Raw genomic sequence first — 72089 nt, 5'->3', positions numbered from 1 at the left:
CTTCGGTATTCCTTGTGTCCATCAGCTTTACACCACACATTGCTCTCACCATCGCTCTCTCATTATACTCATAAAGAGTATAATCTGGTAAGTTCATTTATGCTGAACATTTTCAACCAACCTTTGATCTGCTGCAAAAACTCTTGAATCCTGTCCTGATCCTGCTTTTCCGCAAACATCAAGATCCTGTCCTGATCCTGCCAATATTCATTAATCTTACAAGATCTGGATTCTGATCCTGTGAACATCTCTGCCATGTACCATTCAGCATTTATTGATATTGGTAGATTTTCTAAGCTACCTTCTGTGTAGACTTTGTTCAGGGACTTCGTTAAGCACTAAACTGAACTGTCTCAAATAACATAATAAAATAACTGTATATAACTCTTTGTATTTTTGTTTATTAGGTTCAACTGTTAGAAACTCAGGGAGTAAGGGATGCAAATCAAAGACTTTTGCATGAAAAAGAAAACTTAATGAAAGAAAAAGAGGAACTTGTTGGAATATGTTGTTTTCTTGATGATGACAGAGAAAAAGCAAAACGTGTAGCTCGTGAATGGCAAATGTTTGGACGATACTGCACAGGAGTATTGCAGAAGGAACTATCAACGTGTCAAACCGAAATAAAAGTACTTGAACAAAAGCAAGTCATTCTAGCGCATGAAAACAAGAATTTGAAAGAATTGTGCATATTGCTTGATGATGAGCAAGCTGGAAGTAGAAGTTCTGTGGATAGCCAAAGTAGCTTACCCTGCCTACACAATGGATTATTAACTGTAGCAGCAATCAGGGATTCTGGAGATGGTAGCAGTAATGGTTCAACAACCAGCAATTACAGTCCTGTTCACAGACAATTTAATTCTTCTGTGAAGGATAATTTTCATTCTACTAGTAAGTGTTTTATATATTATTTTTTCGATTAGTTATGTAAATTTGATGAATGATGAGATGTTTTCTAGACAGTAGACATCAACTATTTTTTTAATTTGGTTTTGTTATGTGCATAATTTTGAATGTTGCAAATTCCCAATTTTATCATCAAACTTGTTTGTAGTATCTGCAATTTTGTATATACATGAGGCAGTTTCTACAGCTCTTATGGCAACCTTTAAATCTGAATTAACCTATTGTATATAATATTGTTAGCTTATATTGATTAATTATTGCAGTGCTAACGCTGCTGCATTATACAATCACAGAAACTTTCATTCATTTTCAATGGCATGTCAGTGAGTTTTATGCTATAGACCAGTGGTTCTTAACCTTTTAACAGTGGGGGACCGGCAAAATTTTAAAAAAATGTTCGCGGACCGGCAACCAAAGATCGTAGTGAATAGAATGAATATTTGCAACGTTTTGTTAACCAAAGTTGTCGTTGCGCACCATAATGAAAGGTTTTAGCATGTGATTTGTATTCAGGACGAAAATTAGAATAAAACGGCAATCAAATCAACTCAAACAGAAAAATGTCAATCCATTTCCATACAAAATCAATGTCAGTGGGAAATTTGCTACTGTTACGCTGCCAGTAGCCTATGTGAGGAAAATGAGATATCAAAGAAGTTTCTAAAACACGTAGCTCTGTTTCGGCATCCAGGCGATTTCTTTGCTTTGTAAAAGCCAGACATGAAAAAGAACTGTCGTTTCCAAATAGCTGATTGAAACAATTACCATCAAATCGATTGTTTTGAAAGTTAGGCACGAATTCGTTTGCAAGAGATAACCAGAAGTGTGACGATGATGTTTTTCAAATCTGGACTGCAAAGTAGAAGCATAACATATTGTAATTCAATCAGACTTTCTTTTTCATGAAGATTAAGGTCGCATGTGTTGACATCATCGATGCATGGATTGTTTATCCAAAAGTTTCCATGTCGAGGATCTTCATGTTACGCGAAATGAATCGTTAAAATTGTTAGCCAACTCTTTCAATTGTTGACTCACAACGCTCAGCACCTCTTTTTACTTTTTTCACCACTCCATTTCACCAGCATTTTCCATAGCAAATCGGCTTGTCTTCATTCCATTCTTTGAAAAACAAGATCTTTGCTTTCTCAAACTCCGGTTCTGGCAAATTTCCATTGCAGGCCTGACTTTATCCCGGAACTTCAAACTTATCTAATTCCAAATTTTCGCCTTTGAAATTTTTCAAAACTTTTTGAAAACTATTATGCAATTCGTCACAAAAACATTATCAACGGCACAGAATTAGGTCATCAAAAGGTTCACCTTTATTATCAAACAATTTTACGTGGAGATATGTCAGTTTTACAGCTGGGCATGTTTCACAGTGCGATCACAAGTTTACAATATGCTAATGACTCCACATTAAAATAAGCTTTGCAGAAAGTAAGATCTTTTGCGGACCTGCAAAAAAATTACACGGACCGGCACCGGTCCGAGGACCGGCGGTTAAGAACCACTGCTATAGACTATTTAAACAAATGATCATGATTTTATCAATTTTTTTTGTGATTTGAATTGCAGTCAAGAAAATTGTTGGTGCCAGTCTACCAGTAGTATGTGATATTGTGATATACATAAGAGTGTTTAAATAGTTATATATACTGTAGTGTATACCAGTAGCCTTAACCTCAATACTGATTGCACTTTTGCATACATCTAGATTATAGACTGATAAAATGTTATAATAGTTGAGAAATAAGAAATTAATCTACTTCCAAGTGCACTGCAGAAAAAAAACAGCAACGTTGGTCAAAGTAGTGGTTTGAGACTGACTAATTGAAATGAAACCCTAACCTCAAATCAAATAAAATGTAACATGGCTGTCTTGGCTGATGTAACCCGGAATGGCCCGATTCGGTGAATTCGATCCCTTAATGGGGGATTTTTTCAATTTTATTTTTGTGCAAATTTCCCTGTTTAATTGAAGCACTTCCGCCAAAAGTAGGCATTTATGGTTATCATTTTTTTGCTTCCATATAATATATATTGTTTTCAAAATGATCTCTCAAAATTTGATTTTGAGGTAAGCATCATGTTTTTGGTTTTCACAAAAGAATTTTTAGGTAAAGAAGGCAATAGAAAGAATACACTCATCAGATCATAAGGTCAATTTTTATCGCAATGAATTACAGCAACTATGATGCAGTACCGAATGCTGTATGTAGAACGAATTCAAAAGTCGCATATATCTAATACTTGAATAATAAATATATTTTTTAACAATCTTAGAAAACTCAGCCTTCAGCTACGCCAGAGAGGAAGTCAGCTGGGATTATTGGGCTTCCAAGGTCTACCAAACCCAAAACGTGTTCTCTCAGTTTCATGGGACCAGTTTGTCTTGGTCCCAATGTGACCCGATTAATCGGATCACATCCTAACAAACTTGTCAGAAAGACTGCATGTTTTTGGTGACAAGACAAAGACTGGCAGCAATCACTTCAGGGTTACAAAGAATGGACCCAGGGTCCCAGAGATTTAACCCAAATTAAGAGAATAAAAGACAGAAATTGAATTGAGTACACTTTATATTCGATTCATATTACATAGTAAATGTTGCAATGATACAACAAAAACCAATATTCGTGACGTGTAGTGGTTCTAGTGGGGTCTGAAACATTTTAGTAGAGTTAAGCAAGGACGTAGTTCAAAAAAGGTTGAGTACAACTGATCTGGACCAAATAAACAATCAAAGGAAAACGAGAAAGGTCTATTCAACTCGCTCCCAGCCCTTACTGGAGTGCCTATTGCTACATTGATCCGATATCACTCCTTTCAAGTGACGTTGTGCACGAGCACTCAAGCATCATTATTCATTAAGGCCTTGTAAACATGTATCAGGCTTGTGTTTATTAGTCTTACTACTACGATAAGTAATGTGGCCTTTATTTTAAATGATGTTGATTGACAAAATACCAAAGTAAAAAATAAATTTGAATCTAGATTTTTCACTAGTTTGCATTGTTTTAAGGCCATCATCATTAGGGTGATTCAAACGCCCCGACCCTTTTAAATATTGCCACAATTTTTTTTACAATGGAGGTTAACTCTAAAATGAATATTGGTATCAAAATTATTGAGTAATATTAAATTTTCACATTTGCTCTTTTCGATTGAAGTAAGAGCTCCATAATGCAAAAAAAACAATTATCTCGCCTAGTTTACAAGTTCATAAATACAATTTTGTTGAAGACAAAAGTCTGGATTTGGCTTTATGTTGTCTAGAAAAATTATTTTAAATATAAACAATAAATTGCACATATTTGACTTATTCATATTTTTGTAAAATGCGTTTGAAATTGTCCTTATTTTTACTTTTTTCATATTTTTTAGCAAAAAACGTTCAACGCCCCTTGCTTCTAGCCTCAGAAATGAAATCTTGGTGAAGATAAAAGCCTGGATTTTGCTTTATGTTATCCAGAAAAATGTTATCAAATACAAACACTCAATTGAAAATGTTCAACCTGTGTAAATTTTTGGTAAAATACATTTGAAAATGACCTGATGCTGACTTTTGCTCAAATTCTATTATGTGATAAACAGGTTTTAATATCATTTTACTCAGCTGTATAATATTTTAATCCCATAATATCATTCACTGCATGGGTTAGTGTGGAATGTAATTGCAGTAAAGGTAGATTGCTTCAAAAAGTCAGAATGTGTAGGCAGGTAAAATACAATACAGTTTTATCTGTCTCACAGTCACTTATTGTTACTGAATAGTTTACTTTGTGTCCAATTTCGAGATTCCTGGCATTTTATTGAATCTAAATCCGTGCCAATATTCACCATGAATAATGATGACTATATCTGCATTCATGATGCAGCTAACACATTAAAATAAACAACAGTCATCGATCTTGAAACATTGGATAAGAAGTATTTACTTCGTGACGATTACAATGAATTAAACCAACTGACCAAATTGTATCTGAGTGAAAGAGAAAACAGTTATAACTTTACCTTTCGACAACCAGGTGCCATTCACAAGGCTAGGTGGATGGCAAAACTGATATATGCAATTAAGATGGTTCTATTAAAAGACCAGGTGCTCAAATTAAACAAAAAATAATTACCAGTAAAAGAATGATCAAGTTACAACGATTTGTAAATTTTGGAGTGCTTGTCTATGCAAAGTATTGGTTTAAGTGTCCAAGTGCCATCGATGCTCCAATAAATGATTTGAAATTATTCAAAGACATTCAGATGTACGATTCAGTTGATTCGAAGGCAGCAACGCCCGTGACAAATGCATTGAAACGCCACTTATGGAGCTTAACAAAATAATTTGCACCAATCATTTTATTTAGTCTAGAAATAACAGTGGAAGAAAAGGTCACTGTAGCCAAGAAGTTGTCTCTGGTCAAGGTCAAGAATGACCAACAAAATGTAAGACCTCATGGTCTGGGATATGGGAAGCCCCTGTTCCCCTCGATAGATACCCTCACAAGCTCAGTATCGGATGTATCCTGTCTTATTGGTGAAGGTTCATGGATTTTCTTCCAAGCTCTGGGTGTACAAGACACTTCCTTTCTATCCGAGGATCCTGACAAATGGCCGGAACATAGATCATTCTAAGATTGTCAGAAACTAGCTAACAATATCATGGTTGTTAATGACGCAGCTGAACGAGGGGTGAAGTTGGCAACAGATTTTATTTTATCCTGTCGGAAAGAAGGAAATTTCCAAAATACTCTTCAAGTAGTTGAAGAAAATCGACAATTGGTAACAAATATCAGGAAGAACATGGACATTAAATGCATGAATAGAATGGAAACTTCATAAACCACCATTTATTGTGTCGTGCACTGTGCATTTAAAACCACTGTATGATTTGGCTGAACTATGTCTGTATATACTGTGTGTAGGTACTAGGTAGGCTACTTAATCCTCTCCTCACCTCTTGTTCAAAAATGCATAGTGTTGATAGTTGAAAATATTATGTTCCATTAAACATGATATTTATGGTTCAATTTTATTTTTTTAAATCACAAAAAAATGAAAAATTTATGGTTTTCATTCAAATTTTTTTGAAAAATTTAGAGCACGTATATACATAGACATAATTGTTTCTAGTAAAGCAAATTTTTCCTGAGAAATAAAAGTGTAAAACAAATCTTTGGTTGAAATAAAATTCATTTTATATATTTACTTTAAACATTGACAGTATTTTCACTGTTTTTCACAATTTTTGGAAAACGATAAAACGAAAAGGGCAAATGTGAAAAGTTAATCAATCTTGAAAATTTTGATGGCGAAATACATTTCAGGTCAAGCTTCCAACATAAAAACATTTGTGGCAGTCCCAGGCAGTTTTTGAAATTTTAAGGGGCATTTGAATCACCCTAATCATCATTCAAAAGTTCACGGAATTCACTTTCGCCCCAACTAGTATGGGACTGTTCTGTCGTTTATGTACGTTTTTTTTAAGTTATGCCGTTGCGTTCAAAATTCGTATAATGTACAGTAAATTGACAAAACATCAGTTTGTTTTAGGTCATTGGCGTAATTTGTCAACGTTGCTGTATTTATTTTAATTGAATTTTTAATTTGATGAGTTTTGTGAACATGTTTCAACATTTTGAACAATTGTAGGTCGCAGAATGTGTAAGTGGTTGTCGATATCCTCAAAGTTTTAATTATAACCGCAGAATAAGCTTTAATCAATTTATTGCAAATGTTATCACTACATCCCTAAGAATTTAAGAAATTACCCTTTTTTCAAATGTTTGTGCGAAACAGTGTTTAATCAATCGTTTTTGGTTTAAATTGTTACACTTCGAATGTTTTAATCTCTAAAATCTTATTTGTTGCTTCCCATTGTTACTTCAATTTGCCGAATTGACACAAATTACCTTCACGCTTCAATTGTTCAACTTTCAAGCTAATCGAGTTTAAGCTTAAAAACAAAGTAGTAAAAGTTTGTTTTCAGTGAATACAAAACCAAACGTCATTTATGATGCAGTTAAGGTTATATGAGTACGGTGGAAAACCGCGTGTGTGCTTGATTAAGCTACTAATTTGTTTTCAAAATAAAGGACCCAAGAAGGAATGAGGCTGAGGCTTGAAGCTGCTGTTTGTTGAGTTTATGTGTTGTCAGGCGTTATGGCTGTAAAATTTTGTCGAATCAGTTGATCAATAGATTAGGTGACTTATTTCTTCCCTTTGGGCACGTTTGTTGATTTTTGGACTCTCCGCCCACTCCACTCCGGCCTGAAAGAACACCTTAGCTGAGATAAAAGTTCGGTCTTTGATTATCAACACTAGTGCCTCGCCGACTTTGACTTTGCAATCATTGCGAGAGAGAACAACGCAGTGCAGTTGCGCTTCAAAGAGGCCATATTCATAAGAGAGAGTTCAAAAACCAACAACCGTGCCGAAAGGGAAGAACTACGTCACCTAATCTAATCAACTGATTGAACAAAATTTCACAGCAATAACGCCTAACAGCATAGAAACTCAACAGACAGCATTCAAGACATCAGACTCAAGCTAAACAAAAGAGCCGCATAGAACAACGACACACTGACTTCAACACCATACATCATAGCACAAGACTAGGGAATTGTGTTCCGACAGCTAGTGCAATTTGCTAAATTGCCACAGCGAACTCGCAGCATCAGGCTAAAACAGGTCGTTAATATCTACATTGTGAAGTAATTAACGTTATTAATTAACAGATTTTTAAAGCACAATCTTTTTATTTTGGCAGCCAGGCCGCGAGCATTTGGTCGTTGGGAAGAAGCTCTGTTAGCCCATGCTTTGTCCCTGGAAAAATAAAAGAGTTTAGAAGCCTGATTATGTTCACAAAACTTTTTTACATTCATTCAACAATCATCATACATGCTTCAACAATAACACCGATTTTTTAAAACGCTTCCTCGAACGCTATGAGAGCGCTTTAAACGAACGATGTAACATATTGGTTGTTGCTTTGTTGCAAGCAACTAGGGGTGTTCAATTTCGATTATTTGAATATTCGAAATTCAATTGTTTTCGATTTCCGAATTTCGATTTCGATTATCACAACTATTCACCAAACTGCAAAATGAGATTTTATTGAAAGAAACGACATGAAAATTCGCTAGAAAACGCAAAAAAAAGCCATGAAAATTTGCGAAAAAAGAACACAAAATAACGTCTACAGCTCCGGGCCCATGTTGGTGTTTATGAACACAAGCTGATCGACATGGTCACCCGTCAGTCGGGATCTCAGCTTCGTGAAGGTCAGGCCAGTTTTTGAAAACGATTGCTCCGCTGGGGCCGAGGTCGCTGAGATCCCAAACACTTCAAGTTCATTTTCACAGCGATCGATTCACTGCCGCGACATTTCACTGCAGAGTGCAGAGGTTTCGACTCGAAAGCGACATCGAGTATGTTTGCAAGCGCATAAAGCTAAACGCACGCTCCGTCTACGTAGCAAATTATGTTGTTTTTGAGTGCATTCAACATCTGATGACATTGAATCGACACAAAATGGTAGATTTTTGCTATGTCCCAGGCAACAAAATCAGTCATTTTTACATTGATTCAACGTCTGCAGACATTAAATCAATGTAAAAATGACAGATTTTGTTGTCTGGTGTTGGATTGTAGCATCGCAACTCGTTCATAGTGATTATTTATCGCGAAGCTATTGCGGTTTGCATTCAAAAAGTGTTTTCCTGCTGCCGATCGCTAGTTCATCTAGATTGTTTTATGTATCAATATTCAATACAGCATAAAAAGTTGCCCCCACACAGAAATATGCGTGGGGGCCTGGCACCCACGCAGGCCCGTAGCCAGCCGGGGGCCAGGGGGGCCTCGCCCCCCCTGAAAAAAAATTTGCCCCCCCTTGGCAAAATCTCAACATTCTCAAGCAACAGCTACAATTATAATGATTTTGCCCATTTAGATTTTTTCGGCCCCCCCCCCCTAAAAAAAAGTTGCCCCCCTTGCTCTGCGGTCTGGCTACGGCAGTCTGGCTAATGCCAACCTGGCATCCCTGGCCGTTGGACCCGCGAAAACGTGTGATAGTCACGGGATCGACGATGCGCATGCGTCGAAGTCTTTTTTCGCTTGCAAAATGCGACAAGACAGATTTCGCGTTACTTTCAACCGCGTTTAGCCGAAAGAGCTGCTATAATTTCGAATATGTCCGATACGAAAAACGAATTTCGAATATCACCTTAATCGAATCGAAAATCGAAATTGAACACCCCTACAAGCAACCATGCTTGAGTTATTCTGATCCATGAGTTCATTGAGTTCTTCATCACACTTACTAGTATATAATACAACGTCGTAATATTCGCAATGTATATCAGTCATAGGTTGAAAAGCTTCACTGAAACATCTGCTTTGAACTTTTTTTTTTTAAATGGAGTTTGTTATATAAAATATAGTGTTTTGATTCGTGTTGTAGTCTAAGACTCAGTGATAAAATGATCAAAATATTACATTACAGTGATTCGTAGCATTTTTGTTTCCCAGACCCCTCTCACGGAGACAGCTACTTACGCTACCTTGAGCACAAAGTGCGTCATCTAGAAGAAGAATCAAAAGCAAGATTGAAACGGGTGAGGCAATGCACTGTTTTTTAAATCACGGTGAAGTGGTGAAATAAATTGATAGTTTACTTGTTATATATGTACCTGTTTTAGCCTGATGCTACGAGTTCCTTGTGGTAATAATCGTCTTCAGAGACGGCACAATCCACCACGAGTTCTACCAGAAAAATGCAAAACTACTCCTAAACTTCGACTCGGCCCCACCAATAAGTACCAAGAAGACCATAGTCTTAAACGAAATACAGAGAAGAAAGGATAGATGTTTGTCACCCAACAGAGCAACACCATACCTGACGGAATTCGAGAGGGCGATCGAGGACAACGGATACCCCAAGGACTTTCATAAGCAACCACCCAAATAACAACGGCACCAGCGAAATAGACAAAACCCCCAAATACATATAACCCAATGCATTTTGAGTTTCCTTTTATGAGCGACGACGCGGATCTTAAAGTAAAGAAAGTCTTCAAAGACCTGGATTTGCCAGTCCGCCTCTTTCGACGCTCACGAACCCTCTGAAATGCCATTCAAAAACGACAAAAACCCGAACCTTGCTGGCTATTAGACTGTGCACTACGGAACGCCGACTTGTGTACCACCATCCACCAAGAACTGTGTTTACAAGATCGTATGCAAAAAATCTAGGGAAAGCTACATAGGCAGCACCATCCGCCCACTCCACTCCCGCCTTAAAGACCATCTTAGCGCAGATAAAAGTTCGGTCTTTGATCATCAACAACAGTGCCTCGCCGACCTTGAATTTACAATCATTGCCATAGAAAACGACCCTTTACAATTGCGCTTCTAAGTTGTAACTTAGAGGCCATTTTCATAAGTAGACAGAGTCCAAAGATCAACAACCGTGCCGAAAAGGAAGAACTACGTCACCTAATCTATCAATCAACTGATTCAACAAAAATTCACAACAATAACGCCTAGCAACATAGAAACTCAACATACAGCATTCAAAACAGCAGCCTCAACCCTCAAGCCAAACAAAAGAGCCGCATAAAACAACGGCTCACTGACTTCAACACTATTCGTCATAGCACATGGCTGGGGAACTGTGTTCCGAAAGCAAGTGCTATTCGCTACATCAGGCTAAAACAGGTCGTTAATATCTACATTGTGAAGTAAGCAACGATCAAGCGAAACTCAATCCATTGCATAATTTGATAGTTTTCTTCGTTGTTCAGGTTACAGTTGGTCCTTCTACTTCTGCTAATTCACTTCCACTCATTTCGTCAAACCCGCTGTTAGATTCGTTTGGAAAGTTAGAAAGGAAGTATTTTTCTTCGTCTGTGCTTCCAGAGAACCCCCAGTCGATCGACAGTAATTCTATGCTTTGCGAAGAAACACATTCATTGGTAAGCGACATGGTTCGGTACACGACTTAATGCCGCGGTCTGAATGATTGCGAGAAGTCAGACTTATACTTAGAAGCTGTCAGGACAGGCTGTTTTAATTGCTAAGATTTCTCTTCAGACTTGTACACAAGGGTTAATTAGTACGAAATGTTATAGATCAAAAATTGCGTATGACTAAATATTCATCTCAAATTAAATATCGCTGTTTGATTGTGCGTCTGAACCTAATCTTGTCTTCGAAAATAACTAGTGACACCTTCAATCCTTCATCCTTATTTTGTAAAGTGCAAGAATACATTTTTTGTTTGTGCAAAAAATGAAAATTGAAATTGCTGCCATGTCTAATGTGATTACTTCCGTATTAAAAAATAACAATTAGTTTTAGTGGGAAATAACCAAGTCTCGTCTTTATTTAGTTAAGTGCAAAAACAATGTTTATATTTTGTTTGTGTAAAAACTGAATATTGAAATTGCTACCATTACAAATGAAATTTCTACCGTATTCAAAAAATAATTAACTTTTATAAGAAATAACTAAGTCTCGCGGCATTCGGACTGCGGCATTAAGTTCTGTATCCACTTGGTTTGTCCGTTAACAATACTTACGTCGTCAGACGTAGAATCAATGTAAAAAAATAAAAATCGATATGCAGCTGGAAATGAAAAATTAATGTTCGGCATCCAATGCCCTTAAAGTCTGGATTCGACTGACAACCATTGTAATAACAGGTTTTGGGAGTCCATGGCCAACTTGACCAAGCGACGGTGCGTCAACAAGTAGCATCTTCATCGGACCTCGACATGAAAGAGGAGAGGGGTGACAAGGAGGTGGGTAATATTGGTGTGCGCTCCATGTGCACTTGCCGCCACTAAGTCTGCAGCGCGATTGAAAGCACTTTTCACATTGACTGTTTGTGTTATTTAGTATACTGGGGTTAGGTAGTTCATGCGCCGCATAGTGTAAATGGCTAAATGCTATTAATTTATGTATGTAATTGTAAACACATCTGTCCAATTGGCGTCACACACATGTTAATTTTAAGTTGTGTACTAATATAACAGTTTCATAGTTTCTACAATTCCTGCTCCTGGAAAGTAATCCATAAAATCTTTTTGTTAATTAACATCAACTGAAGTTGAGTCAATAGAAACGATTAAAGAAATAGTCAAAAGCAGCACAGCCCATCCATTACTAGCGGAAGCACCCACCGTGTCACCGTCACCATCGGTCAATAGTAGTTTGTTAGGAAAACACAATCATTTAATCAACTTTCTTAACATTTTTGCTTTCTGGGTAGTCTGGAGACTCATTCGTGTGACACGTGAGTATAGTCACAACAACTATCATTTTTTTTCGTTTGTTTATGACGTAATGTCCCAAGATACCTATCTAGAGCATATTATGCTCTCGCTATCGTTCCATTCAATCAATCCGATATAACCTTGTTTCTTGTAAAATCATCAATTCCGGTATAATCCGGTTTAACTCGAAATTGGTTTTAAGTGCTGTCGAATTGCTGTTTGATTTCCAAAAAGAAAAATAAATCATACATATTTATGTGTTTCCAAGATCTTTTAACATCTTCTGACGGAAAAGCCGTTGGCTTACTATTCCAATCAATTTCCTACTTGGAAGTTTATCCATGAATTTTTAATTCAGATTACATGGGCAAAGTTGGGAGACAAGGCAAAAGAAATCAATGGAAAGTCTCCACGGACTGTGAGCGTAAGTAACCTTTGACTTCTAAGAGGTCACTACAGGTTACGTTGCCCAGCTCGAAAAGATGCAGAACAATTCTTGATCATGGCTGCATCATAACAATAGTGTCAATGGGCTTTAACGATTCCATTGACGAACCCGAAAGGTCAACAAGATATACAATTGCCATTCGATGTCCACTGCCAATGATAACAATGAATGCAACAAGTTCATTGAGTATAATTTCTTATGAATTTTAAGGCAATGAGGTTCAGCTGCTGTAATATGAAAACTGTCAATAGTATATGTTAGAATTTATTTTTATTGCATTTTGATTTTTACATGTAAATTCTTGCCTCGCAATATATCGATATTTTTGGAAGCAAAAGTCTTTGTTGCGTTGCTGAACCCTGTAAGTTATTCCCATTTGTTTTGTATCTTGATTTTCACACTGTGTATTTTGTTAACCACATGTCTTTTAACTTAGGACATCATCCATGGTGGTGATTAGTTTGACAAAAATGCGGCAATTCTTTTTGTTCTGATAGAGTAAAATGATATATTATCAATATATATTATATCAATGTCATATATCAATATTATGATATATCCGTAATATTGATAATATATCAATTGCAAAAGCCGCTTACTTTGTCTTCCATGCAAGGTGCTTTTTACGATGTTAGTTTTGTCGTTTAATTACTTCAATGTTGGAGCTTACATTTTTATGACACTCTTTTGGTCTACTTTGTAATCTATTGTTTAATTAATGTTCCCTGAGCGACTGATCATTTTCTGTCGGCTTGGTGTGGTTTTGGCGCTTTCTACAGAACATCGACTTTCAACAATCCCGACTTAATAACAGTGCAAGTCTGACGCAGAGTAAAAATTGGTGATACTGGTGCTCGCTACACGATGTAAAACGTTGTGCTTAGACCTGGAACAATAGCGTTTTTGTTATTTCATAAATGTTGCTCAAATGCAGAATTACTTCTACAGTTCATTTGTTTTGTTTGGTTCAACTATAAAGCCAGCAAGTAGAATGATGCCTTAGTTGTACGTCATTACATTTTTACCTAATGTGTTCAGCGTGAAACTAACGTCACTTACCGTTGATTCAAGTTGACGATTTGACGTGAACCATGTTGACATCGGGACATGTGAATATTGCTGAACATCTGGCCAGGTCATAGCCTTTGTATCGCACTCGTGTAGATTGTTGACTTGTCTCAACAACTCGGAGCATTAGCTTGCTTTTGTTGCGTCAAGTGGGTCTTCAGATTTTCATTCTCCCCTTAGCTGATTTGAGACACGATATTTACTGATTTAGTTGAATTGATCTTTTCATGGGTCGCTTAGAAACAGATGTTGTGTACGCGCTTGTTTTTATTTAAATTCCTGTTAATGCTTCGACATTTTGTCATTCTCAGTGTTTCACATGTTCTTTTTAATTACCGAATTTTAGCACAACAAAAGACGGCATATTGAATAAGCACCTTTGCACTAATGCAAAGCGTCGTTTTTTGCTGATGAATTAGCCCAGGGTCTTTCATAGACTAAGTTGTTGGTCGGTGATGTCACACAGTGGATTGTTTAAGACAGTATTTAATCGTTTTCCGTCATACATTCCGTTTGGAATCGCGTTCTCAATTCAGATATAATTCAACATTTATTTTCGATTTTTGACATTTTAGTTCTGCCAATATATAAATAAAAGTAATCTGATTTCGGCAATGAAAAAACTGGGAAATTATAAAATTAAATAACTTGTAATCTCTACAAATTCTCGTTACGGCCAACTTTTGTTTGAACTTTTTGTCGCTGTTCCATGTCAGATCGCACATCCTCGTTGAAGTATTAACACTTATTAACACAATTTCACAGCAAAGATAAACGGTTATTCAATATATTTTTGTATGTTTTTTCGGTTAATGCTCAATTGTTGCGTAACTTTATCGCTTCTCTTTCAATGTTGGTTTGCACTTGCTTCAAACAGATGAAGATACTTTTCAATTACCTTCTATTTGCTTATTTTTAAAAGATGCTATTTAGATTTTATCCGAACAATCATAAGCAATATCAGCCATAATGATGGCACATCCAGGGCCGGATTTAGCTGATGGGGGGCCCGGGGCACCTTTAGATCGGGGGGGCCCTCGTGCAAAAAAACTTTTTATTAATTACCATTGCACAGCATTTTGCAGAAATTTCAAAGGTTGAAACAAAAGAAAAAATAACACAAAATCACATTTTTTCCACGTAGAGGGGTCCTTCAAACGTCGGGGGGCCGGGGCACCTGCACCCTCTGTCCCCCCCCCCTAAATCCGGGCCTGGGCACATCTGATAGCTTTTGAGACATACATATTAGTTCACATGCTGTTTGGAAAATTAGCCTTCGCATGTTTTATTGCCAGGGCTGTGGGGTCGGGTAGAAAATGTACAACTTCGGCCCCGACTTCTCGGTTTATAACTGTACGACTCCGATTTCAGTGTTGCCAGATTTTTTACTTTTGTCCACTTTCTTTTTTCTTAATTTTATTTCATTTAAATTATGATTGAAATTGAAACGGCGACTTTCACAAAAACTGATAACAAATAAATTTATATCTGGTAAAGTTTTTCAGCATAATACGAAGAACAAGAAAAAATATTTGAAAAAATGATTGCAAACAAAAATTTTATTATTCATTGTTTTGTATCAAGCCGGAGTCGGCTTTTTTGACACGTCAAAATCCCTCTGATTCCGCAGCTCTGGTTATTGCACAGGCAAAAGCTGACTGGTTAACACAAATATAACCGAAGCTGTGCAGTTGTGATATTTACTTCGCACTATAGGCTATTAAGCACTGACTTAGGATTTGCGACATAGCTTAACCAAACTCCTAACGGCCATAGAAATAACCGCAGGTTTAATCGAGACAAGTGAGTTTTTATAAAAAAAATTGTGTTAGACGGTTGGAGGCGCATGATTGTTAGTTGTTTTTCTTTACCTGAACAAAAATTACTTTTATTTTCCTCCCTGATTGACTTCACAACATGTTTTCTTCACCTGACATTGAGAAGTTTAATCATGAAAATAAATATAATTTTACAGAGAAACCTATTTTTCTATATTTTTTGAGTCAGGGGTAAGCGCTTTGTTTTTTCAGAAAAAACTATTAGTTTTTATGTCAAATCTGTTGTGACTACATTTATGTTTCATAACTTTTTTCCATCGTCTCTTCATAGTCTGTCTTTATTGTTTTTGATCTTGAACCATCCGTCATTTTTCTACCACCATAGCTACAACTTTAGCAGTTTGTGGTATTGCTGACGATTCATTTGTTAATTCGTACAACACTGATTTACTTTACTGTGTAGAAACTCATGAGCTACATATTGAATACAAAAACAAACAGGTCTTATCAACTGAATATATCTTTTTCCGATGGCCTATCCCCAAACGAATACAATTAGCTCACTGCAAGCTTAATCAGAAAACATCCACCCACTTTTCTTGACAACGGTTGCTACTTTTATCATATAATTCTGCATAATTTACCAGTTACATGACATGGTGCTGTTTAGCCAGCCTAGTAAGTCTGTGGGGAAAGATGATATCATTTTCACAGAATATAGCGAGAACTTGCAGCTATATAAATTGATAGTATTTTGATCCATTCAAAATCGGCGCGTAGTGTTGAGGAAGCTCAAACCGTCTTTCATTTCTTCCAATCAAACTACCAACAAAATTAATCATCTACAAAGACAGTTGCACATCCATGATAAAGCCATAGATGAGGAAGTGCTCCTTGTGAAGTCCATACATTTTTTATTTCGTTGTAACTCTCCATTTCATCCCAGTATCCATCCTCTTCCCAGTGTCCTCCTGTGTGGAAAACTTCACCTCCGAGAAGAATTAAATTTCCGTTTGAATGTAAGTTGTTCATATCGGCAGCTCTGGACCACGAGTTCACGTTCGGATCAAATATATAAAGCTGGAAAATTATATAAAAGTATAAAATAATAGACATCCCTTACAACCGTGTGGAGAGGGAGGGCAATTGAAATTTCAATATCAAGGTTTCTGCGAACTCTTGTAAAACCTTCAATTGCCACGCAGCCTACGGATGCGAAATTTCGACATGCAAATAATGTGACAGGAAAGAGTTTTGAAATGTGCCACAGAAAGCTATTGCGTTACCCAACAGATAATAAATTAGAATCTAATAACATCAACCTGCAACCTACTTGAGAATGCGTTGCTCAAGCGCACACCTCATTACAAGAATGGAAGGTTGGCTGAAGGCAAACGAACTAAAGACGACAGAAAATCAAACACTTTGACAACATCAAGTAAAACACTTGTCCGTACAGCATGCCGGAATTCTTAATAAAAAGTAAAGGTGGTCACAAGTGATCAAGCATGTCAATCTGTTTCAATCCACCACCGCCTTTTTCAATCTGTTGAAAAACGCGGTGGTGGTGGCCACAGACAAATTACAGCGATATGGTAGTTTCTACTTAAAACTTGCTAACCTTTTTTGTATTATCTCCACTGACAAAAATCTTTGTCTCATCGATGGAGGTGACACACACAGGAGCAGATAAATGCCGTGGGACATTGGGAGATCGCAGCACTGTCCAAGAGTCAACTGCTGGGTTGTAGCATTGTAGAAATATTGTGGAGGAAAGTCCACTTCCAATCAAAATTAACTTCGAATTGCAGCCACTTGCAGTAAAGTTGTACATCATTCTATTAAACAAGGACAGAGTCAAGAAAATAAGTATCAACTGAACCTGCATTTTTAGCGCCTTGACATTTATAAGGCTTCGGTTATAGGCAAATTGTTCGTAAGCAATTGTTCGTAAAACAATTGAATACCTGAAAATCAGAAGGGCCCAAGTCCAAGTGATACTATTTCGAGAAAATCAAAAAAAACTTCACAATTTTTTTTTGTTAAAGATATCAAAGCCTGGTTAATGTGGGTAGTTACTCATGGGAATAGACAACAAAAAAGCTGTATTGTGTGTTGCTGTGCGTTATAGTTTATGCGGTGCGGATCGTCAAACTCACTGGATTTGGACCCTTCCTATATTCAGGACCTCACAAATTTGTAATGCACTGCGCTTTGCTTGGATATATTGATAGATAGCACCTTGCCCACTGGCGTAGTAACCCCCCTGCAATACCTGCAGTCGCAGAGGGGCCCACACCTAAAGAGCTCCACGTTTAAGGGCTCCTCTCGAGGTTAAAGACCTTTTTTGTTTTGAAAAACAACTTTTTTGGGACAAAAAACGGAGCGTTTCTTAGCTGAAGATGCAGTGACAAAAGCCACGCAGGGGGGAGGCGCTCTCGCTAGGTACGCCACTGACCTTTCCCCATTGTCATAACAAAATGCATTCATCATGAAAGAAATCTGAGACTTTTGTTATGTACAGTAAAAGCAGTTTTTCAGTTCATTGCGTAAGATAAAAGCAGTTTGTGTAAAAAGTAACTCTTTAGTTTTCATAGTCTGAGTTTTGTGCATCAAAGAATACATTTTCCGTTGTAACGAGTTGGTCTATCATGTCTCTTGTTTCTTGGCGCAAGTATTTTTTCAGTTCGATAACATCTTGCTTCTTCGCAGCCTTAATCAGTACTTGGCTAGTATAGCACTGACTAGCTTCTAAGGTATGAAGAGCGTTAGGCTTCAGGATCCGAAATTTATTTCGAACGAGTCCCATCATATTCTTTGAAACGTCAATTTATGAAAGAATGGCCTAAGAATAAGAATGTAAGACATAAAAAAATTTATTATGAAAGAATGGCCGAAGTCCTGGACTTGGGCCATTCTGCTAATCATACAAATTTATTTGCCTTCGATAACACGTTTCAAAGCGTGGATTTGGATCTTTCATTTGCTCATAAGGTAGCGCTAGGCGCAGGGGCGCCGGAACGATTTTTGACTGGGGGGGCAAGATTACGAAAAAAGGGCACTTTTGTTTACTAAAAGGCCAATTTTTTTTTCAAGTTTTAAGATAAGACATAGCGATAATGCTAATCTATCAGCTCACTATGTATTGAGTAATGATAGCTTACAAGTGTCCGGTATACAAAGAAGGGCATCATGCTATTTTATAATGATGTAACCTACTGTCAAGCCTTAAAGCAGCCTGCGGCCATGGCCGCTAAGTAGTGCTTGAATGAACCGCCGGTGCTACCTCCTCAATCGGCCAAGTTTGGCCGCCGGTCTCTCCTAGCCAATTATTTAATTTCGCAATAGCCTACAATGATCGTGGATTAACTGTCGAAAACATGCAGTATCAAAGAGTGACGCAAAGTTAGATCAGCGCGTCACATCGCCACTGTTGCATTGTGTGGGGAATATTTGTTATTGATGGAATATCCATCTGCGATCGCCAGCGCTGTAAGTCTTGTTTGTAATTCCCGACGTTTATTTTAACAAAGTCTTAATCCGAATTGCTAATTTACATCGGCTGGCAATATTGTCGTTTTTATGTCGATTCGATGTTGTCGGACATTGAACCGTTGTTAAAAAGGAGAACAAAGTTAGTTGACATCAATGGGAAAACATTTTTTGATCATATTTTGCAAAAATTATGCTTCTTTTAGTAATGTCTTTTAGTAATGTGCATCATTAAAATAGCTAAAACCTCAATTGCTAAGGTAACAGGATCAGATGTCAGTAGATGTAACAGAAAAAATATTTCGCACTTGCTAGTGCATCGTCAGTTCTGATAAAGGGCAGTTAAAGCCTACAAGTAATGTTTTAATCATTGAAATACTTATTTCAGGGGTGTGCAACCTTTATTACAGGAGGGCCAGATATGAATAACTGGGTGAAACCGCGGGCCGCGCGTTTATTTAACATATGATTTTTAGTAGTTGCAGGGACAAAAGAGTATTTTTTTTTGTTGTTCATATTATTCTTATATTAGGGGTTATCTCCTTCCAGAAATAATAAGTTAGGACGCATATATTTCTGAAGAAAACTGCTATTCAAATTTATTGTCACACCGTCTTTAAACGAGCTCAGTGAGAAGTTTGCAGCTGGCTTCTTTTCCCGACGACTTTTTCCAAATTTACTTTAATGGATACTATACTTTACTTTAATACTTTACTTTAATGATCGCAATTCGAAGTCCATTTTCCAAGTGTTCGTCTGTCAGAACCGATCAATAGGGAGATTTCATGACGCCCGTTTTAGAAAAAAATGTTCGCACAAATAGGCTACGTTGAGCCAAAAAGTGCCATTTTTGAAGCCATGGATTTTTCAAATGTGGAAAGTCATCTTAGTTGAAATGCTTTCGGTAAAAATCGCCAAGATTCATTTCTAAATACTTTGCTTTCAAATCCGTTTTCTCTTGAAGATCAATCAGTTCAAGTTATATCTTCTGGTGCTTTGTTAATGTCTGTGTTGAATGGCGAAGCGAATATACCAAACAAATGTTCATGAGATTTGAAGTCCTTGAAACGAGCCAAAAATTCATACAACAATTTTTCAAGTTGGTCAGCAAATTCAGTTTTCTTCTCAGGATGCATTCCATAGTCTCTTAAAGTTGGAAAGTGGAAAAGATTTCCTGTCTGTACGTGAGCTTTCCAAAGTCGTACTTTGTTCATAATGCCTTTTATGTGACCATACATTTTTACGTTCCAAATAATTAAATACAATGGCTTAGCGGTGGCCGGTGGGAGACTTCTAAAATGGTTAACAGAAGGTGCGAAATCTACAATAATCCACTCCACAATGAATTGTTCATACGTACCAGACTAAACTAAATTATAAACTCGTTTCGCGGGCCGCACACAATTCAAAATTGGCACATCTTCGCGGGCCACATAATTTTTCTTCGCGGCCACATTTGGCCCGCGGGCCGCACGTTGCACACCCCTGACTTATTTTATTATCTTGCCGTCATCGTCAACACATGTCGAACGTTGTTTTTCGTTGCTAAAAAGAATTCTAGGGTAGTAGCGAACTTTTATAAAATCAGCCACATTGGAGACACTCGTGCGAGTGTCGTTTGAATAGCACTGGATTACAATCCCGATAAAGCAGTTATTGCGTGGTGCAGCGATTCTATTGTAGGACGTCGCCCAGGCCCAGACTTCAACAACGCTAAGTGATCATTTTAGCATTGTTGCAAGTTTAATTCTATTTACTTGTGCTATCGTTATTTTTATTTTGTATTTTGGCCTCCAAGCACGCAGATTTGGCCATCGAGAAGGAGCTCCCGTTAGGCCACGATGGCTGTCGAAAAAAAAACGAGTTTTAAGGCCTGTACTGTGTTGCAAAATTTGTGCCGTAAATATTATTTTGAGGCAAAAATGAAAGATTATAATTAGGCTAAAAGCGAATAGCAGAAATTGTTATATTGCAAAATGTGCAAGAGCTTACATGACTTTAAAAGGGCACCATTGCCCCCCCTGCCCCTCCATCTGCAAAAAATTTGAGGGCAGGGGGGCATTCGCCCCCCCTGTCCCCCCGCTTCCGGCGCCCCTGGCTAGGCGTTAGTATTACGATGGTGGGTATAACTCATTTTGCCAAAAATGTGGACTTGGGCAGGGATGGAGGAACCACGTGGGCCTGGGCCCACCTACTTTATTTTCTGGGTGGGCCTGGCCCACCCACTTTTGAAAGCCAAATATTTTTGAAAAAGTAGCGAAAGATTTGACCAAGATAACCTGCAGTTTTATTGTGATAGGCCTATAGAGAAAGTAATTTTAGCTGCAGCTTTGTCTCTAAAAGAAGGCACTTAAACCAATCTAGATGGGGATATTGATGTTAAGTCTCTCGAAAACGAACTCAAGCTGTTAAAATACGGTAGATAAAACATTTTACATAAATCTACCAAAACTGATACAGTTTTACCTGGAAATCCCTATGTTTAATGCTACTGCAAAAAGGTCTTTTTTGTACCACAGACTGGTGAAAAATTACTTAAAAAGCAAATTAACCAAAGAGCACTTGAACCATAGGATGAACAGTTGAACACATTAACAAAAACTTGATCGATCAGGTTGATCTCACGGTCTCACCTCAATTTGCCAAGAATTTATTGCTTTCAATGATCGTATTATTAACTTTTTTAGGAAAAAATTCCAAGTGTAATACAGTAGCAGTCACCTATATATTGACAGGTAAAGGAACCTTGTTGTTGTTGTTTGATACCAGTAGGCCTATTGTATTTGTATATTGGTGGTGCAGCTGTTGTGTATGCACATAATACTGCAGGCTGTTACTCCCTGATAACTTTGCTAACTGTTAAATATGAGTATATACCAGTACCGGTACTCCTGGTATTGAGACTTTGTGGTAATTAGCTGTGCATTGTTGGTGCCAGTATTATATTTGAATATTGATGCTGCAGCTGTTACATATGCGCACAGCCTATGATGCTGCAGATTATTTATCCCAGGTTGTATTATAGCTGTGTGTGTATTGTTTCTTTTTTATTTGTGTGTTCATCGCCATATTTTGTATAGCAATATGAAGCATGGAGAAATAAAACATAGTAGCCTAACTTTAGAGGGTTTAACATACTTTATTACACACAAAAAATATAACATAACTAAAATGAACTGAAACGTTTTTCGACACGTACGTGTGTTCTCTAAAATGTATAAATGATACAAAGTATTTTTTTTTTCAATTCAATTCAATTTATTTTTCTTTGTCAGAATGCAAAAGAAATGATATTGAGAAAAAGAAATACAGTAACAAAACTAACAAAAGGAAAAGGTGGCAAAACCTTAATGGTTTAAGACGTGCGTGAAAGGATCTAATATTGCGGTATATGCATCAATAAATATAGTCAAGCACGGCCACCAAACCTGATACTTTAAAATAAGTTGATGAATTAGTTAAGAATCAGTCGCCTCCTCGTTCCTGGAATGCAGTATTGCTAAGGGGGGTCTGGGGGGCGAAGCCCCCCAGAAGTTAGATTGACTTTGACTGCTGCGCCTCTGGGCCCACCTACTTTTAAAATGGTTCCTCCATCCCTGGACTTGGGCCCTTCTGATTTTCAGGTATTCAATTGTTCGTTGTTCGTAAACTGTTTTTCGTAAAATGAAATCCGTAAAACAATTCTTTGTAAAGCATTTCTTCGTATAGCCTACATCAAATTTTAACTGCATGCACGAAAATATGCTTTAGGAAGAATTGTTTTACGAAGAATTAATTCTACGAACACTTGTTTTACGAACAATTGCTTACGAACAATTTGTCGGACACCTAAGGCTTCGTATCGCGCCAACCCCGTTTAACCAAACCACATTGCGGCTATCAGCATTCAAACCTGTATAGTTTTGTGGCTTCGACTGCAATAGAAAAGCTCTTGCAACCAAAGAGTTATTGCATTCATTTGGCTACATCAGCAGAGATTGACAAATTTATTGGTAGCCTATTATTCTGATGAAAATAAGTAAAAGATATCTAAAACACAACTCCATGGACGTTTGGTTTAGTTTTAAACCTTTATCCTCGGACTGACAAAGCCTTGGTAGGTTATTCCTGGTAGTTTCGCATAATTGTAGAGGCTTTTGACGCAGGGCAGGTTACCAAGGTTGGCAGAGTGAAGTTTCCAATTGTTAAAGAATTGTTGCCGGGGAATTATTCCATGCATTATGTGCCGCTGAATGGAGAGCAGTCCTGAAATGCGTTGTTCAAGCGCACACCCCGAGAGCTGAACCAGCCCAGCGTGACCTTGAGTCTGGCGAGTAACCACTGAGCTAACGGCGGCGGATGAGCCTTGCAAATAAAAATTAGACTACAAGCCAATATTAGGCTATGTCACCTACCTGGGAACAGGTTTTTGCAAGCAACTCCATGTGGATATATGTTGATCATAAAACTCGACTTCTATGGCTCTTTCACTAGTTCCTCCAACAACATATAATTGACTATTGAGTTGGCATGAGCTGTGAAATGCTCTAAATAAAACCAAATAGGCTAATAGTTGTCGATCTGAAAATTCGTCAAGTTTTTCCCGTATATTGTCACTGTTGTCGTTTTCAATGTAAAATCTATCCGAAGCAGTTTAGCTGTTTTATGTAAGTAAACAGATGATGCTAATCTAAGCTGGATAGTGGGCTATGGGCAAAAGGTGGTTTTATCTGTGCGCAAAGTCATTTAAGAAACCAAAACAATCACGATTTTATACAACGAATTGAGATACATCTTGGGCTTGGCAAGTTGTACGACAAAAATATTGCTATAATAGTCACCTCAAGCAATTTATTGATGATGAACAGGTTCGCAATTTTATTGCCAAGACTACTTGAGGACTATTAAAACTATAACAACTAAATCAAAACTATTTGTGGGCTCGTACAAAAAGACAAAAAAGCTTTACAAGTCTCAGGCAGCTCTTTGAAAAGCTGTTTTTGAATATACAAAATGATGTTTTAGGCTAACCTTGGTTTTGTCATGTCCGATAGCTGGCACCAGTCATCTTTTTCGACGTCATAAATCCAAGTACGTTTTATAACGACATGCTTGCTCACTGTTGTTGCACATCCTCCTGGTGAACATCGAAAGAACAAAATTGTACAAAAAAAAACTGGATGTGCTCAATATTCAAAATTCTTGTTGGCAAATTATGAGGTAGCCTATTTTAAAAGCATTGTTTTCCTTAGAAAGCGAGACGTTGATATGTAACAGTATCGAGGTTTTTTAATCCAGTAGTTCCCGACCTTTCAACACCGCGGAATCGGCAAAATAGAAAAGTTTCAAGACCCAGCCTGACCTATCGCTCCTTTCCGAACATCAATTTCTCCAATTCCAAATTTTTCTCCTTAACAACCTTGAATTTTTCTTTAATTAGGAACAAAGTTCCCTAGGCCTATTTAGTGATAGGCCTACTGTATTTCAAAACTTTTTAATAGCTAGACGCAGTTAATGACAAAACAATTAACAGCGGCACAAAATTTAGGTCATCAAAAAGTTCTCTTATTATTAAACAATTTTTGTGTATTAATGAAGGCGAGAGAGGCTAATCAGTTTTACCGCTGTGGATCAATAAAGCGTAAAAAAGTGCTACATTAGGGTAACAACTTTGCAATGCTTATGATTCCATACTAAAATAAGTTTGGTAAAAAGTTAGCTAGATCTTTTAAGAACTGGCAAAAAGATTACGAGGACTGGTAGTTGGGAACCACTGCTTTAATCCACAGACACACCGTTCAACAGAGTAAGCGAGTATCAACAAAGTTTTGACCACCAGCGCTTGGCCAAGTGTAGCATACGCTGCTGCACACACAGACACAGCTAAGTTAAGCAATAATTTACTAAATAGGCTACTTTTACTATAAATAAATTTCAAAAGATGATAACGATGTTACAACTGTCCCGTGATAAAATTTGTTAAAATAATATACATAACCTAAAAGGCTTAATTGAGCAGCAAGCTTTTTGCAAGTTGGCTTAATTTGCTCAGTAGTCAATAGCTACAGTAGACACAGCCTACCTCACAGTTTATGAATTCAACTGGACATTGCAAATTGTTAAATAATCAGATAAACTAACGCTTTCGTTATGATATGGAGCATCATAGACTATAGCCTACAATATCAGATTAAATTGAAATAATTCTCAGGTAATAATTTTAATTGCTAGCCTGCCAGTTGGGCTATCGTCAGAAAGCGTGTAGGTGAATGGATAAAACAGACTCAGTATTTGATTGTTTTACCTGCGACAACCACGTTGTTGTTAAACTTAGTCACCGAAAATCCTCTCAGCCCTCTTTCAGGCCACGCAGATTTGTATTTCCATGCTCTTTCCATGGGATGATAACACATAACGTTTGGCTGTGACGTATCACCTCTTTCAGCTTCTCCAAGACTTAATCCTCCTACTAATAGCAGCACTTGATGAGGAGCGGTTCGTGGGCGGTAGTTTCGATAAGAAGGTGATAGAGGAACCGTTGAAACTGACTCCGGATGGTTTTGTTGAGAGTCAGAATTATTCTTGATATCTTTGCCTTCTCCGAGAAGCGAAGACATTAATCCCCTTTTACTGTCGTCATAAGAACGACGCACGTGCTCAAGCACAACTTGTTTAATAAATGAGTCAGCATTCAACAGGGGGTGGCGAAGCAAAACCTTTAAGAGGAAGGGTGCAGGAAGTTTCCTCCATTGTACGTGATCAAGAAGATCACTGGCGTGCTTTTTGCGATGGTCAAGGTTAGTTTGTAACCATGTGATAATAGCAAGAACGATGCATTCCTGAAAGCATTAACGAGTTTAACTTTAGCAAAGTTTGCTTTTTTATAGGCTCTTGTACAGAGATTTTATCTTATTTAAAGTGAAAACAGTTCACATAAGCTTCGTCCAGTAGCCGAAACACCTCAATAATACAAAATGTCTTTTAAAAACCATTTGTGAAATTATAACCAATACAAACCTCTCCTTGTTTATGCGTTTGCACGTCCTTTAAAAGTTCTTCGATATCGTTTAGTTCAATTTCACATTCAGATACTTCACATTCAAACACAGAACACAAGTGATCATGCAGGTATTGTCGAGCCGAAGCCTGAAAAAGAGTTCTTATCCAAACTGGTCGCCTACTTTCAGGTACATTTGGTTTATTTTTGCGTTTTTTGTTTCAAATATAGTTACCACATTTTGAAAAACGGTCAATTTGTTCTTTCAACTTTTCATCATAGGTGTGTCGGATCACAGATCAGTGCTCGCACAGCTTTAAGTTAACATAAAGCGCCTTTATAATCTGTTTTGAGAATATCAGTAGGCCTGCATGTTTTACCTTAACAATATATATTTAGGCTTTTATTTGTTTTTTGAGAAGGCCCGATTCTTGCAAAATTTTATCGATTACTTCACATTTTATTGTTTCACCTAAAATTGGTTTTGATCCTCTATTCAGGAAAGAAAAGCTTACTATCACAAAAACAAACAAATCTAATGCTTGTGTTTAAAATGTAAAATTTGTCATAAAGCTTGATCATGTGCTGTAAGTTCATCTAGTAGGCTACTAGTACTGTAATGTAACCTATAGACCTATGCATGATTGCACTGACGTAAGCGATCATATTTTATATCTTCGTATGAGTTATTGATGTAATCCTGTTGAATGCTAAACCCCTTTAACTGTTTAACATTACGATAGTTTTTCGTACAAACAGCGCAATTTTAGCCTATTCAGCTAAAACTTTGTATTTCCTCTACTTACTTCAAGGCAATCGTACTTATGTTCCTTTGCTAACTTGAGGATATTGATACAATTTTTTTGGTCAATCTGATGGCGGATGTAATCAACACAGAGATTAACAACCTAAATAATATAATAGGCTAATATTTACTTTATCAAACGCTTAATAAAAGATGAATAAAATGCAGTTAACATAATATGCAATTTCACAAAAAACTTAACAATGTCAAATGAGTCAAAAATCTGAAATTGCTATCAGGGGCGCCGGAACGACTTTTGACTGGGGGGGGGGGCAGGATTATGAAAAAATGGCACTTTTATTGCTGAAAGACCATTTTTTTAAGTTTTAAGATAAAATATAGCTATAATGCTCATCTATCAGCTCACTATCGAGTAATGATAGAAGTGTCCGTTATACAAAGAACAATTGCACGGAAGGGGATCAAACTATGTTATAATGATGTGACCTACTGTGATACAGCATATTTTGTGTCGTGAATTCGTTTAAGGCAATAATAAAAGATTATAATTAGGCTAAAATCGAATAGCAGAAATTGTTATATTGCAAAATGTGCAGTAGCTTACATGACCTTAAAAGGGCACCACTGCCCCCCTGCCCCCTCATCTACAAAAAAATTGAGGGCTGTCCTCCGCTTCCGGCGCCCCTGATTGCTATCAATGCGATAAAGTTTGACAAAACTATGAAACAAGGAAAGTAAAGTTTCACCTTTACAAAGCCAAGTCTGGTAGATGCATTTAGAAGTCCTTCTACATTAGAATGATTCAACATCAATTTTCCAGTGTAAACATAGTCCAATATGGCCGCCACATCACCCTTGCAAACATCCTAAATCAAAAAAAAAACGATTAGCCTACCAAGTCATTTTCCTCTGTACTGGTTTCAGCAGGGTGCTGTCATCGGGGTAATAGGCTACAAATTAACATCGAAAAATTGCAGAGATGTACGTATACGCCGCAAATTCTACGCCGTAGACTTGCGGCGTAGACTTTTTGTTTACACTAACGCTTGCGGCCACATTTTTTTGGATAGTTGTCGCTTGAGGCTACGCCGTCAAGTTTTCGCGTTTTTTTAGCGCATAGCGTCAACGCATACTTTTTACTGTCTTAGCTGTTGTATGCATTTTTTTTTTATCAAACTTTCCAAATTTTGAATAAGTTGAAAGAATATTTTCAATCGGCAAAGACATATTGAAACCAAGACGCAGCAAAATGTCAGATGAACACTTTCAGATGCTTGTGTTTCTTCGTGGAAGTTCAAAATAAAACTTGTTTGTTTCGAGTGGTTTATACCGTGTGAATGTTTGGCACTTAGCAAAAAAAAATGAGTTTACGATAATGTATGTGCTGACGCTGACGCCGCCAACTTTTTTTACAAGTTACGTTGACGCATACGGCGTATGCTTTTTCGAACGTTTGCGTTTACGCTGACGGCGTCAATATTTTTTGTATGCGCGTACATCACTGAAGAATTGTTACCATAAGGCCATTGCGAACTTCTTGTGTCTGCTTCCTTTTTACTATTTGTAACGGGAGCAAGTGCACTGAAAATAACACAATAATTGTTGTTTTGGGAAATACGACATCAGGTTAATGGTCCATTCATTGAAAGAAAATATTTTGTCGCCATGATATCTATGTAAGGCAATGGTTTCTCTACCTATAACGTAACTATTGGAGTCTACCTAACCTACTATGGGGAGACTGGGATTAGCCTACGACGATACCTAAGTAACTACCAACTTATACCAAGGATCTTAAAGTCAAATTGCTCTGAGGGCAAAATGAACACTTGTAAATTAACCCGAGGGCCGCAATACACAAAAGAAGTCAATAAAAAGAAAAAACTTAGTTAAAACGCAATTAAAAAGGTAGGCTAGTAGCCTAAAGAACACAGCAAGAGCGTTAAATCGCAAGAAAAAGTAGTAGTCTAAGAACAAAGAAATGGAAAACATTGTACGAACACGAAAAAAACGCAAACGAAGAAGAAAAACGAAAAAGAACGCAGACGAAACGACGGACCTGGAGAGTAAAAATCTTGCAATCAACTTTCAAAAGCGCGGAAAAAACTAAACCTTGAAGGGATACTAAAGGAAAAACCTGACTTGGCAATTTTCCACGTTCTTTGTGTTTAACATGCTACCATAAAACGATTTTCAATAAAATTTTGCCCCATTGCGGTCTGATCAGCATTCTGCGCGTGCTTTTGTCAGAGCTTTCAAAACGGGAATGGGCGTGAGCAGCGAAGCGTGCGACTGTACAGTCTACGTCACTATAGACTGGCAATCAGCTGATCGCGCAATAGTTGTTACTGCGGGCGATTTAACTGTAGGCTATGTAAGTATGTATGTATGTATGTACATTGTACATCAAAACATCAGATTTCAACATCAAAACATCACACAGTTTGCTCAAAACATCAGATCTGATGTTAAAACCTCAGATGTGGTAACCTGGCATTTGTTATTGCTGTCAATAGTGACGTAGTATTTTCGAGCAGTTTTACACTTTTTGGTCATTTTGAAAAAAATTAAAAATAAATGAAACATTGGACTTTGGGCCTTGCCAGTGCCATTGAAAACAAATTTTTTTCGGTAATTTGAAATGTATTCTTGAATGTTCAGTTTACGCATTTTAATGCTTAATTCCCGTTTGAAAATTTCATTTAGTAGGCCTTTAAAGTAGAGAGGGAGTTAATCGTTTTTATTTGTCAAATTCAACTTTAGTCCTAATTTTAAGATACAACAGTAGCCTATATTCTAAACCTTGGTAAAAGAATTTTGAAATTTTTGTCCAAATCCCCCCCAACCCGAAAATTAGTTTTGCTTAAAACTGCCTTGTATTGTATAGTCGTCGACAATTTTTGTTTATGGCATTTAAAGTTCAATGCCGCTGCAAACTGACCTAAACCTATCTGCAAAAACTACTTTTCAAAAAATAAAATCGCATTTAACTTGTTTTGTAATGATAAGTGATTTTACATTTACTGATGAAACGTCTTCTATCTGCAAAAAGTTACTTTACATTTTCGATTTAAGTCCCAATTTTGAAATTTTAGGCTCAGTCCTTTTCATCTTACTGTCTATTTTATCTGCTAGTTTCAGCTTAATCATGTTGATTGACTTGCCCTTGGTTACTATGCTTCTGCTGTAAAAACCAATTGAAAATTTCAGGCTGGACAACTGCTACTCAAAAATGAGTTTAATATTGTTGTAGGTCTAATGAATGGTCGTCGACGGGAGGTGGTTGTAGAGAAAGCTCTATAAAATGTACACTAATCAATGCGCCAACACTGCGAAGTAAACTTTCACAAAGTTTTTCGTTAAATCTCCTCACAATGCATTGCAGGCACCTTTCATGCATGAACTGTTTTTCTTGAAATCTACCGTCTTCCCCCGATTGTTTTTTGACCCACAAGCCAAATGTGAAGAGCTTTGGCTCCACGGCATTTGATTAATCCGTAAAAGCAGGGACTCCGTGAGGGGAGAGGTCGGGCAACTTTCCCTCCTAGCATAACATTGTAAAGGAAAAACGAGTAGTTTTTCGTTTTTTCACTTTTGAGGCCAGCTCATTTTACCACTAAAATAAAAATGCAGCCTCCTAACTTCATAACAAATAAATTTTTGAAGAAAGTACGTAGTTCCAAGTATTTTTCAATCAGTGGTAGATGCTACTCCAGAAGTTTCTTATTGAGAATAAATTATTCTCGAGTTAAAAGATATATTAAACTGAACCATATAGGCATACGAAGCCGAGCAACGTTATCAAGTTTAACATATTCAAGTTTATTACATTTACAGAAACACAAAACTACGCAACAAATTAAATATCGAACGTTTTCGACATCACAAGATGTCCTCTTCAGGAATAACATATTGTGATGTTGTGATGATGTTTGTTTGTTTGGACAAAAATAAAAAAAAATTATACAAGAAGTTTTAGACGTTGTATCCCAAAATCTGGGCTAGAAGTTGAAATTAAAATTAACCTCTCCCCCTAAATGAAATTTTCAAACGGGAATTAAACATTAAAACGCGTAAACTGAACATTCAAGAATACATTTCAAAAAAAAAATACCTAATAAAACTTGTTTTAATGGCATTGGCAAGGCCCAAAGTCCAATGTTTCATTTATTTTTCATTTTTCAAAAAGTGTAAAACTGCTCGAAATACGTCACTATCGACAGCAACAACAAAAGCCAGGTTACCACATCTGAGGTTTTAACATCAGATCTGATGTTTTGAGCAAACTGTGTGATGTTTTGATGTTGAAATCTGATGTTTTGATGTACATACATACATAGCCTACAGTTAAATTGCCCGCAGTAACAACTATTGCGCAATCAGCTGATTGCCAGTCTATAGTGACGTAGACTGTACAGTCGCACGCTTCGCTGCTCACGCCCATTCCCGTTTTGAAAGCTCTGACAAAAGCATGCGCGGAATGCTGATCAGACCGCAATGGGGCAAAATTTTATTGAAAATCGTTTTATGGTAGCATGTTAAACACAAAGAACGTAGAAAATCGCCAAGTCAGGTTTTTCCTTTAGTATCCCTTTAAACAATTGACTTCAGCAAATTCATACAAATACCAAGGTTACTATTGCGATAAAGATGCAATAAGTGAATAGGCAATGTGATTGTGATATAGCAATGCGAGTTTTTCGCACGCAGTAAAATGGCGTGACAGTCGTGCTAAAAAGTCGCGTGTTTAGTTTGATGGGCAGTTTTAGATTTTTTGAGCAATTCTAGAGCGGATTTCATTTCTCTAAATCTATAGAAAAAATATGTAACTTACTGTAATTGTTAATTGTTTCAAAGTTTAAAAAAGTATTGAGGGCCACACCAAAAGTCCTCGCGGCCGCGTGTTTGAGACCCTTGCAGGCTACTATACCTACTTAAACTGCGTAGCCTACGCAAAAGCTTGTAGGCTACGCAACAAAGCAAAAGGGAATAACAAAAGTTTAAATTTTAAACCTGCAGTTGCACGGAGTGTTGCGTATTTTCTTTAAATCCCCCTTTAATTGCTGCTTCAAAAAATGAGCTAAACAGGCAAAGAATAGACCGATGGCATGGAAAACTATGTCCTTCGACCAGTACGGAAAAATCACATAATTTCGGGTCAAGGTGTCGATACTTGTTTAATCCTCCCAGAACAAACTGAGCATGATCTGAAGTCTCGGACTCCAATACATCCATGTAGAACACACCCAAAGGATATCATACAACGGAATACCTGAAAACATTGTTCTAGTGAAAGTTTTACTTGCTTTGCTTTTACTTTTTATTGCTTAAGGCTACCTTTTTTATTTTATACCTAAGCTATTTAGGCTATGGAGTTTTTTGTAAATGCTTTGAAAATTTTAAACTTAAATGGAATGATCAAAGTTTGTTTGAATAAAAAGTACATCAATTACAGATACTATTCACTAATGGAGTAATAACCTTGTATTTTATAACGCTCAATTGTCGGCTATATAGCCGAGTGGTGAGATCCCTGGAAGGCAATCGAAAGGGGGCCGGTTCGACACCGCTCAAGGGCATGCGACTGTGTTTTTGACAGGACACTTAAACGCTCAATTGTCGGCTATATAGCCGAGTGGTGAGATCCCTGGAAGGCAATCGAAAGGGGGCCGGTTTGACACCGCTCAAGGGCATGCGACTGTGTTTTTGACAGGACACTTAAACGCAATCGAAAAGGGGCCGGTTCGACACCGCTCAAGAGCATGCGACTGTGTTTTTGTTTTTGAAATGCCTAAAGGTGACCACGAAGATTGGCTTCCATGCCTTCCCGTCCACCTAATCTGAATCTTCAACCACCAGGTGTAACAAACAACCCTGGATATGACAAACAAAAATGCTCAAATGTTGTAACCTATATTCCTTCTTAACTTTTTTTCTTTTCTAAATTCGTGAGGACTGTTCGGTCACACTTGAGCTGGTTTCTTGTAATTTTTTTTTACCTTGAGTTGACAAAATTTCAGAAACAACATCATCCGTTGCCTTTCTATCGTCAAAAAATATCACAGCATACTTCTCCTCTAACAACTATTGGCTACAACTACACCTTTTGATTTAAGTTACTTTAGCTCACCTTTTGCTGTTGAACAAATGTTTTCCAGTTTAGGTCTAGGTTACTTGTTTCATAAAAATGTTCACAGCCGTCTTGGTCATGTTTCAAACTGTAGGCTAATCTGCTATTACATTACGGTACTTGTCTCAGGCTGTGTCTTCATCGCGATCGTTTCAAATCAGTGCTTTATCAATTCACAAGAGTCTGTTTGCAATGCGCTATCAGCCTGCTTTTCCAAGTGAGGTAAGTCTGCAAGAAACTTTACTTTTACATCTTTTAGTGTTGTATCAACGTCAAAATGGTGTTAGTGCCACATTCAAGCTGCAACACCATTCATTTCACTAATTTCTCAAAATAGAATGATGTCTGTTACTTGGCGGTTTATTTTCATACCTTTACAGTGGTCCAACTGAACTGTGAGTTTGAATCTTGGTGAATTTGGTAATCCCTATAGAGTTGAAGATTACGTTAGCTATGTTTTGACTTGACGAGGTTATAGCATAGCTATTGAACAGCAATCTATTAATAAACGGTTCGTTGCCTAATTACAACCATAAGTGTCATAGCTATCAGAGATTGGAAGCAAAAGTGGTGCTTTCGTGATAGCGGAAGCGATAAAAAGTTGGTTACACCCCTTTCTCTTCCACCTTGAAAAACTGATAATATATAGCACGCAAGATAGCAAACTTTACAACCTGCCAGTAGGCTAATTGTGTGATGTCAAATCCATTGTTCCATAATATCAAATTTATCTATAAACAATTGTCGTTTCATCAGCAAGCTGTAGCCCAAAATCCCGAAGACGGATAAAGCTGTTTCGTGCCACATAACACCCTATCACTACCTACCAGTGTCTGAGGGCTGGGTTTGCCCGGAGACACGCAAAAGGTAGAGTGCCCTGAGTTGTTCTGTACGTCGGGGGTTACCAGTGCGAGGGAGGGTGACTAGTCCTCACACCCGTTGGTCGACGTTGCCTTTCGTGCAAGAGTGGGAGCTCCCGATGTTGGGTTGCTCAGCGAAGGCAAGTCGACCGTTATATTCTACCAGAAACAACTTAGCGTTATCAAAAGGCGATTGTCATTGGATGATTAAAATTGATAAAGTTTTGAATGCTAGGCTATAGATTAAAATTTTCCTAAGGCTAAATTTTCAAGTCAGGTTAAAGGTTTGTGCGTCTGTAGTCTCTCCTCCCCACATCCAATAAGTCACGCTACGCCACTCCCAGTGCATAGTCGTTTAGACTCTAGGTGGTTGTTGGAACAAAGTATTGCTATCACAAGCTGACTGGGTTTTTAAAATTCTAATAGTCGTTGGTTGGCGTTTAAATCTTTATTCTCGGAGTGGCAAAGCCTTTGAAAGGTTATTCTTATTCCTGGTTGACCTACTTGTGGAGGCTTTTGACGCAGGGCCCGCACAAACCTAAGTTGTTTCTGGTAGAACATAAGGGTCGACCTGCCTTCGCTGAGCAACCCAACATCGGGAGCTCCCACTCTCGCACGTAAGGCAACGTCGACCAACGCGTGTGAGGACTAGTCACCCTCCCCCTCAAGATATATTCAAATTCAGCCTTTCAAGGCCTTACTTGGTTTTTGAATCTTTATCCTCGGACTGACCAAGCCTTGATAAATTATTCCTGGTAGTTGTAGAGGCTCTTGACGCAGGGCCGGTCACCGAGATTGGCAAAGTGAAGTTTTCCGATTGCTGAAGTGTTGTTGTCGCAAAATTATCCCATTCACTAGGTGTCGCTGAATGAAAAGCAATCCTGAAAGTGCATTGCGCGCACACCCCGAGAGTCGAACCAGCGCTGCGTGATTTTGAGCCGGGCGCTTAACTACTGAGCCAAGGGCGAACAGTTCTATAATCTATAGCCTATCTTTCGCAATGAATTTTATGCTGCTTCGCAACTGTATGTTTTCATTTTAAATGATTTTTACAGTGCTCTGTGCGTTTCGATAATTGAGCTTTTCCAGTTACTGAACAAGGCACTTTGTCGGTTGCAAAATGCTATCAATAAATAAATCATACAAGATTCCGAGCCTGGCTGATTTTTTTCACTTGTTACAGTTGCCAGTAAAACTTTAACCTACGTTGTGTGATTTGGCCGTAAGCCGAAGTTGACGAGAGAGTTTTGTTGCGAGTGACACTAAGCTCAATAATGCATCACAGACCAAACTTTTAACGCTCGACTTCCATTAAAAATAAATGTATTCCAAAAACGATGTAAAACTTCTAGACGATGAACCGATAAAAAACAATAACCTTTTCAACAAACAACAAAACAATAGCAAGATTGCAGAGCGAGGCGGAGATACAAGTGACATCGAGTAAACCTCATTTTAACGATCCAGTTCCAACACGAGGTGAGGAAAAGTTTTTACAAAATATAGTTTTACCAGTCAACATTATTGAAAAAAGTGTAAATAACACGCATTAATTCATTTATCCAACAGCTTTTGACATAATACTGTAAATTAGAAAAATTACATTATACTCACAAGGTACACCATGCAGCAAGGTCTTAACCCTGTTCTACTTTCAAAATAGGAATAGCCTAAGTTTCGTACCGTCAGATGATATAAAATCCAGGTCGCCAACACAATAGTATCATCATCGGTTTCTTTGAAACCATCCAGTTAGGATAAGAAAAATTTCAACACAAAAACAGGAATTGATATGTACAAGATAGGAAACATTCACCGATAGCGATTTTATGAGTGGGCACTGAGCAATTGAGCATTAAGTCAACTTCAATCCCCATCACAGGAGGTGTATTTCTACTTCTCCGTAAGCTTGCTTTTGTTGAAGGCTCAACCGTTCGCTTTTCGCCAGCACTAAACAAAGAAAAGCAGTTTTAGAACAACGCAATTGTAGTCCTTCTTCAAACGTTTGCTGATCGCAACATTGTTAGCACTAACATTGCCTTGTAAGACTGTGCTGTAAAATAAGCTTAATTTGCTTACCACAAAACTCGAATGGCTGGATCAGTAAGTTGAGGCTTGTATTTGTTGCGTTGCAAGTGAATAAAGATAAGTTTTGCAAACAGTTTCAAGTGTTTAATAGCGGCTTGTGAATGGAACATGTTACGAGCTGTTGTTGTAATGGCCATATGACCGTAATGGCATTATGGCGGGTGAAAAAAATCTGCCTTAAGATTCGAGTAAGTTTTTAAATCAAGGTATTTTGTGTTTGAATGAAGAGAAAAAAACTAAGGTCTTTTTTCAACTAGGTGTGTAACTGTGTATGGGCATTGGGCAACCTTACCCAGGAATTTCATCACAAAAGTAACTCGAGCTGTTCGGGCCCCGATGTTTGTGATGTCTGTGGTGACACACATTCTCCGATGTTTTCATTGGAAAAATTACTGCACGAAAGTTACCAGTAACCACGGACATGATATGAAGTGCACCAGACATCTCAAACTCACTCAGGACATTGAAGAAAGTGTGAACTGCTTGTGGTCTTGACGTCACGTGAGGTGGAGCAATGGAGCTGAACAAGATTGCGTCATCACTCAGCTGAGATTCTTGATGGATTTGTCTAAAGAGCCAATTTAATAATAAATTTAAGTAAACCACTGTTTCATACTTGAAGTAAACGGCCAAAACAAATAATAACTAAATATTGAAGCTATCAAGACTGTTCGTGAGTTTTCTTTCTGCTTACAAATAAGGAAAGCTGGGCAAAGCGAGACAGTGTTCTTTTTCACGTTTTGTAGCACTTGGTTCCGTCTCACAAGAAACACTAAGTCAATCATAAATTGTACCAGCTGTAAAAACTAAAAAAGAGTATAGTACAGATTTCGAAAAAGTGAAATGCGTTTTGGCTTGGTTTGTTGTAAAAAAGATGTGAAAAGTAACTGCCACGTTCGTTAATATAAGCGAATTTGTTGATAGCTGTTTATTTCTTGACAGTGAGAGAGGAGCCTGTAAACAAAGCAAATTACTTAAAGCTTTGCTGGTTTTAGCAGTAATTGAACTCTTCAAAAGCTATACTTTAGGGCAGTGGTTCCCAACCTGGGGTCCGTGAGAGAGCATTTGGGGGTCCGTGATTACCTTAATGAATTTTGGGAGAAAAAAAACGAAAAGCAATCTTTTTGCTTTTTTGTCAAACAAAATTTTGATCGGAAAAATAAACTTTGTTCTATATTCACGGATGGAGCACCAGCTATGCTCGGAAACAAATCCGGATTTGCTGCTTTAGTAAAAAACAAAGCTCCTCGCGTGGTTGTTACCCATCGTTTCTTGCACAGGTTCGCCTTAGCAGCAAAAACTTTACTTTAAAAAGCTTTAAAACGACTACAGCAGCTAAAAAATGAGGTATCAACTCTTTTGAAACCAAAAGGAAGTCCACTCTCAAAATTGTTTGAGAGTAAAGTTTTCTATACGGCATGACCTACTTAGCCGATATTTTCGGTCATATTAACAATGTTAATCGTGGCATTCAAGGACCAGATGTGACAATAATTGATGCAGCTGCAAAACTGAAAGCGTTTTTAGCCAAGTTGCCGGTTTGGAAACGCAGATTAGACGCAGGTAATTACGCTAACTTTCCAATGTTAGAAGATCTTATCTTGATAGATGAAACTCAAAGAGAATGTACTCTTTTGATCTGTATGAGAGAAAAATTTTGCGCACACTTGGAAACCCTGCAAATCTCATTTCAACGTTATTTTAATTTAGAACACCTGCGGAACGAAGTTGAAACATGGATTCGAAATCCTTTTCTTTTTAACTTTAACAACATTAGCGATGATGACCTCAGTAAAGATGACCTAATGATTTGAGATCAAAAGAGTTATTACGCATTGAATTTCATTCAAAAACTGTGAAAGGATTTTTGGTGCTCACAACTGCAAACCTACCATTCTTGGCAAAGCAAGCGATTATTGTTTTGTTACCATTCATAACCACTTGCCTTTGCGAGGCAGGATTCTCAGCTCTTGTTACATAAAAAACTAAACATCGAAATCGCCTGGACGTTGAAGATGACGTGCGTGTTGCATTGTCAAAAACTCAACCACAGTTCAGTCGTTTAGTTCAGGAAAGGCAACAACAGCCCTCTCATTAAATTTGCTTACGTTGAAAAAGTTTCGGCATGGCACTTTGGGTCACCTTAATATTCAATACTGCTGACATTTCTTGAACAATTCATTAATTTTCTTATTTGAGCAACTGTTTAACCTGATATTTGTCGCAAGAGTCATAGCGGCAATGCAATATGACACAGTAGCCTACAGTAGTTGAGTAGCATAATTATTACAATAGTCAATAGTAGGTTAATTGAGTTTCAGGCAAAATTTAGGTAGGGGTCCGCAGAATTAACAATTAGTCTAAAGGGGTCCGTGACAACAAAAAGGTTGGGAACCTCTGCTTTAGGGTAAACCGGCACAGTGCATTAAGTTGGATAAGAGCAACATGGGGCTCTAGATTGTATCTGGATTTCTGATAGTTTAGTGTTTTTATTTTTAGTGCCAATGCATGTTAGCCTACCGTATTGTGATTATAGATAATTTGCATTCGTTTGATCTGAAGTGCATAGACGATAATCTAGGTTTATATCCGAAGTGAAAGTTGACATAAAATCATCTGTTAAGTTATCATAGTAATCTCAAAACTAAAAAATTCTTGAAAATTTAATTTCGTTGGATTAGCAATTAAGTAGGCTACCCGCTCGGAGAGGTACACGTGTCCCACATATCCTAACGGTCGAGGTAAAACGGGTCACTTCAAAAAATAATAATAACTTGTCTTTTGTATCATATTAATCTGACGAACCCACTCAATCTTCTATCCAAACAAAATTTAACTACATCCGACCTGTAGGCTACGTTTGCTACAATTAAGATTCTTCTCTAAGTGTACGCTTAGGCCGTCTTCTCCAACAGTACAAATAAAAATAAATGAAATGACTCCTTATGTTGGTTTTGTACTATATTTTAATAACAGCATTTCGTTTCCATTCGAACAGAATAAATCGAAATTGAATTTAACTTTTGAAAACGAGATAACCAAAGTTGTAAGACAATAATTGGCCTACCTCCACGTTGCACTACAGGAAGGAAGTACATTGGAGACATCTGGTGGTAGTTCCGGCAATTCGGGAATATCGAGTCCGGCTTGATTCAGCGAAGCATGAAAACTATTGTCATAGAAATGGAGTTGTAACAACGATAAAATTGATCATTTGCTTGACGTCAAACAATGTAAAACGAACGTTAACTGCAAAGTAACAACAGTATATCTGCTTGCCCTGTCGATATGACACATTCGAAACTGCGTCAGTGCTATTTGGCGATAGAGTGCCTTAAATACCTCAAGCTGTCTGTAATAAGCTGACACTGACTCTTCACAAAATAGTTTTACATTATGCGATCTTGAAATAAAGCTTTAATTAAAGGAAATATGAAAAGTTAGGTTACAAAAGCAAGTAAAGTTTGATCAGTGAAATCAACATAACACCTGATGAGAACCTATGCTTCAATTGTAGACTGTTCACAGGCTAACACGTAATTGTTTTCAAGCATGCTCCGCATCCAAGTGAAATAAAATAGAACAAATAAGAAGCTCAAAATCAAAAACTTCTGAAAACCTTTCTCACACAACTACCAATATAATTATCTCGACTCACTCTTGACGGAACTGACTTTCGTCTAAATGCATTGATAAACCTGTTGTTGAAACAGAAAACAAAAATTTAGCCAATGCTGTAAAAATACGAGTGAAAACGTCTGTTAAGTTTATAGCTTACAACTCCCACCCTCTTTCTTGATTAAACTTTCGTCATTATAAAAGGTTAGCCGCAGTACTGCTTGTCACATCTTAAATAGCACTTGCTAACTGTCGCATCCTAACTGTGTAATATCACTTGCCAAACTGGCTAACAACTGTAGACTAAATTTTTGTCACATGTGGACAATCAAGTTGCTGAGTCAAACTTTGTTGAAAAGCACAATACCATTTAAACCAAGTTAAAAGAAATCCAATTAAATCGATTCAAGTAGCAAACTATACCAGATATGTCGTCAACTGGATGGATTCCTGGAGCAACGTTCATGCCAGTGGCGCGGCTAAGATTGCGCAAAGTTTGCATACTGCTTCCTTCTGTCATTATTGTATCGTCTCCAGCAGTAACCTGGAATATACAAAGGAGATAACTACTCCAAATGCTCTGAAAAGGGGAAAACTCTGCAAATGAAAAGGGGAAAACATTTTAAAAATATTAAACGGGCTATTTTTCATTTTTAGGTTTACACAGCTCAATGCTTTGAATATGTTGTAAATTACAAGTTCACGAGTGATGGCTAAACCTCCAGAAATCAATATAACTGCAATTTTTACAATACATGAATGTAACACAAGTACAAAAGGACATCTTGTGATGTCGAAAACGTTCGATAGTTAATTTGTTGCGTAGTTTTGTGTTTCTGTAAATGTAATAAACTTGAAGATGTTAAACTTGATAACGTTGCTCGGCTTCGTATGCCTATAGTTCAACAAGACAAACTCTCTACCGACTCTAGACAAAAGCTCTAACAAGTACAAGAATAGGAAAATATACGATAAAAAGAACACCTACAGCAGAACCTTCGGTAACGTTTGATTCAAAAGCGGCCCCAACATCTTTTAACATTTCATTTTCTTCTTCGGGGCGCAGCAATTCAGCTGAAACACAAAACAGAAAACGTTTTTTCTCTGGCACGGTTGCTTCACAGTTTCTTGTCTACATGTTTATTTCGACAATGGGCAGGCAAAGCGACTGTACGGTAAATGAGAGGAGTTGAACTAAAACACGGTAGACTTTCTAACATGACATAAAATCCTCTGCAAAGATTGACGCTGTTAAAAATGATCAAATTACACATTACATCGTAATAATTTTGTTGCCATTAGACAATTCGAGTGCTTTCTTCAATTCAGTTTTGTTTTATTAATACGACCAGCTGGGGGCAGCTGACTAGATGATCAAATGATCTTTCGCTGCTCCTGGCTAATCATATGCGCTCCTCTATGTTTATGAATTGTATGTTATTGTGATGTAAGTTTATTGTGTACTGCACTATTATAGAATCTGATTGGCAAATAAAGTTATTTCTCTCTTCCCCACTCACCTAGAGTGTGCTCTTGTAGCTAAATTTTCCAAATGTAATTGAAAAAGCAACAACAAAAAATTTACATGAAAATTCAGCTTTAAAAATAACTGCAAGCTAGAAACTGTTTTTACTTAAAATCCCCGCAATGCGTTTTGTCGGTCCCATAGTTGAATGCACGAAACTGGGTAATTACAGTTGAACGTGCAGTCTACCGTGCGTGGTTCCACCTAGATTAGTTACTACAAGTTTCGAAAATTCATTCTCATGCTTTTTTCCGAAACCTCCACACAGGTTAATTTACACTTACCCACGTAATGCAACAGCGCACAGATACTCACAAAGGAAGCACGTTTTAATAACATCACCTAATGTAAATATTGTGTTAGAAATCAACTTCTTACTTTCTTCGAAGACAGCATGATGGGCTGAGAATCGAGCTGGTCTTTTCTGACGCGGTAGCTTGGTAGGAAGAACATTTACGATGTTGTTGAACAATGTTTGAGGCAGGTCATTAGGTTTGTCTACTCTCTGACGAGTTTGAGCGGATTGACCCTACATGATACACAAAAACTTATAGGTTAGATTCTAGCTGGCGGTACTTACAGAATAGATGATTAATCCACAACAACTTAACCATAAGTGGGAACTTCACACCACTGTACTTAGTGACTGGATTTGGGTCGGTGGTTCAAAGCTTCCATCAGTTTATACTATAGTCTATGTATACGAAGTGCGAAGCTGCCAGAATTATGCTTCCAAACCAAGCTTACTCAGTTTGAAAATTAAGGCTTCTACATTCAATCAATTTGATTCGCTACCTTCAAGCTAAATCTTAAAAAAAAAATCATATTGTCAGCAAAAAAATTTTTATGTTAAAAATTATTAAATTATTGATATAGTCCGAAACGAGAGAAAATAATATGCATAAGCTGCACGGAAGCCTCGAGCTTATGATCGCGCACACAGCCTTTCATGCCAAGTAGAACCTGCAACAAAGTCAACATTGTCCTGGATAATAAAATCAATAATCAAGTGCAAGAAAGCTACAAACAAAAATGCTTGATACCTACTGATGTCAAGGAATCTGCCAAGGCAATTACTCTCAGTTAAATACTGTAATGCAGAGGTGAGTTTTCAAAAGAAATTATATAGTCAAACTGTGAAAGCAAAAACGTTTTTGTTTTGGATGATTTATTACCAACACAATCGAACGTGCAATGCAAACCATCTTTAATGTTCTCAAATAAAATGGACAAGTGCATATTGTGTTGATCGTTTTTTCAGTTACGTAGGTACAGAGTTGTCCACAGTGTTGCTGTAAAAGCATTCTTTTATTCACTCGTGTATTAAAGCAATGAACTCATTCATAGCAAATTATTGTCACCAGAGGTGGACAGTAGCGCGCTACTTTTGTAGTTCCGCTAATTTTGTTTTTAGTTTTCTTTTTCTTTCAGTCGCACTTCCGCTACTTTTCAACTTAAAAAGAAATAAATGATTCGTTTTTGGAGAGTTTTTATGGAAACAACGCGTGAAAAAATTAAAGCAGAATTCATTTGACCATTGCGGGAAACATCAAGCCACGTTGACACCGACAAGAGTGACACCAACACCAGGTACGACTCCGAGGATGAATTTTTTGGTGTGTTGGTGCCATTACATGAAACGTCGGTACAGAAAAGTCAATTGTAATGGGCTTTTTTCCAGACAGAAGCAAGTCCTTAAGCTTTCCTAGTGCCGATTTATAACGTATTTTTATTAAGCACCACATCTCTATTCCTTCCAGTGTTACGGTGGAGAGATTGGTCTTAGTTGGCAAAGACGGGTTGAAGCCAAATCGGACAGGACTCAGCGAATCAAATTTTGAAATGCTTGTGTTTTTGAAACATTCGTAACAATAAATTTCACCTAGAACAGAGGTGACGAACCTGCGGCCCGTCAAAGAATTTTGTGCCGCCCGCAAAACAATTTACAATCGCTCATGCATTAAGGACAAAAGACATCTCAAAGCTGTTTTATGCCTTCACTGGTACACCTTTCCTTTGCTATTTTCTTGCTAACTTTGCTATTTTCACTTTGCAGATTTCTTTGCTATTTTCACGCTAACTTTCAGGGTTTAAAGTTAGAAAATAAGAAAGCTATATAGACTAAAGTAAAGTTGTGAAAACACTATTCACCAACTTCACCTTGTATTTTTGGTCGATTCCAATCTATGACGTCACGATTAAAAAGTTGTGTGGCCCGATAACTCATGTGCAATTGATAAAGCGGCCCACGATCGCAAAAAGGTTCGTCACCCCTGACCAAGAACGTAGATTTTCTAGCGACTTTGAAATGACGGTAACATGAATGACTTTTTTCGTTTTCAAAGTCATTTTGACGTCACAAAGTGCTTCCGGTGTTAGTTGAAGTTGAGACAAAAGTAGCAGGAGTAGTGGTAGCGCGCGCTACTTTAGCCCGAGTAGAGGCAGCGGGTAGCGCGCTACGTTTAAAGTAACGAATGCCTAACTCTGATTGTCATTTTATTTTTTCTATGACTCTCGTTCGAAACTTCTCTAACATACAACAAAATTTGTTTTTGAAACAGGTTGTTCTAACTTACTGATGTTTTTACTTTTTACATTGTTTTAAACACTTAAAAACTTTGCATCGCAAATGTTTTGACATTCACCCTTTACCCTGTAAACGTCTTGCCGGGTCGGAGCAATCCGGTATGATGTGACGGTGGGACACTCAAAAAGTTCTTTAGGGGTGGGCAAGGTTGAAGGCAACACATCCATGTTTCCCTGAATAAAGAACTTAATTGACGACCATTCCAAATGTTAACATATGTTTTCATATTAATTACGTAGGTTATAGACTTGGTGTGGTGCGAACTGAAGAACAAAATTGTTTTACAAAAAACAATAAAATTAAAAACAGGTTAGATGCTTAATACTTCTTAGGTCTGAAAGACTAATCGCAGTACAAAAGCAAACAAGCAATATCAATTAATATTTACTGTTGCTTAACCAGTCCAACGAAATTTATGTTTCAATTTCTCACCTCTCGTATGTATTCTTCTATTGAGTTCATAGTAGACATCAGTTGCGATCTAATGATGTCAGAATGTAACTCGGTCTTACTGTCAATCAACAAAGTAGAGCGTGCACGAGCGCCATGCCTCCTAGCAGATGATTGATCTTCCAGGGGAAGAAGAATTAAATCTGAAGTCTAAACAGAAAATAGGAATACTATTCCTTCTCGTCTGTATTGCTCAGAGAGCGTGATTTTTAGGGGAGAAGCGCCATTAGGTTGATGAGTTTCGATCGCGCTAACTTCTCCATTTGATTTAAAATGACATTAAATGTTAGTAGACTCAAGCAAAAACACATTTACTGCCATTGTAATGCAAAATTAAAAAGGATAGAAAAAAATGTTTTTTCTTGGGATGTTGCGGAAAAATCAGCCGTATGGTTGTAGTACATCAGAGAACCTTCCATCGCCTAGCAGCCAGTACATACGGGGGATCAGGTATCTCGAGTTTAATCATCAACTCATCTTCATGAAATTCAAATATTTCCTGTGAAATATTTCACAGGAAATATTTCACTTACTGCATGAGATGCAGCATCCGAAGACGACTGATCCAACCTAGGGAGTGCTGGATCCAATGGGACGTTGTCAGCTGCAGGACCTTCTTGGTCGTCTGGAAATTGATAAAATAATTAAACATGAAAGCAATGCACATCAATATAAATTTTGCGCAGAGTTAATGTTCATATATCAGGTTGTACGTGTATTGAACAGACGTCGCATATTTGCGCCCACACAGTCAACGCTAACTTACTCGAAGTTCTACTCGGTGAGCTTTGCAGTGGAACAGCTAGTGTGTCGGAAGATGTTTTAGACGCAGGGCTGGCTGCGACTGTCCGTGCTTTTGTGGGTCTCGCTGGAGCTCTGATCAATAGTATACATCACATCAGTAAGTGAACTGAGAGAGGTAGCGAGATAGCAAGCAACGTGCCGTATCGTCATTTATTTTTGCAACGCTAGGGCCTAGGGTTGTTTAAAAGTTATTTTTTACCCAATTTCGATGGGGACTCCCTTTTCGAAAGGTTTGGGTTCACCTAAAATCGCTAAGTAAATTTGAGTTTGTTCAATAGCCTACCTCAATAGCCTACTGTATGACCAGTAGGCTTCAATAGCCTACTGGTCATAGTCACGCTTCAACTAAGTTTTATAAAAATATTTTAGCCACTCCCAAAAATTTCTATCATGTTGATGTATTGATTCAATTTTTTTTTTTAACAAATAAAGGCACTCACATCGTACGTCAAGTGAATAGCATAATACAGCACAATATGTTATAAAATAGCAGTAAACATGCCTTTTTACGCTTTAAAGGAAGGGTAATCGTGGTAGCCTGTACTATATGCATTATGCAATACCCTACATAATAATGTCACACTTTAATAGCCTAACCGGTGCTAAGTTGGGTTTTTTTTTGCAAACAATAACTTTTGATGATTTTATCAACATTCGATGAGTATTATACTTAAGGAAGTGACTTTTTCCATAAACTTTAAAAATCATTGAGATTTTTTAATGTAAAAAGCTCATGATAGAGAACAATGGCGCATTGCATCCAACCCTCAACATGAAGAAGGAAAATAATGATGATGAATTTGCATGGTCATTGGTCAATACTTCACTAAATGGGATCAAATTTCATTTCGGGAGTTTTTACATTAGACAAAAGTCAAAAATTATGCGAGGACCAAGTGTTTTTGAGGAACTTTTGCCAATAACACGTGGGTTTAATTTGCAGAACAGAAGTTTCTTCCTACACTTCCCATGGGGTCCTCTTTACGATCTTGAATAAAGATTTTGTTAAACACTTGTAAAGCATGGATAAGAAATGATCACCAGGCATTTGGTTGATAAACCAATCGGAATGTGGTGTCATACTTTTTAAAATGTTTGCATCTGTCATTGCACATTGTACTCTTCACTCAGTTTGTCTCCAACTGCTGGTATGTAATCCCATTCCTTCACATCATCATTCAAAGTCGGTTTTGTCCCCATGAGTGGGGGTGGGCGATTCTTTCCTTACAGTGATTGTCTTCACTTCTTTTCTCCATCTCGTTCTATCCATCGCATCTTCTTCCCTTAGTCCATTTTTAGTCCTTTTTCTTTCTGTAGTCCGACTTTGTCTGCCTGATTCTTCACCAGTTTTTTTTTTAGACGTCCTCGTTTTCTCTTCCTATCTAACTTCAAAGCCAATGCCTTTCGAAGAAAACTTCCTTCCTCCTTCCTTAGTACATGTCCACACCATCATGCTCCGTTTGTCCTGGCAAGTTGTTCAATAGTCTCCTCATCTCTAGCATATCCATGAATGCAGTTTTTTCTCCCTTTTGTTTTTTACTCCACACATTGCTCTCACCATTACCCTTTTCGTTCTTCTCAGAATAGCCAGTTCATCTCCCTTAATAATAATATTCATGTTTCCCTGCCGTACAATATTGCAGGTCGCACACAACTCCGATAGACTTTCCCTTTCATTTTTAACGAAAACCTTTTCCCTGTTCTTCTTTATAACATTTCCTCACATTCCCTGAACTTTGCCCAACTCAGCTTTGCCCCTTTTGTCACGGCTGCTTCTCATCCACCGTTTCCATTTATTCGATAACGAAATAACAGAAGTTGGTCACTGTTTCAATTCTATATAACAGAAACTTTCGTTGCAATCCTCAACTAAATCATTACCATTATTTTATTCCCACAAATAAAAAAATGCCAGTCTTATTGTAGCTCTCCTCGTATTGCCACATCTTGCATGTACTCACTTACTACACACCTTGCATAGCATCGAATTTCTCATCACTCTCTTTTCACATATTTCGCATGGGTCAACTATGCGTTTGTACAACTATACGTTCTGGTCCACTCAGCATCACTTTCGTTTCTAGATTTACCTTCATACCCTTTATCTCAAATGCTTCTTTTCATTTTACAAACTTTTTTTCTAGTCCCTCCATACTATCACTGGCCAAGACCAGGTCATCCTCATGTAAAAATTTCTCTCAGCAACCCCTTCATTACAGGCCTTAGAACTCGTGTTTTTTTCCGGCAGCCATCGTGGCCTACCGAGAGCTCCTTCTCGACGGCCAAATCTGCGTGCTTGGAGGCCAAAATAAAAATGGCGCAAGTAAATAGAATTAAACTTGCTACAATGCCAAAATGATCACTTAGTGTTGTTGAAGTCTAGGCGAGGTCCTGCAATAGAATCGTTGTACCACGCAATAACTGCTTTATCGGGATTGTAATCCGGTATTGCGGGACCTTCTAACGACACTAAATTGTTTCAACTGCTCGCTGCTCAGTAAATTGTTTCAACTGCATATCGCCTTTCATAAAACCTGACCATTTATACGGTTATGATGTCACCATTGAGGGTGTGAAGTTACTAACCCACAGCGGAAACATTTCTCAACACTGAAGACACGTGTTTTCCCCTCAGATGTCAACTAACCTACCCAGACAACAAAATCCGTTATTTTTACATTGATTCTACGTTTGCAATCGTTAAATCAGGGTAAAAATGATAAATTTTGTTGTCTAGGTAGTTCTCCTTTTTAATAACGATTCAATGTCCGACAACATTGAAACGACATAAAAACGACAATATTGCCAGCCGATGTAAATTAGCACTTCGGATTAACACTTTGTTAAAATAAACGTCGAGAATTACAAACAAAACGTATAGCTGGTGATCGCAGCTGGATATTTTCCATACCATAGAAAATGTTTCCTCACAATACAACAGTGGTGATTATGACGCGCTGACCTAATTCTGTGTCACTCTTTGATACTACATATTTTCGACAGTTAATCCACGATTATTCTATTGCGAAATTAAATAATTGGCTAGGCAAGAAGAAACCGGCGGCCGAATTGGCCGACTGAGGAGGTAGCACCGGCCGTCATTCAAGCACTACTTAGCGGCCATGGCCGCCGGCTGCTTTAAGGCTTGCTTCAGTCACAACGTCTATCAAGATAGCAAATATACGAGGTGACAGCACCTATCCTTAGTGTACCCTTAACTTTCACAAAAGTTTCAGGAGTGACTTGAACCAAGTTTCTCTTTTGTTCTCACACCTTCATACATCGACATCACTAGTACCTCCCGTATCCATCTTTTTCCCATTGCCCATTCCATCACTTTTCTCGGGACTCTGTCAAACGACTTCTCCAAGTCAACAAAGCACATGTACAGTTTTTCTTCTTTTCCTTATAAGCTTCTTGCACTGTCAAAATGAACAAAGCGTGTGTTGTTCCCCTTTCCGGCATGAATCCAAGTTGCATGTCATTCAATTTCACCACACTTCTCAACCGCTTCTCCAACACTCGTTCTACAATTTTCAGTCCTTTCTTTTACATATTATAAGTTATGCGTTGCTTCTCTCAGCTGAAGAAAATGCACAGCTAGACGTTGTAATCGACATAGACGACATATTTCAACGAAGTTGAATTCTTTTGAAATGTTTTGATCTTTTGCTACGCTTCACATTTAGACTTCATCTCGGCACGGAGACATTCTTATTTAGTTTTAGCATAATATCGTACAGAAATTTCTAAAAAAAAATTGTTCTGGCAATTTCGAAGTTGTATTTTGAGTAGGCCAACGTACTATATATTTGTAGATCACGATACATCCACTCATCATCATCATAATCCATCGTCGGTTTGTTCCCCACTAGTGGGGGTGGCCGATTGTTTCCGCGCAGCAATTGTTTTAATCCCTTTTCTCCATTTCACCCTGTCCCTTGCATCTTCCTCCTTCAGTCCGACTTTTTTAAATTCATCCTTCACTTGTTGTTTCCACGTTCTTCTTGGACGACCGCGTTTCCTCTTCCCATCCACCTTTAGATCTAGTGCCTTTCTAAGAAAACTTCCTTCCTCCCTCCTTATCACATGTCCATACCATCTTACTCCATTTGCCCTTGCCAGTTGGTCTATGGTCTCTCTCATCTCTAGCATATCCAACAATTCTTCAGTCCTTTTTTCCCTTCTCGTTTTCACCCCACACATTGCTCTCACCATTGACCTTTCCGTTCTTCTCAGGATTGCCAGTTCACTCTCTCTCAATATCCATGTCTCGCTACCATATAGCATTGCAGGCCGCACACAGCTCCGATATACTTTCCCTTTCATCCTTAGTGAGAATTTTCTGCCATACAACATTTCCCCACATTCCCTGAACTTTGCCCAGCCCAATCTTGCCCTTGTTGTCACCGCTGCTTCACATCCACCACTTCCATTTATCCGATCACCCAGATAACAGAAGTCTGTCACTGTTTCGATGCCATGGCAGAACTCATCATCATGGCCTTCCACTTCATTCCTTCCTTTACTGCATTTCCCACAAACAAAACACTTCGCCAATCTTGTTGCGGCTCTCTTGACATTAGCACATCTTGCATGTACCCACTTTCCACATTCCTTGCATTGCATTGAATTTCTCATCACTCTCTTGCCACATATTCCACAGGGATCTACTTTGCTCTCAACAACTGTTCCTTCTGCTCCACTCACCATCACTTTTGTTTTTTCAAGATTCACCTTCATACCCTTGGTTTCAAATGCTTCTTTCCATTTCTCAAACTTTCTCTCCAGTCCCTCCATACTATTACTTGTCAAGACCAGGTCGTCTGCATACAAAATTCCACTCAATAAGCCCTCCCTCACTCCTTCAGTTACAACGTCAACCACAATAGCAAATATCAGAGGTGACAAAACTGATCCTTGGTGTACACCAACCTTCACAAAAAACTCGTTTGAATAATTTGATCCAACTCTCACTTTTGTTCTTGCATCCTCATACATAGACATCACAGCTCTCACTAATACCTCCGGTATACCTCTTTTCCTCATTGCCCACTCCATCACTTTCCTTGGTACTCTGTCAAATGCCTTTTCTAAGTCGACGAAACACATATATAGTTTTCTCTGCTTCTCTCGGTATTCCTCCTGCATTCTTCTCAATATAAACAGAGCATCCACTGTACCTTTTCCTGGCATGAATCCAAACTGCATATCATTTAATTTCACCAATGTTCTCAACCTCTTTTCTAGTATTCGCTCCACAATTTTCATTCCATGCTCTAGTAGTTTTACACCTCTATATGCACTGCAACTTCTCACATCCCCTTTTCTCTTGAACAATGGAACAAGAGTACTATGCTTCCACTCCTCCGGCATTCCCTCTCCATCTAATACCCTTTGGCTAAGTTGTAGCATTACTTCAATTCCCAACTCTCCACTTGCTTTTATCATCTCTACGCTCACTTCTGATGGACCGGCTGCTTTACGCAGTTTCATTTGCCCCATTGCCTCCACCACTTCATCACGAGTAACCTTTCCCACTGGACCCTCCACCAGATCAACCTCTGTCATATGATCCCATACATTCTCCTTATTCATAACATTTTCCATGTGTTCCTTCCACACTTCTCCTCTGCTTTCCGGGCTGAAATGCAACTTCCCATCTCCACTCCTTATACATCTTCCCCCTACAATATCATTCCCATCCTTTTTCATTTGCTTTATGAGTCTGAATACTTTGTTTTGGTTTTCCCCTATTTTATTAAGTTCCTCCTCAGCACCATTCTTCATAGCTCTTGCAACAACCCTCTTTGCCTTCTTTTTCATACTCTTATACTTCTTTTTATTCTCTTCTGACCCATTTTTGCGCCACTGCTTGTATGCATCTCTTTTCTGTGAAATCGCATGCTTCACCTCTTCATCCCACCACCATGTGTCTCCACGATCCCTCCTCACTTTCTTTTTCCCACATACTTCATCACATGCTGCTAGGACACCTTTCTGAAATGAAGCCCACAAGTCCTGCGCACTCATGTTTACCAGCTCTTTTGCTCTTTTCATAAACTTAATTCTCGTTTCTTTTTCCTCCAGTTTCCACACATTTCTTACAAAAACTCGTTCTTTCTTCACAATTTTCTTCACTTTTTTCATATTTAAGTCTCCTACTACTAGTCTATGCTGCAACTCCCACGGAATTACTTTCACATTCTTCAAGTACTTTCTCTGTTCCTGCCCAACCACAATAAAATCAATTTCCGACTCATGTCCTCCTGAGCTGTAAGTCACCTTCCTTTTCTCTTTCTTTTTAAACCATGTGTTGGCAATACAAAGTTTCCTTTCATCACAAAATTCAAGTAGCATTCTTCCTTCCATGTTTCTCTCCCCAAAACCATACCCTCCATGAATGCCCTCGAACCCATTTGCTTGTTTTCCAACATGTCCATTAAAATCTCCTAATCCAAACACCAACTCTTTTGAACTCCGTAAATCCCATTCCTCTGCCAAAACATCATAAAAACTTTCCTTTTCTAAGTAATCCCTACCACTTTGAGGTGCATATGCACAGATTAGCCTCACTACCTCCTCTTCAAAAGCAAGTACCATTGTCATCACTCTGTCACTCCTTCTTCTAACTTCTATTACTTTCTCACACAATTCCTCTTTTACCAAGAAACCAACACCACCGATTCCTGTGTTATTTCCTGACCACCATAACTTATATCTCCTCTCATTGACACCTAAAAACCGCGCTGACTGTCCCCTCCATCTTACTTCCTCTAGGCAACATATATCCACCCTTCTTTTTCTTAGTTCTTCACATATTTCAGTTCCTTTACCACACAAACTTCCCACATTCCAGCATCCGATTCTAACACCATAATCTTTTTTCAATGTTTTTTTGTTTTCTCGGAACCCAGAGATTCTTCGCACCCCTTGCCCATCTAAGGGCTGCTGGGGACTAGGGGCCATTTTTAGCTTTTGCTGCATTTAAATAATATTTTGGAGCAAAGATTTTCCAGCCGGATGCCCTTCCTGACGCTAACCACAGTTATTGGCGGTGGGCCTAGCCTTTACTTAAAAAAGTATTTCCTGCAAGGCAGCAGGATTTCTAACAAGTTTTAGCCAACCAGTCGAGGTTGTTGCCCATGAGGTGGGACGTGGACCACCTCATGGGCAACAACCTCGAATGAATGTCAATTATTATACTGGAGAGTTTGACAAAATTGCTGATGCCGAATCGCATTTGCTCACTGTAGCGAAATTGCTTAGATTTTGACACGAAATCAAGATAAAAAAAAAATTGCATCAAAACAACATTTCGTTTTACTACGAAAGATGGTTGGTTTAAACTTCCCTCTTACAATAGGGGTAGGCTGTACATATGGCTAAAAAAGTTATCATTCTGGATCATTTTGGTGACACCCCTATTTTGAAGTATCTTGTCTCCTGAGCATTTTAAGCCATAATTTAATAAATTTGGAGAAAAACTGAGGCAGTGCCGGCAAAAACGGTGTCCGGAATGCATAAAATCGAAAATGACACTTTTAACGTTAATAATGCATTTAATACAGTATATAATGTCGTCATAAGCCAGCAATTGGCTTTACTGTTTTGCAGTGGTGACATTCAAGATGGTCATTGTTTACAGCAGTGGTTCTCAGAGGGGCGGAATCAGCCCCTGGAGGGGGGGTTTTGATTTTGCAGGGGGGTATGATTACCTCGGCTTAAGGGTAAACGATTTCGTCAAAGAGCTCGTATCTTCGTGGTAGCATTTCCTACCTCATACCTGGTGGAAAAGGGATTCAGCTGTGTTGTTCTGCTTCATACCAAACAGGGAAACCCACTTGACATATCCATAAGAGGTGATCTTCAAATGTTTCTCACTGGCTTTACACCGGATGTGAAGAAATCGGCACTTTGTCACCGAGCCCAGGATTCATACTGACTACCAGTAGGCCTATAGGGCTCGCAAATATATATTTGCTTTTTATCAAATATACTTACTACTTACTAGTCTCAAAAACCCTTACAGCCTGTTTCACCCTAAAAGGGTGAAAACAGAAATATGATTGTATTTGAATAAGGACCTTCTGATGATCCCCTTTTAGGGTAAAACAGGCTGCAAGGATTTTAGAGACTGGTAACTAGCCTATATTTGATGTAATTATATTGTTCTGCTTGGCTTTTGCTTTGCATTGAGCACTTTTTGTAGTATTAATAGGTATTATATTGTTTTATATTCGCTTTCGTAATTAACCGTTTTTGTTGGGGGTAGTAAAATTTTGCCAGTTCATAAAGGGGGCGTTGGGCCAAAAAAGGTTGAGAAACACTGGTTTACAGTCTTGCAAACTCGAAGAGAATATTAGAGCCGCACTTTCGCCGGCACTCACGTAATTACTCCGCCAGATTCCAACTAGACTTACGCAAAAGTGATAATTTTTACTTAAATAAACAAATATAGACTCTCGCCAACATCTTCGTTCCTGGATCGTTGTAGATCAGCATCTCCCAGTTCTTGATTAATTATCGTTGTCATATGTAAAATGCAATGCAATCAATATGTCTTCTTCTAATGGAATTTCTAGAAGGTCACTCACGGAGTCACACTGTTTAGGTTCAGTTTCGCCTTGTTCTTCCATGTTAATCGGATTTACTTTGAACAAATTTGGCCCAGTCACTCATCCAGTCACTCGGATTCCTGTGGCAGTAAATATTTTGTTGGAGCAGCTTGCTGATCTTTTGGTCAATGATCGACATGGAGAATATTAGCATTGCTGAATATTGAATGGAGAATATTGAATAATAGCCAAGGCAGTGTGCAGGTCCGGTAATATTTGTACAAGCTCTGTTTGAGTGGTGTTTTCAACCATATTTAAAATTGAAAGTGTGAAACGGTAAGAAAACCATGCAAGCACTTTCAATCCCAACACAACAAAGTCACTCTGCAAATATATGCGGAAAGCTTGCACCAATTGATTATTCGACTTTGTGCTTTTGAGCAATGACTTATATTTCGGAATGTGATACAAGATCGTTGCTGCTGTGCATCCAAGCATCGGTTCCCAAATCTCCTCTCCTTGAATTGGCTATGCTTCTTCGATTTTCCAGATTCAACAACCTTGTCAAACAATTCGAATTGTGATGACTTATGACTATCATTCACTGCCAGTTTAGATAGAGCTTCCAAAGTAGCAAATACAACACTCTTGCTGGAGAGGAGAAATGATTTTAATGCGGGTATGTGAGCAATAAAATCTTCCGCATGTGGAGTTTTTGCTCGTATTCCAACATTACATTTAAATTACCACGATCGAAGACTTTGCAAGTATGACTGACGCAAAGCAAATGCAAAGGTATATGGTTTGACCCTAGCGTAGCTGCAATGGATTCCTCGATGCCAAGATTTTTGCTGACATAATCTGTCTTTATTGAAGTACCGTAACTTTTTCCCATAGATCAATTGGTGAAACATTTCTATTGCTTGCCAAACACAATCGATGTAACTGCTCCACAATTAATCTTGTGATATTTTCTCTGGTTTCCACTGCAAAAGATAGAGGTCTTAATCGAAATGGTTTACCACCACTGAACTTCATTATTATGGATGTCCGTTCTCCTGTAATTCTTCTTCCTGTGGTACTATCATAATGTATTGTTATTGTTTCTTCATCATGCGCATCCAACATTGCAAGGGCACAATTTTTCTTGCTTTGAATCGCTTGTAAATGTTTTATACCATCAATGACTCGTAGAGAAGGCAGCACATGCTTGTAGAATTCATAGTCCGTTGATAGACGAGATGTTTTTGACATAGTTCCATCTGTTGGAGGCACATATCCTGGAACATCATCGACCTTGAGGTAATATGTATATGGTTGTAAAAAGTCATTGAGATGGTTTTGAAAGCTTGCCATGATTGCTTAAATGTGATGCCCGCTTTGCTACATGTGGTTGCAAGTACCAATTTAATATCTGAAGTGAAATTGCAAAATTTGCGTATGGGTGTGTACTTTTCTCAAGACTGCATTTGGCTTTTTGGCCTGAAATCTGGGATTTTTCATAGTGTGCAATCCGAAACACTGTTTTTGCCGGCACTGCCTGGAAAATAACTCAAATGACCCAGTTGAGGTCTTAAAACAATCAGCTGAGCATACTGAATAACTTGAAGGTGTCACCAATTGACTTTGAGATACCCCATATGTATAGCCTACCCCTACTTACATTATGTAACAAAAGATACGAGTCCCAACATCTTCAATATTCGACAAACAATAATAATCCGGCCTATAAGTCACAACCCATGAGCTCTGCATTAGCAAGAATAACGGATCAAAGTATAATATTTGAAGGACACTTTTAATTAAATTCTTGTTTATAAAATTACTTTTTGTCTAGACTATTTTATCTGTTTTGATATTAGCATGGTGTTTTTTGTTTGGTTAGTTATGGGCTATATGGACTATCCAAGTATGAAATAAAGCAGTAAAACTAACCTATGCAAGAATTGGACCAGTGGTTGAGTGCTTTATGAGAGAAAAAAATAGTATCAAAACATTTAATATAGCTTACATAACATCGGTCAGAATTCCAGCTGCAGGTGTTGTAATATTCTGGATAGCTTGATTGGTTCTACTCATAGATATTGGGACTTCGGTATCAAGAAATGCTGTGTACGCATTGTCCATATTCAACATGTCATTGATCATATCAGATCCCATAGCTTCGTCACCTTCCAAAAGATTCTGCTGACCTCCAAACTAAAAGTTTTAACATTACACAAGTTAACTTACAGCGTTTGTAACTTACAAAAATCTGTTGTAACCTTCCACATGCAAGATTGAGACCAAAACCCAATAACCTAATACATTAAAACAATTTATGTTAACACCAACAATCAACATAAAGCTTATAAAGCTATTTACAATCCCACCACCTGCATCAAGGCAGATTAGACATGTTCCTACAATGTTTGATTTTGGGTGAACTATTTAAATACTAAACTAAAATTTAGAGCTTTCAAAATCACTTAAAGAGCAAAATTGTGAGAAAAAAATAAATGATGCCTCCAAACACCAGTTGGATAGACAGGTAAATTAGGGTGTTGCAGGCGCCCCGACCCTCTCGGATTTTGCTTACCGTACCTTTTTTGTGGTACTGTGTTTAGATCAGTAGACCACAAATATGAAGTTTCATAAATTTTCATCGACGTTTACCTCCACCGCCGAGGCCATGTTGAGGCCCCCTTTTTGAAATTTTTCATGTTTTTTTGCCATTAGAGGGCAATGTATAAGTTTTGCAATATTGGGGTACATTTAAAAGATGCTCTCTCTATGATGTTCTGAATTGTTAAAAAAAAAATTAGAGAAATGGGATTAGTATTTCCAAAAATATTCAAGTTTAGTCCCTAAATTTTTGCACAATGCTGCCACTAGTGGTGAAAACAAAAATTGAAATATCTTACAAACTACTCATCAGTCATCATATTGTTATGGAACTTGCATGCACATTGCACCCCCTCATTTTCGTGGGTAAAGAATTTGATTTTAGCAATATTTTTGCAAAATATTACCACTAGAGGACGGTAATTCTAATTTTGAACTATTTTTCTGTAAAAAGGTGGATGGGAAAGCAGCTCTATTACTATAAGATAGTAATGCTGCAAGACTTTCTACCACAAGGAATGATTTCCAAGTCACAAATACAAAAATTAGAGCGATTTGTTGACTTTTGCACTTTTGTATGGATGGTGTTTCAACTGTCCAATTGCTGCATCAGCACCCTGAGAAGATTTGCAACTGGTAAGTAATATCAAAAGCTATGATGCAGTAGACAAAAATATCAGTGTTGCTGCTTTAAAAGCTTTGGGTAGGCACACATGATATCAGGCCTTAAAACTCGTGTTTTTTTTCCGGCAGCCATCGTGGCCTACCGAGAGCTCCTTCTCGGCGGCCAAATCTGCGTCCTTGGAGGCCAAAATACAATAACGATAGCACAAGTAAATAGCATTAAACTTGCAACAATGTTAAAATGATCACTTAGCGTTGTTGAAGTCTGGGCGACGTCCTGCAATAGAATCGTTGTACCACGCATTAAATGCTTTATCGGAATTGTAATCCGGTATTGCGGGACCATCTAACGAACCTAAATTGATTTAACTGCTCGCTGCTCAGTAAATTGTTTCAACTGCATACCGCCTTTCATAAAACCTGACCATTTATTCCGTTATGATGTCACCATTGAGGGTGTGAAGTCACTAACCCACAGCGTTCTCAACTATGAAGACATGTGTTTTACCCACGGATGTCAACTAACCTAGTTCTCCTTTTTAACAACGATTCAATGTCCGACAACCTTGAATCGATATAAAAACAACAATATTGCCAGCTGATGTAAATTAGCACTTCGGATTAACCCTTCGTTAAAATAAACATTCGGGAATTGCAAACAAGACTTACAGCGCTGGTGATCGCAGCTGGATATATTCAATACAACAGTAGTGACTATGATGCGCTGACCTAATTCTGCGTCACTCTTTGATACTACATATTTTCGACATTTAATCCACGATCATTCTAATGCGAAATTAAATAATTGGCTAGAAGAAACCGGCGGCCAAACTTGGCCGACTGAGGAGGTAGCACCGGCGGTCATTCAAGCACTACTTAGCGGCCATGGCCGCCGGCTGCTTTAAGGCTTGTGATATGTAACTGGGGAGCTGATCCGCTTAGTTCGATGGGACGAACAATTCACTGTGGATGAAAAGGAAGCTTTGGCTAGAAATCTGCTGCATTTAAATGCAAGTTTCCATGGCCAGGTCACAAACAGGTTTGGTAATGAATACGGTAAGCAAGAGCTGCCAGACATTGTTAATGATAACTCATTGTCATTGTGCTCCTATGCAAATGCCAGCAGCAAAATGTTTTTTGAACTTTTGCACATTTCACAACTTTTCTTGCCAAACACACGAAAGAGTGGGAAATAGATGATGGCTATGCTTCTGCTAATGGTATATAAGTGCACTCAGAGTCTGCAATGATTCAGCAGAGAGAAGGGGAAAACTGGTATCCGACTTTCTTCATTTAGCAAAACAAGAAAAAAATCTGCAAAACTAAGCGGTGGAGAAGGATCGAAGAAAGATACCAAATGTTAGAAAACGTCATTTATCAACACAATGAAGATGCACAACTGCCTTTGCGGAAATTGTGTTAACTAAGACTCACAATGCCGGTTTGGATTTATTGATATAGCCTAGTATATGCAATACGCATGCAGTTTCTTTACAATTGAATAAATTTTGTTGTGCATAAGCCATAAAATTGTATTCAGGGCTCGATCTTAGCACTGGTCCTCTGGCCAATGTCTAGTGCGAGTTCCCCGCGGACCAGTACGAATCGTTTCGCACTGGTCCGACTGTCCAGTGCAAAAATATCATCGTATTATGTCGTTTGATCGTTTAGAGTGAGTGGTTCTCGTTTGCGCTTCTCTTCAAACAACAAAACACGTGATCCGTGCGTGTTAAATCATAAGAAAAAGGCAATCGCAACATCACGTGTTAAATCGTAAGAAAAAAGCAATCGCAACATCACGTGACGGTGTTAAATCGTAAGAAAAACAAAGCTGAGGTCAAGGCTCCGGGCTGACCACGTAACAGATCTTCTGACCATCCAGCTACAGTCAGCAGAAATAAAAGATTTCGACCCCAAACCTGTCATGGCAAACGATTCCTCTGTGAGGTCAAGAAGGCCCGACACTGGCTGTGTGTTTACAAGGCCAGACAAACACACATCGGATTCCGATTATGACCCCGTGATCGTCCCGTCACCAGATTCCGATTATGACCCATCATCGGGTTCAGAAATTGAAGAGCCCCAAGTAGATTGAATGTTTTGTCGAGATAAACTGTTTTTACTGTTATTGCCATTGTATGTTTCCATGTTATTGCCACCGTTTATTATTGTCATTTTAAGGTGGTTTTCCCTGGGTTGGCCTCGTGCTTCCCACGACAATCTTGTTTTTATCAGTAAACGGGACGGACCAGTGCGATCTCGTGCGGACCAGTGCAAATGGTGAGCCACTGGTCCGGTTGCAGTGCGAAAAAAAGTGAAGGTCGAACCCTGGTATTCTTCAGAAGCACAGCTCAAGAAATGCAACAATATCACCTTTTTACAGAAAAATAGTTCAAAATTAGAATTACCACCCTCTAGTGGTAATATTTTGCAACAATATTGCTAAAATCAAATTCCTTACCCACGAAAATGGGGGGGTGCATGCAAGTTCCATAACAATATAATGAGTAGTTTGTAAAAATTTTTATTTTTACCACTAGGGGTAGCATTGTGCAAAAATTCAGTGACAAAACTTGAATATTTTTGGAAATACTTATCCCATTTCTCCAATTTTTTTTTAACAATTCAGAACATCATAGGGCATCTTTTAAATATACCTCCATTCCTCCAATATTGCAAAACTTATACACTGCCCTCTAGTGGCAAAAACATAAAAAATTTCAAAAAGGGGGCCTCAACATGGCTTCGGCAGTGGAGGTAAACGTCAATGAAAATTTATGAAACTTCATATTTGTGGTCTACTGATCTAAACACAGTACCACAAAAAAGGTAAGCATGGTGAAACCAAGATTTAACTTTCATGGGGCGCCTGCAACACCCTAACAGGTATATATGGATTTTGAAAATTTCTCCATCATGTAGGAACGTTTTTTTAATTTTATTCATTGAAATACTTTATTTGATACATTTCCAGTATTCGCCTTGCAGATTCTCTTGTATGTCTATATTTTGCACAAACTGCATAAAAAGACTTACATAAGATATAGGTACTTGTGGTAAATCTTCTGGCAGAGTGATAGTCGACAAATCTCTAACAGAAAGAGCAGTTCGGTCTGCCTGTTAAACAGACCCCATTAAACAATCAATAAAATCTGTTGTAACCCTTTTTCACATGAAGGTAAAACAATAAACAAATATCAGAATGAGTACAACCTGGTTTACACAAAAAATTGTTTTAGTCCTAAAAAAGTAACTAATTTATAAAAATTGTATGCCTATCATACTTCAACTAAGTTAACTTCACTCAATAAGAGATGATAAATCATCTGTTTCAGTTTTCACATTTTGCAGGGCTTTGGAGCAGGCATAAAAATGAAACTGCTCCAGCTCCGGAGCTCTTTCATACCACTGCTCCAGCTCCATTACCTATTCTCTCGAATAATATCAGACTTCATTAATAGTCACCCTCGATCAATAACACAGGCCAACAAAAAAATAAAAAAATTTGTGTCTGCAATTTAAGATGTGATTTGGGGTATATTGAGGCTGCTGATTTCAAAAATCACATCAGATTTTACCCATCACATCAGGTTTTTGCATGACATTTTTTCTACTGACAATGGTTAACTTTTATTCATAACAAATAATTAAGACTTGTTTAAAAAAAAATGTTTTAAAAAAAGTGATTGTAAAAAATATTATATGATATCACTCAACTTTCTATACCTGACTAAAAATATCGACAATAAGCAAGCCTTCAACAATAACATTAAGCAAAATAACAATCTGTTAGGTTAAAACTCAACATAATAAGAACCAACTTGTTTCGAGGTCGCATGCAAAACTTCATCACTGGCAGCAACTGATGTTGAAGTATTTGACATGTAAACATCCACATCTTCTGGTGGCAAACCAAACATGGGATCTTCATTGCAAAAAGTCTCAGGAAGAGCTTGTTGAACTGTAAGTGGAGGAGGATGCACCGTTGTTGGCTCAGCAGGATAAAGCTGGAGCTGAGATTGAAATCGATGAAGACTTTGAACAGAAAGTGATGTCTCTTCTGCAAAGAGAAATACAGTAGAAGTGGAATGATATGCAATGTGTATGCCAAACAACAAAATAACAAGGATTAAGATTCATATTGAACAGTATGGAAGACTTATTGAGCCTTTTTAATACTACCCTGTAAGTCACCTATAAATAGTTACTAAGTGACAGCAAGATTTCTTTCATGATTTCTCTCAAGATCACCCATAGATTTTCTTTATCGCAACAAGTTTTAACAAAAATATACACTGCTCGATCTCGTATGTTTAGTGTCTGTCAAAATGAAGAAATAATCAGGCCTCTAAACTCCCGGCAGCCATGGTTGCCGAGAAGTCATCAAATAGCTCCCGAAACTACTGCACCGGTTCCGGTAGGCCAGCTTCCACAAGCTAACATTTTTCCACTCTGTTGGTATTTGAAACTTTTTTTGCCACTCAGGTAGGGGTCAAACCTTCTTCCTTTCACCTACCAAGACTAGCTCTACACCTGCTTGGGAAGCAACGCATTTAAATACAGCTGCAATATGTTTCAGGGCCTTATTTGCGTTGTTCATATCTGAATGAATGCAAAAACACGATATTACACTAATTAAGCGATCTTTAAAAACATAAATTTTAACAGATTTTTTATTTTGGCTGCCGAGTGCAATAACTTGGCCGCTGGGGAGAAACTCTGGCAGGCCATGCTTGGTCGCCGGGTAATATAAAGGAGTTCAGAGGCCTGTATGATTATGCTAACATCATGATAACTAACTAAAACAAACAATTTTTTATTAACTGAGAATAAACATTGTAACATTATTGGAATAAAACTTTGTTTTGGCAAGCTATTGATGAGATTAGTCGTAGGGTTCATTTTCAACAACATAGATCAGTAAAAAGTGTGGGTACGAAATAATTTTATAGATACTGCACTTAACTGTATAAGTTGACAACCTTCATGTTGTACACAACTGAAACACCATAAACAAGCTGTGCAGAAAGCCTTAATGAAAATCCTCGGATTGTTGTCATTTTGCCATCAAAGCTTGGTCTGAAGTGTTTTCGAAGTTCTCGACTATTTCACAGAAAAAGGTCATAAAAAACAAGCGATTTCATTCCATGAATAATTTTCTTATATTTTTATCATGTATTCAAATTAAAAAAAAAATTTCAACTTAACAAAAGGTCTGAAACCTTCACTTCCTAAAATTGCGCCAGTAATTCCTTGGTTTCCAGCAATTTTTAACTTTTAAACTGCGCTTACATATAATTAATAATACCAGGAACAATAAGATAAAACAAACTAGAATTAGAAAGTTTCTTCGAAAATACATAACAATGCACATAGTCAATTATTAACCAGTTTTCATGCTTACCAGGTTTTTGGCAAATCTACACTATCATAATCTTTCTTTTTTAAACGTTGTTGTCTTGTGGCAGCTATCCATATTATGGCAAATTTTCCACCACGTGACACTAACACATCATCGGTGAAAAACATCCTTCTAGTTGCAATCAAATGTTACTTTAAAAGTTGTTGCAATTTATAACAATTGTATGAGAAAAAGCAAAAATTATACTATTGCCTTAACCCTTTGCGGTCAACAGGCGAGTCTGGCTCGCCTTTTCAAAATTGCCGATTTAGTCGTAAGGCGAGTATAGCTCGCGTTTTCCTAAAATTTCACTTTGCACACTCGTAAGGCGACCGTTTCTTGCCAAACGTAAATTTTCGGCAAACAAGCATACTTGCTATGAAAATATGTTGCTATTACTTCTCTTAGAGGATCAAAGCATGCGAAATAAAAGTAGTTGTGGTTGGTCAACCAAGCAAATCTAGTTTTCAGAAAACCTAGTTGTGTTGAAAGTGATAACTGTGCAGAATTTCACGTTGCGTAATACCACGTGATAACAAGGCATTGTTAGGCTGCGAAACTGAATAAAGTGGAAACCACGTGTGCCTTAGTTGGCAGTGGCATACCGTAGGGTAGGCCAGGGCCGGATTTAGCTGATGGGGGGCCCGGGGCACTTTTAGATTGGAGGCCCCCCAGCAAAAATTTTTTTCGCGCCTACGGCGAGAAAAACTACCTCTGCACAATGCACAGCATTTTGCAGAAACTTCAAAGGCTGAAAGGAAGAAAAAATAACACAAAATCACATTTTTTCCACGTAGGGGGGCCTTCAAAAGTCGGGGGGGGGGCGGGGCACTTGCCCCCCCTAAATCCGGGCCTGGGGTAGGCTGCTGCAAGCTTGCACAAACATATTGTGGCTACTTGTTCAGGCTGAAGACGGTCGTTGTAGCTTTAGCACAACTTGGAATACTCATTGAATTACGTTTTGTTTCTAGCACTAGTTGCAACGTTCATCTGATGAAATTGAAAGTAAAAGGAACACCAAACAGTATGGTTTATTGCTTCACCGACGTTTCGCGCACCATGTCAATGCGCATCCTTATGACAATGTTATCATCCGTATATAATACAGAATGTGCAACGAATCTTGGGCAATGAAAATTCAACAACAATTTCAAAACCGGTGGTAATATCACAGTACACAAAATATATGGGTGGAGTGGACAGAGCCGATCACTACTGTGGAAGTTTATGCGTTTTTGAGAAAATCAGCTAAGTGGTGGCGTAAGATGTTTTTTTGGTTACTTGAAGTGGGTATTGCCAATGGCTTTTTATTGTACAACATCAACAAGGAACAGCAAGGTTTGAATGCTGCAAGACACAAGACTTTCCGTAAAAACCTTGTTACACAGCTGGTAGGAAGTGTCCGAAACAAAAATTCAAGAAGACACGGAAAGCATTGCGACGAGCAGAAAACTGAACGACTTTCTGGGCGGCATTTTATTGCAAAAATTCCCAATGGAAGAGCAAAAGGATTGTGCAGTGATAGAAAGACGAAACGAATTCAGACCGGCTACCACTGTGAAACATGTTCGAGACAACCTGGGTTACATCCAGAAAAATGCTTCAAAAAATATCACACAGAAAAAAATACAAATGACTCTCTTTGAAACTAATAAATTGTATTTGAATAAGAAACTGAAGAAGCCGTTTTTATTGTGGTGAAAACTTGATCAATAAATTATTACACAAGTTATCGAACCTGGCTCATATCATTTGCTTACAGTCATTATGTACTTTTGTATATAGGCTACTTCACATATGCAATAATCGAGTTATTTGAATTCTATTTGAATAAGAAACTGAAGAAGCCGTTTTTATTGTGGTGAAAACTTGATCAATAAATTACACAAGTTTCCAAACCTGGCTCATGTCACTTGCTTACAATCATTATGTACTTTTGTATATAGGCTACTTCACATATGCAATAATCGAGTTATTTGAATTCTATTTGAATAAGAAACTGAAGAAGCCGTTTTTATTGTGGTGAAAACTTGATCAATAAATTACACAAGTTTCCGAACCTGGCTCATATCATTTGCTTACAGTTATAATGTACTTTTGTACTTCAAATATGCAATAATCGAGTTATTTGCTAGTTATTTCGAAAACGACTAACAAACGCACATAGGGAAATTTGTAGACGACCGCAAAGGGTTAAAACAAAAACAAGCAGCCTATTTGATTGTTTTGCGTTTGTGATGTAAATTTCAAGGGAGGTCCTTGGATTTTTGAAAAACACACAAACTGTTTTAAACATTTGTAACTTGCAAAAACCAATATTGAAAAACAATCAGAATACAGCAATGACTTAATCTGAGTAGATTTTCAATATAACATCAAGAACGCCATGTATCAATGATTATAACGTCGACTATAGCTTGATTCATGTCTTAAACTGGTTTATTGCTTGTAAACAAAAGCAGAATGCACCACGCTCTTGGAGGCGTTCCAGTCTCTAATTGTGTCTCTACTGTGTGAGTGTCTGATGTGTAGCGCAATCCCCTTGTTCGCATCCAAAAAAGCAAGGTTTGCTAAATAAAAGTTAGTTCAGTACCACGACAAGTAGGATAGAAAGCAGTAACCTAAAATACTATAAAAGTTCTAATTCAGTTTGTCTTTATTTCTAACCACACAGCAGAGGTCTAAGTTCAGTTCAGTTTATTGTTTTGCTGGCGATAAACAAACAAAAAGTACATACAAATTGAGTGCCTATCAGCACAACAGGATGGCAACGAAAGACCTGTAAGGTCATCTATGTCAGCTGCCACCCTAGCCTGTTGCAGGTAACACAGTAAGAATGTAGGAGGTAGAAGGTAGAAAAAAGGTAGAAGGTACAAAACGCGAACGACCGAACGTTCAGTTAGCTAGTCAGTTTTAGTGGCCACCAGCTACTTTCTGCTTATCTTGTTATTAAGTATTAGGCTAGACATCTTTCAGACAGATTGGCAACCATGCATTTAATCAACTGTTTGTTAAAATAACTACAAACAAGTAGGCCTACCGGTACCTAAACACAAAAAATGGTTTAATTGCTTTTCGTGATGAGCCAACGCATCAAGAGTGTTCCCCTCATGACCAGCAACAGTTTTGATAACCTACCAAGGTCGATCAACATGGCAACTATCTTTTTGTCTTGTTTTTTTTTTTTACTTATATAAATTGTTAAAAAAAATTACTAGCCTTTTTTTCTCATCTTTCTAAATTTGCAAAAACTTTAGGTGTTGCGACCATGCCATATACCGTATTAAACTGATTGTCCTGCTTTGGTATCATGCACGTTATAGTAGGGTTGCCATACCGTCCGGAAAATTCCGGACATGTCCGGAATTTAGTGTTAAATTTTGCGTCCGGAAGGAATTTAAAAAAATGCTCAAATGTCCGGAATTTTATGATGGGCGTTTTGGGAGAATTAGAAATTTTTTTTCTAGAAAATTCGCTCAGCCAGCTCATTTTACTGCATCTGCAATCGTACTGTGCAACACTGCCATTTTTTTTTACTACGAGGTTGTACGAAATTATGATGTAACAGAGCGTTTGATTTATCAATGATGTTTACCACTTAGAACTTTATGGAGCTTTGGAACTTTCTTGAACTTATTGACCGTTGTGCTGAATCAGAATTGGTTAGATATAGATCACATGCTGCGAAAATTACTAGAACATTCCAACAGACTATAAAAGCAGGCGATTTCGCACATATAATCAGAGATTTACTTGAAATGTCATAGAGGAAGCCTAGTGAAATTTTGATATAGAATCCTTGACTAATTTTAATGGCTAATAGTTCGGTAGCGCATATATGGTCTCATGAAATAGTCATGCACTGTCCGGAATTTTGCTTTTTCAAATATGGTAACCCTACGTTATAGCGTCTGTGTTTTGTCGCTTCTACCTTTTTCTAGATCACTGCTATGGTTTGACATATATTGTTTGGTGCAAGTATAGAATCCGCCACCCTAGTCAACATGACGTCACAAAACGGACGCAACTACTACATAAGGGGTGAAAAAAAGGATGCTGAAAAGCGGCGGAATTTTGTTTTTTTTTTTTTGTTTGTTTTATTATCTTTATCCTGCATTGCGGGAAAGCGGACTTGAGCGCTATGCATCGGTGTACGCCTTCCGACGTACACCTGACCCACGCTGCAGCTGACTGCAATGTCTGTTTCCGGTTGTCTACTCTACTTATCACTTAAATTTGGGACTACCCATTACTCGAAATCGATCACTGGGTAGAGGCAATTATCGTAAAGTTTCTTGCCCAGAGAAACAACAGCAAGTGCGGGTGGCTGGAGTCGAACATGCAGGCTCTCGACTGCGAGCCCAACGCGCTAACCACTCGGCCACTGCAGCCACTGCTGCTGCAAGGTGATAAAGCGGAATGGATATGGATTTTTTAACAATTTTACTGTGTTTTTACAATAAAAACATTAAACCAACGTCGAGTGTTGAATATAACTACCTAGAATGACAAAAAATTTACCAAATTGCATCAATTCAGCTAAAAATTTACCCAATTAAACTTTAAAAATAAAAATATGAAACGTTTCCAACTAAATGTGTTGTAGCTATCTAAGTTCAGCTCGCATTTTAATTTTTACAATAAAAGTACCAATCTAACGCAACTGAAAAGAGTATGTCTTGCTTTACGCACCTGAAAAGTTTCAGGTTTATATCTTATCTACAAAACGGGCAATCGTCGTTCAAACGTAGCCGCTCGGCGACACTTTTTTCCAATGCATTGTAAAGGCGAATCGATCCTTATTCAGTATAAGCCACCCCTGTTTGCAGTGATCGGTAAATAGTGCTTCCACTAAACTTGCTGTAGTTTTCTCGTTTCTGCTCGGATTTTAACAATTTTGCCATCATTGGAAAGCACGATCATACATCTACACGAATCAATTAAACAGTAGCACAAAATAGGTACTAGTTTTATCTTGTAATAACTTAAACTTCACCAACTTGTAACGATTCTCAGCAATTTAATTTTTGCAATAAAATCATTAAATCTTTGCAAACTAAAAGAATATGTCTTGTTTTATGCACATGAAAACTTTCAGGTTTATGTCTTATCCACAAAACTGGCAATCGTCGTACAAACGTAGCCGCTCGGCGACACTTTTTTCCAATGCATTGTAAAGGCAAATCGATCCTTATTCAGTAGGCTATACGCCACCCCCTGTTTGCTGTGATCGATAAATAGTGCTTCCACTAAACTTGCTGTAGTTTTCTCGTTTCTGCTCGGATTTGAACAATTTTGCCATCGTTGGAAAGCACAATCATACATCTACCCGAATCAATTGGCTACAAATCCAAAACAAGTACTATCTTTATCTTGTAATAACTTAAACTTCACCAATTTGTACCAATTCTCAGCAATTTAATTTTTACAATAAAATCATTAATATTCTGCAAATGGAAAGAGTATGTCTTGCTTTATTCACCTGAAAACTTTCAGGTTTATATTTCATCTACCAAACGAGCAATCGTCGTTCAAACTTAACCGCCCAGCGAAGCTTTTTTTCAATGCATTGTAAAGGCGAATCGATCCTTATTCAGTATACGCCACCCCCTGTTTGCTGTGATCGATAAATAGTGCTTCTACTAAACTTGCTGTAGTTTTCTCGTTTCTGCTCGGATTTTAACAATTTTGCCATCGTTGGAAAGTAAAATTATATATATACCCGAATCAATTAAATGCAAGCACAAATTAAGCACCAGATTTATCTTGTAATAACTTAAACTTCACCAACTTGTAACGACTCTCAGCAATTTAATTTTTACAAGAAAATCATTAATCCTTTACAAATTGAAAGAGCATGTCTTGCTTTATGCACCTGAAAGGTTTCAGGTTTATATCTCATCTACCAAACGAGCAATCGTCGTTAAAACTTAACCGCCCAGCGAAGCTTTTTTCAATGCATTGTAAAGGCGAATCGATCCTTATTCAGTATAGGGGAAGGGAAGGTAATTTGATACACTTTTAACATTTTTGCCTGTTAACTGAAAATTACGTGACACAAACTATTGATTTTAAGCTGAAATAAAAGTTTGATCCCTTACACACTTTTTAAAAACATTTTCACTTTTCTATTTTTGTTACTTTTTTTTTAATTGAAATTTTAAAAACGTCACTCAAATGTATCAATTTACCTTCCACGGAAGGTAAATTGATACACCCGGAAGGTAATTTGATACAGTAAAACTAATACAGAAATCCCCTTTGACAGCAAAGCAATAAATGAAAAGTTAATATGTGGTTGGCGTGCTTGGGTGCAAAGATGACTGTTGAGGCTCATGTGTGCGGCGAAGCTTCTGCAGCGGGATGGACATGGGAAGGATTATTGGCTGGAGTTCTTATTCAATGGGGGTCCTTTGCGCTTTTCTCATTTTTTGACAGCAGATAGCGTGTAGGCCTACGAAAGCCTACATAATAATTGTTTCCCAAAGTAGCAGGTCTTGTTAAAAAGAATAACTTATTTAAATCAACTAGATCAATGACAATATTCATTACAGTCACAAAAAAGACTTTAATATACTGTATCAATTTACCTTCTCCACATGTATCAATTTACCTTTTTCAAAAAAAGTTATAAAATTCTGATTTTTGTATGCTTGGATGCACATTGCAGAAAAAACGTGACATGCCCTTGAAGCCTTATCAATGAACTATCAAATGAGTTTGGTTTCATCTTTCAGGAACTTTTCTTTAATTTTCCAGACGAAAATAATCATGAGTTAAAAATTTTATGAAAATACTCAAAAAACACACTTTTATAATTTTATGCCATAAAAGCACGAGTTAGGTGCATGGTGCAATTTTTGTAGGCATTATTTTCACAGATCTTCCACCTAATGACAATATTTTTGACTAATATTTTTTGTACATTTCTTTAGAGGGGGTGTATCAAATTACCTTCCGTATCAAATTACCTTCCCTTCCCCTAGCCTACGCCACCCCCTGTTTGCAGTGATCGGTAAATAGTGCTTCAACTAAACTTGCTGTAGTTTTCTTGTTTCTGCTCGGATTTTAACAATTTTGCCATCGTTGGAAAGCACGATCACACATCTACCCGAATCAATTGGCTACAAATCCAAAACAAGTACTATCTTTATCTTGTAATAACTTAAACTTCACCAATTTGTACCAATTCTCAGCAATTTAATTTTTACAATAAAATCATTAATCTTATGCAAATGGAAAGAGTATGTCTTGCTTTATTCACCTGAAAAGTTTCAGATTGATATCTCATCTACCAAACGAGCAATCGTCGTTCAAACTTAACCGCCCAGCGAAGCTTTTTTTCAATGCATTGTAAAGGCGAATCGATCCTTATTCAGTATACGCCACCCCCTGTTTGCAGTGATCGGTAAATAGTGCTTCAACTAAACTTGCTGTAGTTTTCTTGTTTCTGCTCCGATTTGAACAATTTTGCCATCGTTGGAAAGCACAATCATACATCTACCCGAATCAATTGGCTACAAATCCAAAACAAGTACTATCTTTATCTTGCAATAATTTAAACTTCACCAACTTGTAACGATTCTCAGCAATTTAATTTTTACAATAAAATCATTAATCCTTTACAAATTGAAAGAGTATGTCTTGCTTTATTCACCTGAAAAGTTTCAGGTTTATATCTCATCTACCAAACGAGCAATCGTCGTTCAAACTTAACCGCCCAGCAAAGCTTTTTTTCAATGCATTGTAAAGGCGAATCGATCCTTATTCAGTATACGCCACCCCTTGTTTGCAGTGATCGGTAAATAGTGCTTCCACTAAACTTGCTGTAGTTTTCTCGTTTCTGCTCGGATTTTAACAATTTTGCCACCGTTGGAAAGTACAATTATATATCTACCCGAATCAATTAAATGCAAGCACAAAGTAAGTACTATCTTTATCTTGTGATAACTTAAACTTCACCAACTTGCACCAATTCTCAGCAATTTAATTTATACAATAAATCATTAATATTTTGTAAATGGAAAGAGTATGTCTTGCTTTATTCACCTGAAAAGTTTCAGGTTTATATCTCATCTACCAAGCGAGCAATCGTCGTTCAAACTTAACCGCCCAGCGAAGCTTTGTTTCAATGCGTTGTAAAGGCGAATCGATCCTTATTCAGTATACGCCACCCCCTGTTTGCAGTGATCGGTAAATAGTGCTTCCACTAAACTTGCTGTAGTTTTCTCGTTTCTGCTCGGATTTTAACAATTTTTCCATCGTTGGAAAGCACGATCATACATCTACACGAATCAATTAAACAGTAGCACAAAATAGGTACTAGCTTTATCTTTTAATAACTTAAACTTCACCAAATTGTAACGATTCTCAGCAATTTAATTTTTACAATAAAATCATTTATTCTTTGCAAACTAAAAGAATATGTCTTGCTTTATGCACATGAAAACTTTCAGGTTTATATCTTATCCACAAAACTGGCAATCGTCGTTCAAACGTAGCCGCTCGGCGACACTTTTTTCCAATGCATTGTAAAGGCAAATCGATCCTTATTCAGCAGGCTATACGCCACCCCCTGTTTGCAGTGATCGGTAAATAGTGCTTCCACTAAACTTGCTGTAGTTTTCTTGTTTCTGCTCGGATTTTAACAATTTTGCCATCGTTGGAAAGCACAATCATACATCTACCCGAATCAATTGGCTACAAATCCAAAACAAGTACTATCTTTATCTTGTAATAACTTAAACTTCACCAATTTGTACCGATTCTCAGCAATTTAATTTTTTCAATAAAATCATTAATCCTTTACAAATTGAAAGAGTATGTCTTGCTTTATTCACCTAAAATGTTTCAGGTTCATATCTTATCTACCAAACGAGCAATCGTCGTTCAAACTTAACCGCCCAGCAAAGCTTTTTTTCAATGCATTGTGAAGGCGAATCGATCCTTATTCAGTATACGCCACCCCTGTTTGCAGTGATCGATAAATAGTGCTTCTACTAAACTTGCTGTAGTTTTCTCGTTTCTGCTCGGATTTTAACAATTTTGCCATCGTTGGAAAGTACAATTATATATATACCCGAATCAATTAAATGCAAGCACAAATTAAGCACCAAATTTATCTTGTGATAACTTAAACTTCACCAACTTGTAACGATTCTCAGCAATTTAATTTTCACAAGAAAATCATTAATCCTTTACAAATTGAAAGAGCATGTTTTGCTTTATTCACCTGAAAAGTTTCAGGTTTATATCTCATCTACCAAACGAGCAATCGTCGTTAAAACTTAACCGCCCAGCGAAACTTTTTTCAATGCATTGTAAAGGCGAATCGATCCTTATTCAGTATACGCCACCCCTGTTTACAGTGATCGGTAAATAGTGCTTCCACTGAAAGTGCTGTAGTTTTCTCATTTCTGCTCGGATTTTAACAATTTTGCCATCGTTGGAAAGTACAATTATATATCTACCCGAATCAATTAAACACAAGCACAAAATAAGCACTAACTTTATCTTGTGATAACTTAAACTTCACCAACTTATACCAATTCTCAGCAATTTAATTTTTACAATAAAATCATTATTATTTTGCAAATTGAAAGAGTATGTCTTGCTTTATTCATCTGAAAAGTTTGAGGTTTATATCTCATCTACCAAACGAGCAATCGTCGTTCAAACGTAGACGCTCGGCGAAGCTTTTTTTCAATGCATTGTAAAGGCGAATCGATCCTTATTCAGTATACGCCACCCCCTGTTTGCAGTGATCGGTAAATAGTGCTTCAACTAAACTTGCGGTAGTTTTCTTGTTTCTGCTCGGATTTTAACAATTTTGCCATCGTTGGAAAGCACAATCATACATCTACCCGAATCACTTGGCTACAAATCCAAAACAAGTACTATCTTTATCTTGCAATAATTTAAACTTCACCAACTTGTAACGATTCTCAGCAATTTAATTTTTACAATAAAATCATTAATCCTTTACAAATTGAAAGAGTATGTCTTGCTTTATTCACCTGAAAAGTTTCAGGTTTATATCTCATCTACCAAACGAGCAATCGTCGTTCAAACTTAACCGCCCAGCAAAGCTTTTTTTCAATGCATTGTAAAGGCGAATCGATCCTTATTCA

The 72089-nt window shown here is 37.7% G+C and overlaps 3 protein-coding genes across 4 annotated transcripts in view; 1 reads left to right on the top strand and 2 right to left on the bottom strand.

The window, feature by feature from the left end:
- LOC145772728 (coiled-coil domain-containing protein 85C-like) overlaps nucleotides 1–15689 on the top strand; it is a 16804-nt gene extending 1115 nt beyond the window's left edge. The window contains exons 2-6 of the mRNA XM_082584609.1: nucleotides 408–891; nucleotides 9436–9521; nucleotides 10710–10880; nucleotides 11610–11708; nucleotides 12541–15689. Coding sequence (XP_082440735.1) covers nucleotides 408–891; nucleotides 9436–9521; nucleotides 10710–10880; nucleotides 11610–11708; nucleotides 12541–12621 — 921 coding nt within the window. The 3' untranslated portion in view covers nucleotides 12622–15689. The remainder of the gene's footprint in view (nucleotides 1–407; nucleotides 892–9435; nucleotides 9522–10709; nucleotides 10881–11609; nucleotides 11709–12540) is intronic.
- Nucleotides 15690–15971: 282 nt separating this feature from the next.
- On the bottom strand, nucleotides 15972–32981 carry LOC145772720 (kelch-like protein 30). Its single transcript, XM_082584597.1, has 10 exons — nucleotides 32841–32981; nucleotides 31724–31982; nucleotides 27457–27576; nucleotides 26751–26852; nucleotides 25965–26093; nucleotides 25252–25786; nucleotides 23979–24084; nucleotides 23363–23494; nucleotides 17098–17314; nucleotides 15972–16556 (listed from the first exon to the last, which is right to left on the bottom strand). The coding sequence occupies exons 2-10, from the start codon at nucleotides 31943–31945 to the stop codon at nucleotides 16311–16313; spliced, it is 1809 nt and encodes a 602-aa protein (XP_082440723.1). The 5' UTR covers nucleotides 31946–31982; nucleotides 32841–32981; the 3' UTR covers nucleotides 15972–16310.
- Nucleotides 32982–35006: 2025 nt separating this feature from the next.
- On the bottom strand, nucleotides 35007–62509 carry LOC145776689 (uncharacterized). 2 transcript variants are annotated; one of them, XM_082587923.1, is made up of 16 exons: nucleotides 61963–62502; nucleotides 61525–61661; nucleotides 60380–60618; nucleotides 59595–59675; nucleotides 55342–55529; nucleotides 44735–44844; nucleotides 44502–44593; nucleotides 43951–44118; nucleotides 43584–43691; nucleotides 41310–41460; nucleotides 40395–40480; nucleotides 39830–39950; nucleotides 39447–39486; nucleotides 38856–38957; nucleotides 36244–36356; nucleotides 35007–35650 (listed from the first exon to the last, which is right to left on the bottom strand). In XM_082587923.1, the coding sequence occupies exons 1-16, from the start codon at nucleotides 62085–62087 to the stop codon at nucleotides 35577–35579; spliced, it is 1935 nt and encodes a 644-aa protein (XP_082444049.1). In that variant the 5' UTR covers nucleotides 62088–62502; the 3' UTR covers nucleotides 35007–35576. The 2 variants fall into 2 exon arrangements, 1 of the variants encoding a protein (XP_082444049.1); XR_014290286.1 differs by lacking the exons at nucleotides 35007–35650; nucleotides 39447–39486 and having other exon boundaries at nucleotides 61963–62509.
- Nucleotides 62510–72089: the final 9580 nt, after the last annotated feature.

This window comes from Aplidium turbinatum, chromosome 1 (assembly GCF_918807975.1).
Source record: "Aplidium turbinatum chromosome 1, kaAplTurb1.1, whole genome shotgun sequence".
NCBI lineage: Eukaryota > Metazoa > Chordata > Ascidiacea > Aplousobranchia > Polyclinidae > Aplidium > Aplidium turbinatum.
This window is presented reverse-complemented; position numbering and strand designations above follow the sequence as displayed.

Bases quoted from the DNA above. Each gene is read 5' to 3' on its own strand.
- LOC145776689 (XM_082587923.1), bottom strand. From the start codon at position 62,087: ATGTTTTTCACCGATGATGTGTTAGTGTCACGTGGTGGAAAATTTGCC. The intron at 61,662-61,962 runs GTAAGCATGAAA...TCTGTGAAATAG, and splicing joins GTAGATTTGCCAAAAACCTG to TCGAGAACTTCGAAAACACT. The intron at 36,357-38,855 runs GTAGGCCAATTA...TTGGCTCTTTAG, and splicing joins TCCTGTAGTGCAACGTGGAG to ACAAATCCATCAAGAATCTC.
- LOC145772720 (XM_082584597.1), bottom strand. From the start codon at position 31,945: ATGGATGTATTGGAGTCCGAGACTTCAGATCATGCTCAGTTTGTTCTG. The intron at 25,787-25,964 runs GTTTGTATTGGT...TAATGCTTTCAG, and splicing joins AAACGCATAAACAAGGAGAG to GAATGCATCGTTCTTGCTAT. The intron at 24,085-25,251 runs GTAAAACAATCA...GATGTTCACCAG, and splicing joins CAACAACGTGGTTGTCGCAG to GAGGATGTGCAACAACAGTG.